General features: G+C 37.3%; 1 protein-coding gene and 1 pseudogene across 2 annotated transcripts; one reads left to right on the forward strand and one right to left on the reverse strand.

The window, feature by feature from the left end:
* Positions 1-18,424: 18,424 nt before the first annotated feature.
* Positions 18,425-43,675, reverse strand: UGT2B15 (UDP glucuronosyltransferase family 2 member B15; the record flags this gene model as incomplete). Its single annotated transcript, NM_001172142.1, is given in 6 exon segments — positions 18,425-18,728; positions 27,423-27,642; positions 28,580-28,667; positions 38,223-38,354; positions 41,070-41,218; positions 42,946-43,675. Coding segments are annotated over 6 exon segments (1,593 nt in total). The 3' UTR covers positions 18,425-18,448.
* A 3,236-nt stretch (positions 43,676-46,911) lies between these two features.
* Positions 46,912-48,464, forward strand: LOC101023150 (annotated as a pseudogene). Its single transcript, XR_647010.3, has one exon. The product of XR_647010.3 is annotated as a serine/arginine-rich splicing factor 3 pseudogene (transcript).
* The last annotated feature ends 23,625 nt before the right edge of the window (positions 48,465-72,089 follow it).

Raw genomic sequence — 72,089 nt, forward strand, 5'->3', positions numbered from 1 at the left:
AAAATCCATTCCATTGATCTACATGTCTAGCTGTAGACCTGTATCACACTCTCTTGATTATCGTATATTTATATTTGTCTTTAAAAGCAGGAAATCTAAATTTTCCAGCTTTGTTTTTTATTTTAAATTGTTTTAGTTTCTTTTTTAATTTTTTTTCTTCTTCCTTTTTTTCTTTAAGAGGTAGATGTCTTACTATGTTGCCCAGGCTAGATTCAAATTTCTGGACTCAAGCAATCCTCCCAACACAGCCTCTTGAGTAGCTGGAATTACAGGTGTGTTTCACCACACATAGCTTCTTTTGGCTATTAGTATGTCTCTTGAATATGTACATAAATTTTAGAATCAGCTTGTCTGTTTTTGCAAAGAAATGATCTGGGATTTTGATAGAGATTGCATTGATTTTGTTTATCAATTTGGGGAGCAGAGTATGGTCAGTATCACAATATTAGGTCTTTCAATAAATGAAAATGAGATGCCTTTCTATTTATTTAGATGTTCTTATTTCCACAGTGTTTTGTAGATTTTGTTACAGTGGCTAGCTAGTCAGACACAAACAGGGCAGAAGAGGGCTCCCACACCCTACCAGGAAAGTTAGGTAACCATCAGTTAATGGTCAGGCAGTTCTCACAGTGTCTCTCTAAAATAATAATTGATTGCAGCCAGCCAGGGAAAGGCAGCTTTCCTAGAGATAGAAAAAATCAAATCTGGTAATAAGCAGCTTCCTGATAAGATCTCAGGAGTTGGGCGAGTGGACTCACACATGCACATTAAGGGGCCAAATGGTGGAGTACGACATTCTGGGGGCACCAGAAAAGAGAAGAATGCCTCAGGAAAGCGTGCATATGACTCCAGTAAACATACTGTGCATGCTTATGTCCCAAGTGCTAGCAGGCCATCATGCATGCCAGCAAGTCATCCTAAGGAAAGAATCAAGGAAAAAGGAAGCAGGACCCTGGAAGTATGCCAACATATAAAACCCTAAATCAAAGGTCAAACACGGCACTTTACCTTCAAAATGGCCACTTGGATCTGTCCCAAGTGTACTTTCCTTTCTTTCCTGCTGTAACCTTTTTAATGAATCTTCACTTCTGTTCTGAAACTTGTGCTGGTCTCCTTTTCTGTCTTATGCCCCTCAGTCAAATTCATTCTTCTGAGGAGGCAATAATTCAGGTTACTGCAGAACCATAAAGATTTGCTGTCAGTAACTTGGGTAACCACCACTGGTAATAATTTCACAGTGAGAATTGTACAATTTTTTGTTAAACTTATTGCTAAGAATTATATTTTTTCACAGTATTATAAGGGTGATTGTTTTATCTTTATTTTAGTTTAAATTTCCGTTGCAATTGTGTAGAATTTTTTCTTTGTTTGTTTATTGACCTCGTATCTCCAAAACTCGTTTTACTGGTTTACTTGAAAATTTTTTAGTGGAGTTGTAAAAATTTTCTATTATAAGACCATGATATATGCCAATAGAGATAGTTTAACTTCTTTCTTTCTAATGTGGATTCCTTTTATTTCATTTTTTTTTCCTATTTGTTGGCTGAAAGTTCTACTGCAATATTGAGTGGAAGTGAGAAGAGTCAATTTAGTGTGATGTTAGCCTTGTATTTTTTTATAGATACTATTTATCAGCTTTAGGATGTTCTCCTTTACTTCTAGTTTAAGTGTTCTTGTGATGAAGAGTATTGAATTTCATTAAATATGTTTTTCTGCAGTTATTGAAGTGATTATACAGTTTTTTCCTTTGTTCTAATGATATGATATATTAGTTGACTTTTTTAGATATTGCCATAATTTTGCATTCCTGGAATAAAATTCATTTGTTTATGGCATTTAAGCTTTTTGTGTGTTCCTGAATTGTGTTTGCTAGTGTGAAAGGAAAGTAAAAATCTTGAGACATTAAACTCACTATGTCAAAATAAAAAGTTAATCTTGGGAAATGAAGCATGTAAAACTGGCTCCCATTTTGTTCCTAAATAAATAGCTGAAAAGATAGAAGGTCACATACCTCCCCAGAGGGCTTCCTTCCTAATTTACTCACAAGGAAATTCACAAGGTCCTAAAACAGAGTTCTCTTGAATTTTACCCTGACAGTATAAATTAACATTTTATATTCGCAGGTATATAAAAGACAGGACTTGAAGCCATTGTGTGGTTTTTAGCATAAGGGCTTAACTGAATGTTGGTTATGTTTTCTCCTCTTTTATTTTTTGGAGGATTAATTATTTTAAATAATTGACAGAAGTATAGAGCTTTGATATTTTCTACTCTACCATTTCCAGTTATTACTCCACTATGTTTTATTGAATAATATTTCATTGGAAGCCATCAGACATTGGGATTTTCTTTTATGGAAGACTTTATTACAGCTTCAATCTTGTTACTTGTTATTACTTTGTTCAGGTTTTTTATTTCTTCATGGGTCTATCTTGGTCGGTTGTATGTGTCTAGGAATTTGTTAATATCGTCTAGGTTTTACAATTTGTTGGTATATAGTTGTTCATAATATTCTGTAATAATTTGTGTTTCTGTAACCTCAGTTTTTATGTCTCCTCTTTCACTTCAGATTTTATTTACTGGGTCTGTTCTCACTTTTTCTTACTTAGTCTAGCTAACAGTTTGTTGGATTTTTTTACTTTTACAGAGTTTACCTTATTGTCTATGGCTGCTTTTGTACTACAACAGAAGAGTCGAGTAGGCACAAGAGTCCAAAGGGCTTGCAAATTCCAAAAATATTTACCATCTGAGGCTTTACAGAACCTATTCTGATCTCTGCTCTATACTAAGGAGGTTCGTTTTTTCCTTTAACCTTTCTATATATTCAATGCAATTTTAATAAAACAATATAGATTTTTAATGAGTGAGCCAGATATTTATGTTTAATTATGTTAATAATGAGTTAAAAAATTAATCTATTTGTATTTCCATTCTATTTAGAATAGGTGAATTTGTTTGTTATATGGAAGGGTGCTTCTGTTTTGCCTGTTTTGAGAAATCTTTAAACTGCTTTCCATAGTAGTTCAACTAATTTGCTTTCCACCAACAGTGTGTAAGCATTTCCTTTTCTCTGGATCCTCACCAGCATCTGGTATTTTTGTTTAACTTTTTTTTTTTTTAAAATACTTTAAGTTCTAGGGTACATGTGCATAATGTGCAGGCTTGTTACATATGTATACATGTGCCATGTATCATTTTTTAAACTTTTTAATAGTAGCAGTTATGACTAGATAGTCTCATTGTGGTTTTGATATGCATTTCTATGATGATTATTGATGTTGAGCATTTTTGTCATATGTTTGTCAGTTCCTTGTATGTTTTCTTTTGAGAAGTACCTGTTCACATCTTTTGTCCAGTTTTTAATGGGGTTACTTGATTTTTGCTTGTTGAATTATTCATGTTCCTTATAGATTCTAGATATTAGACCTTTAACAGATGGGTAGTTTGCTAATATTTTCTTCCATTCAATAAGTTGTTTTTTCACTCTCCATAGTTTGCTGTGCAGAAGCTCTTCAGTTTACATCTCACTTGGGAATTTTGAGTTTTGTTGCAATTGCTATCAAGGACTTAGTTATAAATTCTTTGCCAAGACTGATGTCCAGAATGATATTTCCTAGATTTTCTTCAATAATTCTTACAGCTTTAGGTCTTATATTGAAACATTTAATTCATTTTAGGTTAATTTTTGCATGGTGAAAGGTAGAGGTTCAGTTTCGTTCTTTTTCTTACGACTAGTAAGCTATCCCACCATCATTTATTGAATAGGGAGTCCTTTTCTCCACTGCTTATTTTTGTTGACTTAGTGAAAGATTAGATGACTATAGGTCTGTTGCTGTATTTCTGGACTCTGTATTCTGTTTCATTGATTCATGTGTCTGTTTTTGTAACACAACTATGCTGTTTTGATGTCTGCAGCCTTATAACTTAGTTAGAAGTTGGGTAATGTTATGCCTCTGGCTTTGTTCTCTTTGCTCAGGAATGCTTCAGCTATTTGGACTAATTTTTGATTTTATGTAAATTTTTGAATATTTTTTCTAATTCTGTGAATAATGACATTGTCATTTTAATAGAAATAGCATTTAATGTGGAGATGGCTTTGGTTAGGATGGTCATTTTAATGATATTCATTCTTCTAACCCTGAGCACAAAATGTTCTACCATTTGTTTGAGTCATCTATGATTTATTTCAGCAGTTCTTTGTAGTTCTTGTAGAAATCTTTTGTTTCTTTAGTTAGAGGTATTTTTAAGTATATTTTGTTTGTATGACTGGTGTAAATGTGATTGTGTTCTTGATTTGACTTTCAGCCTGAATTCTTATTGGTGTATAGAAATGGTATTAATTTTGTACATTGATTTTGTATCTTGAAACCTTACTGAAGTAATTTCTCAGTTCTAGCAGGCTTTAGGCTGTCTTTAGGATTTTCTAAGTATAGAATCATATCATCAACAAAGAGAGATACCTGGAATTCTTTTCCTATTTGGATGCCTTTTATAGCTTTCTCTTTTCTAAGTGCTTAATTAGTACATTATTGAAATAGAAAGTGCTGTTATTTTAATCATTCATATTTGAAACATAAAATTTAAAAATGTGTTAGCTTATGTTAAGTCCAAATTCACTGTGGAAATGTACTTACCAATTTTATAATAATAATAGTTATAGCAAATTGAATTTTGCTATATACAGTAGTAATATACAGTAACTCTTTCAGCTTCAACAACGCTATTAAGTAGGTAGTGCCATTGCCTCATCTCCATTTCACTGGAGGAGAATGTACAGCATAGACCTGATAAGTAACATGCTTAACCATATGTGATTCTGTAATGGTTTTGCAAAGATTATATATGTTATCCGGATTCAGAGCGCAAGCTCTTACTCACCATCCTATGCTAACTCCTCTTTCTGGGCTACAGGTAGTTACAAAATGTAACATAGATTCACATTTTTTTCATAGGTATACAATATTATTACAGGTGTATAATTCAAACATGTAAAAATATTTTTTCTGGTTGTCTATCACTGCGTAACCAACTGCTCTCAAATGAATGTGCTTAGAACAGCAATATTTTATCATCATCTGTTTTAATTCTAGGTTGTTGGCCAGGCTCAACTAGGTGTTTATGGCACAGCATTTCTCAATTGGTTACTGTCCTAAGGTGTCTTGGGCTAATTATCTGAAGGTTAATCACTCACATATTTGGTGATTAGTATTAAAAATCTCAAGCTACTGGAGTGATGGACCAATTGTGACTTCTTAGGCATACATATGTAGTTCTACATCAAATGGTATATTTTTCCTGGGGATTGGGGATATGGCGCAGGGCTCCAGAGTGAGTGGAGAAACAGAAAGGCAAAAAGAATGACAGAAATAAACACAGAGAAAAGGACAGAGAGACAGACAGAAAATGTATTAACAAATCTTTCTGAGATTTGGAAGTTAAGATCCTCACTTCCACTGTATTTTCTTTTTTGAGACAGCCACGAAGTTTGCTAAATTTCACAGGAAGGGTATATGACTTGATGAGAGGATTGCCAATACATTTATAATCACATCTCAAAATTACCACAAATATAACCTTAAAAATTAGAAGAAATCACTAAACTACTGTAAAATTAATAAAATGTTGATATAAGGCAGTCACATTTTAAAAATTGGTGCATTTAAATTTTAACCATGATTAAAAATTTTAATTAACATTCTAATATATTTATTCATAAATATTTAAATTATCAAGTAGGTGTCCCAAAACAGACTGTAAATTTATCAGATAGAGAGTACCAGATTCCTGGTCAATTTACGTTTTCTAAATGGCACTAATAGATTGGTAATATTATATTAAAAAAAGAGAACATGCTATCTTAAATCAATATGTTTATTTCACTAATTAATTTTTAAAACTATATAATTAATATATAAAAACAAATTTGTGAAAGGGTAGTGAATGAAATATATAGAATCAAAATTAAACATAGAGTCCTCTATGTTTATACAGATTTACAGATTCTTAATTTTATTTCAAAGAAGAATATTATGCTTTTTTTTTTCTGGAACTTGTTTTTCATTTAGCAATGTGACGTGGGGAGCATTCCATGATATTATCTGTAATATGCCTATTCTCTGTAACTGCTGCATACATTCTACCTTTTGTGGGAGATATGTGTGTTCATTGACTAATAGCCATATAAGTGATGGAGGGAACATCCCGTGCGTACATGCACTCAGGTGCAAGTATATCTGGATGGCAGATGACTAGATGTAGAATTGCAGAGTCAAAGTGTATGTTTAATTTTTTTTTGAAAGGGTTATTTCACATTATACTCTCTCAGAAACTCTTCTCAGATTCTTATGTTTGATCAATCTTCTGTGGGAAAATAATTCATTGACTTTTTATAGCTACATAGTAATCCATGGTGTATTCATACTGCACTTTCCTTATTCAGTCTATTATTGATGGACATTTAGGTTGATGCCACGTTTTTGCTATTGTGAATAGTGTTGCAGTGAACATATATGTGCATGTGTCTTTTTAATAGAATGATTATATTCCTTTGGGTATATAGCCGGTAATGGGATTGCTGGGTCAAATGGTATTTCTGTCATTAGATCTTGGAACAGACAAACAAATGACACATGTTCTCATTTACAAGAGGAAGCTAAATGATGAGAACACATGGATACACAGAAAGCTAAATGTTGAGAACACATGAACAACACACACTGGGGCCTATTGGAGGGTGGAAGGCAGGCAGGGGGAGAGGATCAGGAAAAATGAGTAGTGGATACTGGGATTAATACCTGGGTGATGACACATATTTACCTATGTAACAAACTTGTACATGTATCCCTGAGCTTAATAAAAGTTAAAAAAATTCATTGACTTACCATTATTGACTTAATAAATTATAGTGTCCAATTTTCTAGTACAAGTAACTTTTGCCATCTTTTTTATGTGATTGACCATGTTTTACTTCTGTGAATTGTCAATTCATATCCTTCATCTATTTTCATATTGGTCTGTTTGTCTTTTTGGTTGATGATATACAATAGTTCTCACTATACAAGGGATACCAGTCCTTTGTCTATGTGTTGCAGGATAGGCTTGATGTAAATTACTGTAGGTTTGTATGCATGATTTAACAATATTATTTACTATGACACTATATTCACTCAATTTTTCTTAAAAATGTTTCATTTATCTAGATATATTTTTTAAAAAATCTGCTGCAATCTCTTCCAATAATTTCCTTAGCATCAAAGTTTTAATTTATTTTTAAAATACATTCAGGCCATAGGTCATAGAGTGGTTGTTGTGAGACTTGGATGATGGTTTTCTTACCAATAAAGACACATAGGTTTTTGTTAACCCATATTACTTTGATCATAAAGTGTTTCCTTGATGTGTAGCTTTTAGGAGGGCCTTGACAATTTCTGAGATTTTATTATTTGTCACTTTTTTGGTAATTTTTGTGTTATTTTTATTATTACTGATTATGATTAGTTGCAGTGTGCTTACATTTTTAAAAATGATTATCTTATTTTTAGTCATGCTAAATGACTTATGTTTTCATATTAGTGTTATGGGATGAATAGAGCTACAGGCTTCTGAGGAAAGAGAGAAACACGAGATATCCTTATATAAAATAGGGTTATGTAGAATAATTATCATTTTTAACTGTCTTCTACAAACACATTCGGTTTCACAAACATCTGTAAGGTAACTCGATAATTCTGTGCCTTGGTTTGGAAGAAGGACACATGTACATTTGTGATAATCAAAATCGATAAGTTCCCTTAAAGTGCTGGTTCTATTTTATCACAGCCTACAATTCAGACATTTTATCCGCTATTGAAGTTTAAAACTAACCATGAAAGCAACCAGTTGACGCTTTATAAAAGTTCATGAGGACAAGAGAATTAGCTTGTGAACAAAGGTTTTCCCAAACAAATTTTGTAGTATTTGTCAGGTAGGAGTCATTCGATCTCTAATTTCTTATATATTATGCTTTTGATCCTTGAACAATGCGCAGGTTTGAACTGAACCTCCGGTTATATGCAGATTTTCTTCTGCCACCCTGAGATAACAAGGCCAACTTCTTTTTCTCTTCCTCCTTTGACTACTTAACGTGAATACGTGAAGAAGAAAACCTTTACAATGATCCACTTCCACTTAATAAATAGTAAACATATTTATCCTTCCTTGTGATTTTCTTAGTAACATTTTCTTTTGTCTAGCTTACTTTATTGTAAAAATATAGTATGCAATACACACAGCATGCACAATATGTGTTAATTTGCTGTTCATGTTATTGGTAAGGGTTCTGGTCAACAGTAAACTATCCATAGTTAAATTTTGTGGAGTCAAAAGTTATAAATGGATTTTTGGCTGTGTGATAGGAGAGATTTGCCCCTAGGTCTGCTGCTGTGCAAGGGTCAACTTTACTGCAAAATGATTTAAGTTGGAAGAAGCCAAATGCACTGCCATATTTTTTTAGAAAAGAGGTGATGTCACAGCCGGATGCACATTAAGGATTAGCAGCACTACTTATCTCCCAACCCACAGAGGAATACGGTGGTCCCAGATTTTCAGTTTTGTTCCCCAACTCCAAGTCTCTGAGTCCCATTATTTTGCTCTTCAGGCCCTGAATTTGGCATAAAGTGTAGTAGAGGCAGAGAGCGTTGTCTCCTGTGCATCACTGTAGTTTTGCGATGAAATTCTCAATGTGGTCAGCTGCTGCTGCTGCAGAAGTCGAGACTCTTTAAACACTGCCAAGAACATCTGGCTTACATAGCATATTTTGACTTGATATTTATTCAAACTGACCCTACTTTTTTTCTTTTTACAAGCTCTCTAAAACTGTTAAAAGTCTTCAATTTGTAAACTGTGTATTTACCATGATCTTTATACTGCTGATAAAGCAATGATTCATTTTCCCCGTGTCTTTCACCTCAATTCTTCTCTCTCCTGTGTGAATTGTATCCATTTTGATCAAAGTAATTTTACTGAATACCAAGAGTTATCACCTCTCAAGTGTAATTGGCAATGAGATTGTTTTTGCCAGTTATCAGTGAGTTATAAAATTCCAAAGTCCCATTTTGTGGGTTTGCTTTTTAATGCCACTTGCCCAAGTTGCAATAGTCTGTTTCTCTAAGAAAGCAAAGCCTGAGATAAGAATTAGGGCACAATAACTTAATTTGAGAAATGTTCTTAGGGTACAGGAGTAGGGGACAGGAAAGGGTGAAACAAGAAGGGAGAAAAGTCAGTACAAGAATGTGTTACCAAGCTAATCATCACTGTGAACTGTTGGGACTTAAGCGTATGCGGACCCAGTAGAAAGCTGTGTGGATGTAAAGCATGATCATTAACCATCACTTTCTATTGTTCACACTGCCAGGTTATGCCTATGTGAGTGAGTGCTAGCTGAGTTTCTTTGATGGTTCCATGAAGAGATGTTAAAAGAAGCCTGGTGCAGAAAATGAGAGACCTGTCCTATCAGAATACGACTGTACAAAGCTCCTGGACACAGCTAAAGCTAGAAAAAAATAATTAGCTGAAAAAATACGACATGCAGCCTAATTTGATCAAATGTATTAGAGCCTTCTTTTTCTCTTTTGTTTCATTTTCACAGTATATTACTTTTTATATGATTAAATACTGTACATTTTCTCAGGTTTCTGATAAAGCTATGCCTGTGATACAGGAGCTAGAAAGAAATTATTTAGGCAGACAGTGAGGGTGAGAGTCCTCAGTAAGGTTTCCTTTTAATAAAAAGCAGCCCCCCAAATAATTTTCTTGCTAACAAAAAGCAGCCTGAAAAATCAAGCTTCAAACATAGATAAACAAGCTTAAAGCTTGCATAGGTAAATGCTGGCAACTGTGCCAATAATTCCTCAAGGATATAGAACCAGAAATACCATTTGACCCAGCAATCCCATTACTGGGTGTATACCCAAAGGATTCTAAATCATTCTACTATAAAGACACATGCACACATATGTTTATTGCAGCACTATTCACAGTAACAAAGACTTGGAACCAACCCAAATGTCCATCAATGATAGACTGGATAAAGAAAATGTGGCACATATACACCATGGAATACTATGCAGTCATAAAAAAGATGAATTCATGTCCTTTGCAGGGACATGGATGAAGCTGGAAACCATCATTTTCAGCAAACTAACACAAGAACAGAAAATCAAACACCACTTGTTCTCATTCATAAGTGGAAGTTGAACAATGAGATCACATGGACACAGGGAGGGGAACATCACACACTGGTGCCTGTTAGGGGTGGGGATCTAGGGGAGGGATAGCATTACGAGAAATATCTAATGGAGGTGATGGGTTGATGGGTGAAGCAAACCACTGTGGCACATATATACCTATGTAACAAAACTGCACGTTCTACTCATGTACCCCAGAACTTAAAGTATAATTAAAAAAAAAAAAAAAAGAACAGGGATGGGATACCTTGAAGCCAGGTATATTCAACGTGGAGATTCCCTCTTTCCTTTTCTTTGTCAACTACACGTGCAGTAAAGAAGCAGGCAACATGGCACTGGCCAGGTAGAGAAAACATTTGAGTAATAGAAGATTAGGGGGCAACCAGCTTCTTCTTATGCTATGTAAATGGCACACCTGGTTCCACCAATCCTTTGGGCCCTATATAAATCAGACACTGCCTCCTCAAGTTAATCTATAAACCTCTGTGCATTTCACCATGGAAGTATAAGATCTATACGGATCTTCTGCAGTAAAGAGAGCTATTTTCTTTTCTCTTTCTTTCCCCTATTAAACCTCCATTCTTAAACTCACTGCTTGTGTATCCATGTTTTCAGTTTCCCTGGAGTGAGATGATGAGTCTTGTGTATTTACCCCAGACAATGATGCTGCTTCACCTGTTACTTTTATTTATTCTTATTTTTCAAATTTTTATTTATTTTTTATCTATTTTACTGTAAGTTCTGTGATACAGGTACAGAATGTGCAGGTTTGTTACATAGGTATACATGTGCCATTGTGGTTTGCTGCACCCATCAACCCATCATCTAGGTTTTAATCCCTGCATACATTAGGTGTTTGTCCTAATGCTCTCCCTCCCCTTGTCCCAGACCCCCTGACAGGCCCTGGTGTGTGATGTTCCCCTCTCTGTGTCTGTGTTTTTTTTTTTTTTTGAGACGGAGTCTTGCTCTGTCGCCCAGGCTGGAGTGCAGTGGCCAGATCTCAGCTCACTGAAAGCTCTGCCTCCCAGGTTTACGCCATTCTCCTGCCTCAGCCTCCTGAGTAGCTGGGACTACAGGCGCCCGCCACCTCGCCCGGCTAGTTTTTTGTACTTTTTTAGTAGAGACGGGTTTTCACCGTGTTAGCCAGGATTGTCTCGATCTCCTGACCTCGTGATCTGCCCATCTCGGCCTCCCAAAGTGCTGGGATTACAGGCTTGAGCCACTGCGCCTGGCCTGTGTCTGTGTTCTTATTGTTCAACTCCCTCTTATGAGTGAGAACATGCAGTATTTGGTTTTCTGTTCCTATGTTAGTTTGCTGAGAATGATGGTTTCTATCCATATCCCTGCAAAGGATATGAACTCATTCTTTTTTTTTATGGCTGCATGGTATTCCATGGTGTATATGTACACATTTTCTTTATTTGACCTATCATTGATAGGCATTTGGGTTGTTTCCAAGTTTTTGCTGTTGTAAATAGTACTGCAATAAGCATACGTGTGCATGTGTCTTTATAGTAGAATGATTTGTAATCCTTTGGGTATATACCCAGTAATGGGATTGCTGGGTCAAATGGTATTTCTGGTTCTAGATCCTTGAGGAATTGCCACAATGTCTTCCACAATGGTTGAATTAATTTGCACTGCCATCAACAGTGTAAAAGTGTTCCTGTTTCTCCACATCCTCTCCAACATCTGTTGTTTCTTGACTTTTTAATGATTGACATTCTAACTGGCATGAGAAGGTATCTCATTCTGGCTTTAATTTGTATTTCTCTAACGACCAGTGATGATGAACTTTTTTTCGTATGTTTGTTGGCCATGTAAATGTCTTCTTTTGAGAAATGTCTGTTTATGTCTTTTGCCTACTTTTTGATGGTGTTGTTTGTTTTTGTCTTGTAAATTTGTTTAAGTTCCTCATAGATTCTAGATACCAGACTTTTGCCAGAGGGATAGATTGCAAAAAATGTTCCCCCATTCTGTAGGCTGCCTCTTCCCTCTGATGATAGTTTATTTTGCTGTCCAGAAGCTCTTTAGTTTAATTAGATCTCATTTGTCAATTTTGACTTTTGCTGCAATTGCTTTTGGTCTTTTAGTCATGAAGTCTTTGCCCATGCCTATGTCTTGAATGGTATTGTCTAGGTTTTCTTCTAGGGTTCTTATGATTTTGGGTTTTACATTTAAGTCTTTAATCCATCTTGAGTTAATTTTTGTATAAGGTGTAAGAAAGGGGACCAGTTTCTTTTTTCTGCATATGGTTAGCAAGTTTCCCCAGTACCATTTATTAAATAGGGAATCCTTTCCCCATTGCTTGTTTTTGTCAGGTTTGTCAAAGATCAGATGGTTGTAGATGTGTGGTGTTATTTCTGAAGCCTCCGTTCTCTTACATTGGTCTATATATCTGTCTTGGTACCAGTACCATGCTGTTTTGGTTACTGTAGCTTTGTAATATAGTTTGAAGTCAGGTAGAGTGATGCCACTAGCTTTGTTTTTTTTGTGTGTGTTTTGTTTTGTTTTTTGCTTAGGGTCATCTTGGCTATACAAACTCTTTTTTGGTTCCATATAAAATGCAAAGTAGTTTTTTCTAGTTCTGAGAAGAAAGTCAATAGTAGCTTGATTTGAATAGTATTGAATCTATAAATTACTTTAAGCACTGTGGCCATTTTCATGATATTGATTCTTCCTATCTGTGAGTATGGAATGTTTTTTCATTTGTTTGTGTCCTGTCTTATTTCCTTGAGCAGTGGTTTGTAGTTCTCCTTGAAGAAATCCTTCATGTCTCTTTTTAGGCATATTCCTAGATATTTTATTCTCTTTGTAGTGCTTGTGAATGGGAGTTCACTCATGATTTGGCTCTCAGTTTGTCTATTATCAGTGTACAGGAATGCGTGTGATTTTTGCCCATTGATTTTGTATCCTGAGACTTTGCTGAACTTGCTTATCAGCTTAAGGAGTTTTTGGGCTGAGATGATGGAGTTTTCCAAATATAGAATCATGTCATCTGCAAACAGAGACAATTTGACATCCTCTCTTTCTATTTCAATACACTTTATTTCTTTCTCTTGCCTGATTGCCCTGGCCAGAACTTCCAATACTATGTTGCAAAGGAATAGTGAGAGAGGGTATCCTTGTCTTGTGCTGGTTTTCAAAGGGAATGCTTCCAGCTTTTTCCCATTCAGTATGATATGGGCTACAGATGTGTCATAAATTGCTCTTATTATTTTGATATACATTCCATCAATACCTAGTGTATTGACAGTTTTTAGTATGAAGACATGTTGAATTTTATTGAAGGCCTTTTCTGCATCTATTGAGATAATCACATGATATTTGTGATTGGTTCTGTTTATGTGATGGATTATGTTCATTGAGTTCTGTATATTGAACCAGCCTTGCATCCCAGGTATGAAGTTGACTTGATCATGGTGGATAAGCTTTTTGATGTGTTAGATGCACTTTGCCAGTATTTTGTTGAAGATTTTAACATCGATGTTCATCAGGGATATTGGCCTGAAATTTTCTTTTTTTGTTGTGTCTCTGCCAGACTTCGGTATCAGCATGATGCTAGCTTCATAAAATGAGTTAGGGAGAATTCCCTCTTTTTCTGTTGTTTGGAATAGTTTCAGAAGAAATGGTACCAGCTCCTGTTTTTACCTCTGGTAGAATTTGGCTGCAAATCTGTCTGGTCCTGGGCTTGTTTTGGTTGGTAGACTATTAATTACTGCCTCAATTTCAGAACTTGTCATTTTGTTCTATTCAGGGATTTGATTTCTTTTTGGTTTAGTCTTGTGAGGCTGTATGTATCCAGGAATTTATCCACTTCTAGATTTTCTAGTTTATTTGCATTGAGGTGTTTTTGTAGTATTTTCTGATGGTAGTTTGTATTTCTGTGAGATCAGAGGTGATATCCTATTTATCTTTTTTTATTGAGTCTATTTTATTATTCTCTCTTTTCCTTTTTATTAGCTTGGCTAGTGGTCTATTTTGTTAATCTTTTCAAAAAACCAGCTCCTGTATTCATTGACTTTTTTGGAAGGATGTTTTATGTCTCCATCTCTTTCAGTTCAGCTCTGATCTTAGTTATTTCTTGTCTTCTGCTAGCTTTTGAATTTGTTTGCTCTTGCTTCTTTAGTTCTTTTGATGGTGATGTTAGGGTGTCAATTTTAGATCTTTCCTGCTTTATCTTGTGGGCATTTAGTGCCATAAATTTCACTCTAAGCACTGATTTAGCTGTGTCCTAGAGATCTTGGTATGTTGTCTCTTTGTTCTCATTGGTTTCAACAAACTTTGTTATTTCTGCCTTAACTTTGTTATTTAACCCAGTAGTCATCCAGGAGCAGGTTATTCAGTTTCCATGTAGTTGAATGGTTTTCAGTGAATTTCTTAATCCTGAGTTCTAATTTGATTGCACTATGGTCTGAGAGACTGTTTGTTATGATTTCTGTTCTTTTGCATTTGTCGAGAAGTGTTTTACTTCCAATTATGTGGTTGATTTTAGAGTAAGCACTATGTGCTGCTGAGAAGAATGTATATTCTGTTGATTTGGGTTGGAGAGTTCCATAGATGTCTATTAGGTCAGCTCGGTCCAGAGATGAGTTCAAGTCCTGAATAGCCTTGTTAATTTTCTGTATCATTGATCTGTCTAATATTGACAGTAGAGAGTTAAAGTCTCCCACTCTTATTGTGTGGGATCTAAGTCTCTTTGTATGTCTCTAAGAACTTCTTTTATGAATCTGAGTGCTCCTGTATTGGGTGCATATATATTATGATAGTTAGCTCTTCTTGTTGCATTGGTCCCTTTACCATTATGTAGTGGCCTTCTTTGTCTCTTTTGATCTTTCTTGGTTTAAAGTTTGTTTTATCAGAGACTAGGATTGCAACCCCTGCTGCTTTTTGCTTTCCATTTGCTTGGTAAGTATTCCTCCATACCTTTATTTATTTTGAGCCTATGTATGTCTTTGCATATGACATGGGTCTCCTTAACACAGCACACTGATGGATCCTGACTCTTTATCCAATTTGCCAGTCTGTGTCTTTTAATTGTGGCATTTAACCCATTTACCTGTAAGGTTAATATTGTTATGTGTGAATTTGATCCTGTCATCATGATGCTAGTTGTTTATTTTTCTCATTAGTTGATGCAGTTTCTTCATAGTGTCATTGGTCTTTATATTTTGGTGTGCTTTTGCAGTGGCTGGTACTTGTTTTTCCTATCCATATTTAGTGCTTCCTTCAGGAGCTCTTGTAAGGTAGGCCTGGTGGTGACAAAATCCTCAGCATTTGCTTGTCTGTATGGATTTTATTTCTCCTTCACTTATGAAACTTAGTTTGGCTGGATATGAAATTCCATGTTAAAAATTCTTTTATTTAAGAATGTTGAATATTGGCCCCCACTCTCTTCTGGTTTGCAGGGTTTCTGCAGAGAGATCCACTCTTAGTCTGATGGGCTTCCCTTTGTGGATAACCTGACCGTTCTCTCTCTCTGGCTGCCTTACACATTTTTTCCTTTGTTTCAACCTTGGAGAATCTGTGATTATGTGTCTTGGGGTTCCTCTTCTTGAGGAGTATGTTAGTGTTGTTTTCTGTACTTCCTGGATTTGAATGTTGGCCTGTCTTGCTAGGTTGGGGATGTTCTCCTGGATAATATCTTGAAGAATGTTTTCCAACTTGGTTCCATTTTCCACATCACTTTCAGGTAAAACAATCACTCCTTATTTCATTAAGTTGACCTTCAATCTCTGACATCTTTTCTTCTGCTTAATCAGTCCAGCTATTGCTACTTCTGTATGCTTCACGAAGTTCTGGTGCTGGGTTTTTTAGCTTCATCAGGTCATTAATGTTCTTCTCTAAACTGGTTATTGTAGTTAGCAGTTCCTGTAACTTTTTATCAAGGTTCTTAGCTTCCTTGCATTGGGTTAGAACATGAGTTCCCCTCTAGTTCAGAGGAGTTTGCTAATATCCACCTTCTGAAGCCTACTTCTGTTAACAAACTCCTTCTCCATCCAGTTTTGTGCCCTTGCTGGAAAGGAGTTGCAATTATTTTGAGGAGAAGAGGCATTCTGGTTTTTGGAATTTTTTGCATTTTTATGCTAGTTTTTCCTCATCTTCCTAGATTTATCTACTTTTGATCTTTGAGGGTGATGACCGTTGGATGGGGTTTTGGGGGGGGGTCTTTTATGTTGATGTTATTACTTTCTGTTTGTTAGTTGTTCTCCTAACAGTCAGGCCCCTCTTCTGTAGGTCTCCTGCAGTTTGCTGGAGGTCCACTCCAGACCCTGTTTGCCAGGGTATCACCAGTAGAGAGGCTGTGGAACAGCAAAGATTGCTGCTTGCTCCTTCCTCTGGAAAACTTGTCCTGTGTGGGTGGGGGGAGGGCCTGATGCCAACTGGAGCTCTCCTGTATGAGGTGTCTGTCAACCCTTGCTGGAAGTTCTCTCCCAGTCAGGAGGCATGGGGTTCAGGGACCCACTTGAGGAGGCAGTCTGTCCCTTAGCAGAGCTCAAGCACTCTGCTGGGAGAATACTTCTTGTCAGGATCCACTGTTCTCTTCAAAGCTGGCAGACAGGAAGGCTTAAACGTGCTGAAGCTTTGCCCACAGCTGCTCCTTCCCCCAGGTGCTCTGTCCCAGGGAGATGGGAGTTTTATCTATAAGTCCCTGACTGGTGCTGCTGCCTTTCTTTCAGAGATGCCTTGCCCAGTGGGGAGGAATTTAGAGAGGTAGTCTGGCCACAGCTGCTTTGCTACGCTGTGGTGAATTCTGCCCAGTACGAATTTCCTGGTGTCCTTAGCACTGTGAGTGGAAAACCACTTACTCAAGCCTCAGTAATGACCCCTCCCCTCACCAAGCTTGACTGTCCCAGGTTGACTTCAGATTGCTGTGCTGGCAGCGAGAATTTCAAGCTAGTGGTTCCTAGTGTGTTGGACTCCATGGGAGTGGGACCTACTAAGAGACACCACTTGGATCCCTGGCTTCAGCCCCCTTTCCGGGGCAGTGAATGGTTCTGTCTCACTTGGGTTCCAGGCACCAGTGGGGTACAAAACAAACAAACAAAACAACAACAACAGCAAGAAAACCCCTGTAGCTAGCTTGGTGTCTGCCCAAACAGCTGCCCAGTTTGGTGCTTGCAACCCAGGGCCCTGGTAGTGTTGGCAGAACAGGGAATATCCTGCTCTGTGGATTACAAAAACCACGGGGAAAGCATAATATCTGGGCTGGATAATACAGTCCCTCATGGCTTCCCTTGGCTATGGGAGGAAGATCCCTGGCAATGCAGAAACACCCTGCCTTCTGCACTGGTCCCACTGAGAGCTGCAGACAGGAGCTGTTCCTATTCAACCATCTTGCCAGATCTCCATCTTCTGGAAGTTTTACTGTTTTCAGTCTTATGTTGCCATCTTTCATCCATTTTGAGTTGATTTTTGTGTATGATAAAAAATAAGGGTTCAATTTTTTTATTTTGCTTGTGGACATCTGGTTTTCTCAGCACTAGTTTTTGAAGAAAGTCATCTTTCTTCATTGAGTATATTTGAGACTCTTGTTGAAGATCAGTTAGCTGTATATATTCATGGATTTATTTCTAGGTTTTCTAGTTTGTTATGTAAATTTCTATCTATTAATGTGGCATAACATACATGTTAATTTTTGTATGTTAAACTATCTTTCATTCTAGGAATAAATTTGCCATGTCTTTTAGGAAAGAAGTGATGCTAAGTCTGAATACACAGTAAAAGCCAAGCAACACTACTGGTATTGCAATCTCAAAAGAAAGAGTGAGACTTTTTACATAATTTAATTCTTGAAGATTTCATTGGCAAAAGTAAAAACAAAAATTCTGCTCAAAATGAAGCCAAAATGTTCTGAGTATTTGCAAAACAATGTTGATACTATGAGTGGAGTTCTTAATGTTGTTGTGTTCAAATACAATGTTTGAAACATAATGAAGCTCAGTGACTTTTGCATGTAACTTTTGGATTAGAATAACAAATTTCAATATAAGCCCATAAGGTTTTATATTATTGTTATTTTTCATAGTTTAAAAATCATTGACAGAGAATAATTCCAACTAGCACATATTAAATCCCTGGAAAATAAATTTTCACTTAATGGGATAAGTTGTGAAAAGATGTTTTGTCACAGGAAAAAGGAAATCCTCCATTTAAAACCCTCCATGCCGGAATAAAGGAGGAGTCCCATCTTTCAGTCATTCCACTTCAGGCTTTTGATATAACTAATCCCATTTCTTCTTCTTTCCTGGTTTGGCAAGCTTTCGGAAGCAAAACAGGCAACATTTTGTGATGATAAATATCACAGTTGCCACGCAGGCCAGCAGGAATGCTATCACATCCAAAGAGTGGTACTGGATCCAGGTGAGGTTGTGAGCTGCGACCCGAAGGTGCTTGGCTCCTTTGTGGCGCATAACAAACTCAATCCAGAAGACTGCTCGATCCAGGGGCTTCATTGGTTGATCATGATGAATTCTTGATAATTTCATGGCATTCTCTTTATAGCTGAAGGATGAACATAAAGATATCAACATTAAAAGTAAATTTATTGCTTAAGCATATCAAGTCTGTGGACGGTCTTTGAGAAGTGTCATACAAATGATTCAAAGTAAGTGTCATTGAATTGACATAAAATTTGAATGTTTTAATATATGTCATTACAGAAAGTTTGGTTTTTAAATGGGAGTTTTATAATTGACAAATACCTTTACAAATGAAAAATGGAATTTTAGGTGGGAAAGTTAATGTCTTTCTAGAACAGAAAATATTGTGAGCCACTCTAAGTCCTATAAGTAAGAGAGTGCAAATGGAATCTGGGAATGATCATTTTGGTATTTTCATTTTTTTTTTTATTTTTTTGAGACAGGATTTTGCTCCATTACACAGGCTGAGTGCAGTCACATGATCATAGCTCAGTGCAGCCTTACCCTTTTGGTCTCAAGTAATCCTCCACCTCAGCCTTATGAGAAGCTGGGACTACAGCTGCGCACCACCATCCCTGGCTATTTTTTTATTTTTTACTTTTTTAGATATGAGGTCTTGCTGTAGTACCCCTACTGGTCTGGAACTCCTGTGGTCAAGTCATTCTCCTGCCTCTGCCTCCCAAAGTGTTGGCCCTACAGGCATGAACCACTGTGCTCAGCCCATTTTGATATATTTAAAGAGGAATTGTGTCACAACTGGTGAAATGTCTCCTAACTAGTTTCTCAGCTTCTACTCTAATCTTCTGTCTTCTACCATATTTTATTTCTACTAGCCACAGTATTTTCTAAATTAATATCAAATTATGACACTTGCCTGTTAAGATTTCCATCTAGTTTCTTGTTACATTAAGAATAAAATCCAAATCTGTCTTTGGTCTAGAGAACTTACAAAGGCACCTACTTGTCCTAACACTTACCCCTGTACACTGTCTTCTAGAGACAATGGCCTTCTGTTGTTCTTTAAACTCCTGAAGGTGTTCTCACGTTAGCCCCTTTACACCTTTTGTCCCATGTCTCTCTCATTGGGCATTCTTTCTTGCAACTACTTGAGGTTTGCTTCTATTTCTTTTTGAGGTTTCTCTTTAAATGATACCTCTTAGAGAGGCTTCCTGGCCACACTATAGGCATCCATAGGATTTCTCCAGTGTTTCATGCTTATTTTGCTATTTGATTTCTGGAACTTTAAAATATGCTATATATCATCTACAATAAAACTTTGAGTGGGAAATACATAGGATAAATGTATATACACTATGTGACTATCTCAAAATTTTAAGATTATCTTAAACATTATCCCAAAATGAAGACACCAATTTATCACAAACTGCATAGAAGAACTCTCTCCTCCTGGGCCATTTTAGTAACTACTTTTGTCCTCAAATTAAGTATCAACCTGAATTCTAATATCATAGATTGATATTGATTGTTTATATAATTGAATTAAATAATACATATTCATTTCTGTCTTTGTTTAGCAGTTGTTTAATTGCACTGGTGTAAAGTATTCAGTTGATTGACAAAGACCACAGATGATCTCTTCATTTTATGATTAATGGATATTTGTGTGGTTAACGTTTTTTGATCCTACTAATAATTATGGTATTAAGATATATGTATATTTTACTAGGTGTACATATTTATTCATTTTTGTTGGATGTATACTTGGGAGAATAGTTGATGAGAGAATGGCACATTTATAATTAGAATTTTTTGTTGACTGAATTTTAAAAAATATTTTTTATTTTAAAGAATTAGAGATTGTGTTTAGTTTTCAGTTTTTGGATTTATAATTTATTTCTAGTATGACTAGAACATATAATTTTTATGAATTGGAAACTAATACAATTATTTAGCATTTATTTATGTCTCAACATATGCTCAATTCAGGTAACCATCTATTTCTCATAATCTTTTTTTTTTTTTTTTTTTTTTTGAGATAGACTCTCTTTCTGTCACCCAGGCTTGAGTGCAATGGAGCAATCTTGGCTGACTGCAATTTATGTCTCCTGGGTTCAAGTGATTCTCATGCCTCAACCTCCCAAGTATCTGGGACTCTAGGTAATAAGTTTTGTATTATTAGTGGACACAGTATTTCACCCTGTTGGCCAGACTGGTCTCGAACTCCTGACCTCACATGATCCTCCCACCTTGGCCTCCCAAAGTGTTGGGATTACAGGTGTGAGCCACCACACCCGGTCTCCATATACTCTTTTAAAAATATGTATTTTCAGTACACACACACACAACCAGAGAGATATATGGATACATATATACACATATATGTGCAATATATATACAGACACACATATATAAAACATAGGTTACATTTAATTGTATACTTCAAATGTTTTATCTCCTTAAATAAAAGATTTCAAAGATCTTTATTTTGTCTTTTTTTTGGTCTGTTTAAATTTAATGTGAGTACTGGTAGGTTCACTTTTTTGTTTTTTTTTTGAGATGGAGTCTCGCTCTGTCACCAGGCTGGAGTGCAGTGGCACTATCTCAGCTCACTGCAACCTCTGTCTCCTGGGTTCAAGTGATTCTCCTGCCTCAGCCTCCCGAACATCTGGGACTACAGGTGCACATCACCATGTCCAGCTAATTTTTGTATTTTTAGTAGAGATGGAGTTTCACTATGTTGGCCAGGAGTATGGTCTCGATCTCTTGACCTCGTGATCTGCCCTCCTCGGCCTCCCAAAGTGCCGGGATTACAGGTGTGAGCCACCGTACCTGGTCAGTTTGCATTTTTTTAAAACAGTTTTATTTTACTTTAAGTTCCAGGATACATGTGCAGAATGTGTGGGATTGTTACATAGTTATATACATGCCGTGGTGGTTTGCAGCACCTATCAACCTGTCATCTAGATTTTAAGCCCCTCATGAACTAGCTATTTGTACTGATACTCTCACTCCCCTTCCATGCCCCAAATGGCCCCAGTGTGTGTTGTTCTCCTCTTTGAGTCCATGTATTTTCATTGTTCAACTCCCTGTTATGAGTGAGAACATGTGGTGTTTGGTTTTCTGTTCCGTGTTATTTGCTGAGGATAATGGCTTTGAGTTGCATCCATGTCCCTGCAACAGACATGATCTCATTCCTTTTTATGGCACATAGTATTCCATAGTGTACATGTATCACGTTTAATTTTTTGAAATGTTTTTATTATACTTTAAGTTCTAGGGTACATGTGCAAAGTGTGCAGGTTTGTTACATATGTATTCAACTTCCATGTTGGTGTGCTGCACCCATTAACTCGTCATTTACATTAGGTATATCTCTTAATGCTATCCCTATTCCCTCCCCCCACCACACAAAAGGCCCCAGTGTGTGATGTTCCCCTTCCTGTATCCAAGTGTTCTCATTGTTCAGTTCTCACCTATGAGTGAGAACATACAGTGTTTGGTTTTCTGTTCTTGTGATAGTTTGCTGAGAATGATGGTTTCCAGCTGCATCCATGTCCCTACAAAGGACATGAACTCATCCTTTTTTTATGGCTGCATAGGATTCCATGGTGTGTATGTGCCACATTTTCTTAATCCAGTCTGTCGTTGATGGACATTTGGGTTGGTTCCAAGTCTTTGCTATTGTGAATAGTGCCACAATAAACATATGTGTGCTTGTGCCTTTATAGCAGCATGATTTATAACCCTTTGGGTATATACCCAGTAATGAGATGGCTGGGTCAAATGGTATTTCAGTTCTAGATCCTTGAGGAATCGCCACCCTGTCTTTCACAATGGTTGAACTAGTTTACAGTCCCACCAACAGTGTAAAAGTGTTCCTATTTCTCCACATCCTCTCCAGTACCTGTTGTTTCCTGACTTTTTAATGATCGTCATTCTAACTGGTGTGAGATGGTATCTCATTGTGGTTTTGATTTGCATTTCTCCGATGGTGAGTGATGATGAGCATTTTTTTCATGTGTCTGTTGGCTGCATAAATGTCTTCTTTTGAGAAGTGTCTGTTCATATCCTTCAACCACTTTTTGATGGGGTTGTTTTTTTCTTGTAAATTTGTTTGAGGTCTTTGTAGTTTCTGGACATTAGTCCTTTGTCAGATGAGTAGATTGCAAAAATTTTCTCCCATTCTGTAGGTTGGCTGTTCACTCTGATGGTAGTTTCTTTTGCTGTGCAGAAGCTCTTTAGTTTAATTAGATCCCATTTGTCAATTTTGGCTTTTGTTGCCATTGCTTTTGTTGTTTTAGACATGAAGTCCTTGCCCATGCCTATGTCCTGAAAGGTTTTGCCTAGCTTTTCTTCTAGGGTTTTTATGACTTTAGGTCTAACATTTAAGTCTCTAATCCATCTTGAATTGATTTTCATATAAGGTGTAAGGAAAGGATCCAGTTTCAGCTTTCTACATATGGCTAGCCAGTTTTCCCAGCACCATTTATAAAATAGGGAATCCTTTCCCCATTGCTTGTTTTTGTCAGGTTTGTCAAACATCAGATGGTTGTGGATGTGTGGTATTATTTCTGAGGGCTCTGTTCTGTTCCATTGGTCTATATTTCTGTTTTGGTACCAGTACGATGCTGTTTTGGTTACTGTAGCCTTATAGTATAGTTTGAAGTCAGGTAGTGTGAGACCTCCAGCTTTGCTCCTTTGGCTTAGGATTGTCTTGGCAATGTGGGCTCTTTTTTGGTTCCATATGAGCTTTAAATAAATTTTTCCAGTTCTGTGAAGAAAGTCATTGGTAGCTTAATGGGGATGGCATTGAATCTATGAATTACCTTGAGCAGTATGGCCATTTTCACAATATTGATTCTTCCTATCCATGAGCATAGAATGTCCTTCCATTTGTTTGTGTCCTCCTTTATTTCATTGAGCAGTGGTTTATAGTTCTCTTTGAAGCAGTCAGTCACATCCATTCTGAGTTGGATTCCTAGGTATTTTATTTTGTTTTTGAAGAAATTGATGTATCACATTTTCTTTTTCTGGTTTAGCATTGATGAGCATTTGGGTTGGTTCTATATCTTTGATATTGTAAACAGTGCTGCAATAGACATACATGTGCATGTGTCTTTATAGTAGAATGATTTATATTCCTTTGGGTATATACCAAGTAATGGGATGGCTAGGTCAAATGGTGTTTCTGGTTGTAGATCTTTGAGGAATTACCACACTGTTTTCCATGATGGGTGAACTAACTTACATTTCCACCAACCATGTAAAAGCTTTCATATTTCTCCCCAGCTTCTCCAGCATCTATTGTTTTTTGACTTTTTAATAATTGCCATTCTGACTGGCTTGAGATTGTATCTCATAGTGGTTTTGATTTGTGTTTCTCTAATGATCAGTGATATTGAGCTTTTTTCATAAGTGTGTTGGCTGCATAAATGTCTTTTTTTGAGAAGTGTCTGTTTAGATCTTTTGTCCACTTTTTGATGGTGTCGTTTGTTTTTTTTTTCTTGTAAATTTGTTTGAGTTTCTTGTAGATTCTGGATATTAGACCTTTGTCAGAGGGAAAGATTGCAAAAATGTTCCCTCATTCAGTAGTTTGTCTGTTCCCTCTGATGATAGTTTATTTTGCTGTGCAGAAGCTCTTTAATTTGATCTCATTTGTCAATTTTGGCTTCTGTTCCAATTCTTTTTGGTGTTTTTATCATGAAATTTTTGCCCATGCCTATATCCTGAATGATATTGCCTAGGTTTTCTTCTAGGGTTTTTATGGTTTTGGGTTTTATATTTAAGTCTTTAATCCATCTTGAGTCAATTTTTGCATAATGTGTAAGGCAGAGGTCTAGTTTCTGTTTTCTGCATATGGCTAGCCGGTTTCCCCAGCACTATTTATTAAATAGGGAATCCTTTCCCCATTTCTTGTTTTGTCAAGTTTGTCAAAGATCAGATGGTTGTAGATGTGTGGCATTATTTCTGAGGACTCTGTTTTGTTCCATTGGCCAATATCTCTGTTTTTGTTCCAGTACTATGCTGGTTTGGTTACTGTAAGGTGTAAAGAAGGTATCCAGTTGCAGTTTTCTTCATATGGCTAGCCAGTTTTCCCAACACCATTTATTAAATAGGGAATCCTTTCCCTAATTACTTGTTTTTTCAGGTTTGTAAAAGATCAGATGGTTGTAGATGTGTAGTGCTATTTCTGAGGCCTCTGTTCTGTTCCATTGGTCTATATATCTGTTTGGTACGAGTACCATACTGTTTTGGTTATGTTCTTGTAGTACAGTTTGAAGTCAGGTAGCATGATGCCTCCAGCTTTGTTCTTTTTGCTTAGGATTGTTTTGGATATACTGGCTCTTTTTTGGATCCATATCAAATTTAAAGTAGTTTTTTTTTTTTTTCTTTTTCTAATTCTGTGAGAAATGTCAATGGTAATTTTATGGAAATAGCTTCGAATATATAAATTACCTTGGGCAGCATGGCCATTTTTACAATATTGATTCTTTTTATCCATGAGGATGGAATGTTTTTCCATTTGTTTGTGTCCTCTCTGAATTCTTTCAACAGTGATTTCTATTTTTCCTTGAAGAGGACCTTCACGTCCTTTGTTAGGCATATTCCCAGGTATTTTATTCTCTCTGTTGCAATTGTTAATGGGAATTTATTCATGATTTGGCTCTCTGCTTGTGTATTATTGGTGCACAGGAATTCCTGTGATTTTTGCATATTGATTTTTGTATCCTGAGGGTTTGCTGAAGTTGCTTATCAGCTTAAGGAATTTTGGAACTGAGATGAAAGGGTTTTCTAAATATAGAATTATGTCATCTGCAAACAGAGACAATTTAACTTCCTCTATTCCTATTTGAATACCCTTTATTTCTTTCTCTTGCCCGATTGCCCTAGTTCACATTTAAATCCACCATCTTATTCTATACACATATTTTATTTTCTAACTTTTTAAAAAAATTATACTTTAAGTTCTAGGGTACATATGCACAATGTGCAGGTTTGTTACATATGTATTCATGTGCCATGTTGATGTGCTGCACCTGTTAACTCATCATTTACATTAGGTATATCTCCTAATGCTATCCCTCGCCCCTCCCCCACCCCATGACAGGCCTCAGTGTATGATGTTCCCCTTCCTGTGTCCAAGTGTTCTTACTGTTCAATTCCCACCTATGAGTGAGAATATATGATGTTTGGTTTTCTGTCATTAACCTGTTTTATGTTTCTTTGCTTTTTAACTGTTTTTGAAGTATTTTAAATCATTTCTCGTCTTACTAATTTTTTGGTAAAGTGTTTTTAATGTATTTCCTTAGCTGGTACCACCTTACATAATAATAATATTTGTAGGACTAGTAGACTCTGAACTGATGGCAGCTGGTCTAGGCATAGCATTTTCCATATTATTTCCTTCGGATTATGGATTTTTAAGTATTACATATTTATTTCATCAATATTAAAACCTTTGTGTTTCAAAAGACATCTTCCAAAAAGTAAAAAAATCTATCTGTCCATAGTGGAAGAAAATATTTGAAAATCATATATTTGATAAGGGATTGTATCTATAAAATATAAATAATTCTTAGGAATCCATAATAAGCTAAATAGACAAATGATGAAATGTTCACAAGATTAAGACAGAAATTTATCTAAGGAATATGTGTGAATGGCCAGTAAGCACATGAAAAGATGGTTAACATCTTCAGCCATAAGGAAATGCAAGTGAAAACTATAATGAGAGACCACTTTATACACACTAGAATGGCTGTAATAGAAAGACAGGTGATAACAAGTGTGGGGAGAGTGTGAAGAAATTAGAGCCCTCATATCCAGCTGGTGGTAATGAAAAATGATGAAAATACTTTGAAAAACAGTTTAGCAGTTCTTCATGAACAACAATTTCCCATACGCCTCAGCAATTCCACTCCTAGTGTCTCCTCAAAAGAAGTAAAAATATATTTTTACACAGAAAATATGTATAACAATGTTCATAAGTGCCAAAATTGGAAAGACCTAAAATGTCTATGACCTGATAAATGGGTAATTTTGGTATAAACATATCAAAGAATATTATATAGAAATAAAAATGAATGAGTTCTGATGCATCCAACAACATAAATAAAACTAAAAATGATTATGCTAAGTGAAATAAATCATTTACAGAACACCATAAATTGTATGATTTCATTTATATAAAATATGTGAAGAGAATAACCTATTGAGAAACAAAGTAAGTTGGTAGTTTTCTAGGACTAGAGGTTTATTGGGAGCAACTTCATGCATTATGAGATCATGTATGAGTTCATAAAAATGTTTCTTTAGGGTTGTGGCTTTGTAACTATGTAAACACACTAAATGTATTTAGATTTTAAATTTTAGTGAATGTTATGCTATGCACATTATAATTCACTATCAAATTTTTTAAAAGAATGGTAATAATAAAAAGAAATTTTTGAGAAAGAATAGATTCATACTTTCAGAAATTTTAGGTATTGAATTGAAATATTTTATCATATTTCTCTAGTTACATTATTTCTTTTTATTGTGTATTCTGTCATTAAAAATACTTAAAATAATTGTCTACATATCTTTAATTATTTTTATTTTATAATTCATTGCAGTCATTGGTGACCCATTAAATCTATGGGGTTGAAATGTAACTTTGAAATAACTGTCTGGTGGAAAATAAGAGCAGATTTTACATTGGTTAAATCACTTCAATCCCTTCAAAATTAGTCTCTTAAAAAAAGGTTAAAACTCATATTCACTGTTGACAAAATAATTTATAAATACCACCTGGTCACAAAATTGTAATACTCACATAGGCTCATTAATGACTGACTTCAATGCATTGAGCAAATCTCTACTTGACATGGTCCTGATGTCCACACTGAGGGCTGCTCCCTTGACTTTCATGTGAACAATGTTATCATGTTGATCTGCAAACAAGGGAATGCCCACCATAGGGATCCCATGGTAGATTGCCTCATAGATGCCATTGGTTCCACCATGAGTTATAAAAGCTTTGGTTTTGGGATGACCTAAAAGTGGACGAATTTTAACAAAAATATTAATTGTAAGTCACAGGAATTCAATAAGAAATGCACAATATAAGGAACTTTAAGCAACAGTATTCCCTAGGTAACATTCTACCCACGAAACTGCATTGAAATTGTTTTCAAATTTCAGAGGAAGCAGCACCTACTTCTGCTGGAAAGGTAAGTGAATGCTACATGAAAAGGTCGTGGTATGTGTGTCTTCACAGTGGAAATACAAATTTAAAAGATTGCCAGGTGAACAAAATGAAAAAGCATATTCTTAACTAAAAAATTTAAATGTGCAAAAAAGAAAAGTATAAGATTGGGTATAAAAGAACATGGTCTCTTAAGTGTTATAAAAATGCAGTCACATTTGTGTATTTAAAAATATTTAAATACCTAAAATATTTAAAATATTTAATTTTTTTTTAAAGGCAGCAGGGTAGTAGGCAGTAGGCTGGAGGTAGTGCTGAGGAAGGACCAGTTACACATCATCATGAAATGTGTCATCACTTTATGATCAAGACTGGTGATTTATTCCCATAGAAAATAGAGGCACTGGTAATAGAAGAGTGTCTGTTATTTTTCAGTGCCTGTTGAAATAACCCTGCAGTAGGGGAAAGAACAGATGTAAAGCTGTAGAAATAGGAGACAGACAGAAAATCCAGGATGTTATTTAAAACCTGTGAGAGGTAATTACACCTGAATAAAGAGATTTTTTTTCTGACTGTAAAAAATGTGAGTGTATGTAATAAAATGCCAACTACTACAGTGTATTCTTTTTATACTAAGACTGGAAAATAAATATAAAGTAGTTAAATTTGATTTTTTTTTTTAGTTTTCTGATAATAAATGTTGAATATGTTTGTTTTATGTTGAACTATTATCACTCTAATTGACTGTTACTAATATATTCAGTATTTGTTCTCCAGAGTCTTACCAAGAAGGTCATTCTGGGGTAACCACTTGTACAGTCGAGTATTGGAGCCTAAAGTATTTGGCTTCTTGCCATCAAATTTCCATAGAACCTGTTAGGGTAAGGAGAATATCTTGTTAAATGAATAGAACTCTAAAAATATAGCATGTGTCAGAATTCTGAAGAGATTAATAATCAATTAACCCATATAAAAGATGAAAAAATAAGAACTGATGTCAAGTAATGAGAACTACTAAAATTTTGAGGTAAGTTGAATAACCACATTTAATGTCTTTACTTTTATAATCAAATTGGTATATAAAGAAATAATGGCATTTCCAACATAATAGCTAGACACATGAGATTGTGAAAGGAAAATAAAATACATCTTGGTGTTCCAAAATCTATGCTAAAGAATAAAGTTAAGCTGCTCAGGGCAAACCTACCTCCCATTCTATTCAAAGTCACCGCTCCATTCACTGAGATAAATGCATATCTAATTGCCTCATTGGAGAGGCTAATCAGAAACTCAGAGGAAGTCAGCCATTTGTCTCTTATCTACCTATGACCTGGAAACCCCTTCCTTGCTTCAAGTTGCTCTGCCTTTGCTTCTAGTTGTCCCCCATTTCTGGACCAAACAACTGTTCATCTTATATGTTGATTGATGTCTTATATATCCCTAAAATGCATAAAACCAAACTGTCACTGCACCACCTTGGACACATGTCATCAGGACTTCCTAAGGCTGTGTCATGGGTGCACATTTTCAACCTTGGCAAAATAAACTTTCTAAATTAACTGAGACCTGTCTCAGATATTCAGGGTTCACATTTTGGTAACCATGAATACATTGTGAGTGGAGGTTCCCTGACCTTTGACAAGTGTCCTATCAGTGCTTGGTACCAGCCTGAGCTAACCTTATGGCTCAAAAAAATAAGAAAATTGACTAAGGTCTGGGAGCAACCCCTCCAGAGAATCCCTGATACCCCAAAATTCAATCAAGATCTAAAATTTATTTTGCTGTAAAACTCCTTTTTTTTTTTTTTTTTTTTTTGGAGTTTTACTTGCTTCCTACAAGAAAGGAACGCTTTCCTGTTTCCATGACAATGGAAGGCAGGTAACTCTATGGAATTTGAGCTGGCTCCCAGGAGGGAGGATGAGTTTGAGGTTTCTTTCCTGCTTCTAGGATGGCAGACGGCAGGTTTAGCCTGAAACCCATCCTTAGGTAAATAGCTGAATTGGGGTTTGTCTGGTTTAATGTTTAACAACTAGCCAGTCTTAATTTCTCCTTAACATTACAGTGCTTAGTGATCACATTTTTGAGAGTATGTTTTTGTACATTCCAGTATTTCTCCCGTCAGATTTGATGAACTTTACCTGACCTGATCAAATCTGAGTGAGAATTCCAAATTGTGGGTAACAAAGCCTGTCTAATTTGGCTAAAATTCTATGCAGATGCAAAACACAAAACAAAACGAAACAAAACAAAACCTAAAAACCATGTGTTTGGTTTCTGTGTTTGCTTCCTGTCTTAAAAAAAAAATGTTCTTTTGTTTACTTTTCTTCCACCCTATACTTCCTTTTGCCTTTTGCCATTTGCAGTACCAAAAATCTAGAGAAGGCTTCTAATGACTTGAACTCTTTTAAAGAATTCAGAACAAAAGCACCACTCACCCCTGTGGGGGTGTTCTGTTTTCTTTGTGGAGTTTCAAGAGTTGTGGGCAGATTTTTGCTGAGGTCCAAAGCTCTGTTTTCCTATGTTGAATGACCTGATCTCTTTGGCTTTGAGATTACCACAGATTACCTGGTACTGTGAGAGGATTTTGCTTTGGTATGTGTAATGGCAGATGAGAGTTACAAAGTAGGGAGTGGTTGAGTACAGTTTACAGGAAGTGGTATTGACCGTTGTTATGTTATTTTTTCCTCCTAGGAAGTTGTTGTTTAGGAATCCTAATTCTAGCTAGGAGATGCATTGTAAAGGGTCTCCTCTATTGTTTTTATTCCCAAAATTAATCTCAATTTGGCTTGTCTGTGTGGATTTGCGTGAGAAACTGAACTGTGGTTTACATAGGCAATTGAGAGACTGAGTTTTCTCAGCTCCAAAGAGAAAGGGCATTTGCTCCTCCCAGTCATATGTCACCCCTAAGTGAATGAGGGCCTTGTGGGAGTGTCCGGGGGTTGACCCCCTATGACATGGAGGGACCCTGCAGAGAAATCCCCAACAAAAATTAACTTTTTAAAAAAAGGCTAGGCCAGGAAACACATACTAGGGTGGATCACCCCATATTTTGAGCCCTCTCAGAGATCATAGACCTCTGGAGAGAGAAAATGAGACATGTAAGAGGGTGGAAACAACTCAGTGGTGACACACTGTGGAGTACTGCCCACAAGAAGCACACATTGATTCACCACACGTAAACCCTAGGCCACAGCTCAGTTCCTCCTTTTAAGAAAAAAAGTGGGAAACAATCTAAGAATGAGGAGAAAGCAAGAAGAATGACCCCCTGATATCTCTTGGTAGGTTTTATGACACCTGTACTTGGCAGAGTTTATGTAAAATGAAGGTAATATGGTCTTTGTGCACATATACATTAAGAACCCTAAAGTTGTCCTGCAAACTATAGAGTTCCTAAATTCTCTCTTTTAAAAAAATTTTCTTTTCTTCTTGCTTTAAATTTGCTTTTATTTTTCTATTAAGATAAAAACCACTGTTTGGATTCAACAGGCTTTTGTCTGCAAGCTGGTGAATTTTTTTTTTATCTCATGGCTAAAGTTCTGAAGTAAAAGCCATAGAATCTTTTGTGTATGTGTGTGTATATGTGTTTGCATATATTTAAAAGGCCATTATACTTTCTATAATTTTATGTTTAATTGGCAAGTAAATCCATTTGATTTTCCTTCTAGCACACCAATTTTTTTCTCTCTGTACCTTATGATGTAAATTTTGTTTTTTGATTTTCACCTGAAGGGTTTCTTTTAATATGCAAATGTAAGACTATTTAGCTTACAACTGCCTATGGTGATCAAGTATTCATACAGATTACCTATTGAAACAGGTTATCAAGAATTTGAAAGTTTAATATGGCAAAAAGTAGTTTTTATATATCTATAAGATGTACTTCTGTTGGCATGCTTAATACATCTATGTATTTATGTGTTTTGTACACAATGTTTTACTACTGAAAATATATAAAAGAGCTCTAATTGGCTTAAGAAAATAAAAGTGCTGGCCGGGCGCGGTGGCTCAAGCCTGTAATCCCAGCACTTTGGGAGGCCGAAACGGGCAGATCACGAGGTCAGGAGATCGAGACCATCCTGGCTGACACGGTGAAACCCCGTCTCTACTAAAAAAATACAAAAAAACTAGCTGGGCGAGGTGGCGGGCGCCTGTAGTCCCAGCTACTCAGGAGGCTGAGGCAGGAGAATGGCATGAACCCGGGAGGCGGAGCTTGCAGTGAGCCAAGATCACGCCACTGCACTCCAGTCTGGGCGGCAGAGTGAGACTCTGACTAAAAAAAAAAAAAAAAAGAAAAAGAAAAGTGCTTGAATTAAATACTTTGCCAGAAAGAAAGACTAGTCAAATGCTTTTTCAAGTTTATGTTACTTAAATGCAATCTTTTATAAATAAGATAATTTTACGATTATATAATACCAGAAATATCTTAAGAACTGCCAGCATACATTTTTGTTTGCATTTATTAATCAAGCAATTTCATACTTATTCTTGCCACATACTTTAAGTTGTCAAAATTTGACATAGGGGTTACAAAACTGTAACCAATCTCAAAGCAGAATGGTCTTTGTCCAATTTTTAATAAATAAGACATTAATAATTGGTTTAATGAAAATAGCTACATATTGAATTAAGTTAGATTATCATAACTTCTAATCTTGCAGCCTTAAGCAATCTAGTCCACAGGCAGTAAGGTTTGTTTTGGGAAAAGACTGTTATCATTTTTTATTTCAAAGCTAAACTATAAACTAAGTTCCTCCCTAAGTTAGTTTGGCCCACATCCAGAAATGAACATGGATAGCTGGGAGGTCAAAAGCAAGATGGAGTTAGTTAGGTCAGATATTTTTCATTGTCTCAGTTATAATTTTGCAATGGCAATTCCATAAATTTAAATGATGAGTATCACAGGTTTCATAAATAATCTAGGTAAATGACTAAATAAAGTAATTAGGTAAATGTGATGGGATAAATACTTGTAGACAAACTCATAATTTAGAATCTAAAGTTATATTAAATTAAATAATAGATATTTCACTGTTTGGGTATTTTTCTTTTGTTTTTTTTTTTTTTTTTTTTGAGACGGAGTCTCGCACTGTTGCCCAGGCTGGAGTGCAGTGGCGCGATCTCGGCTCACTGCAAGCTCCGCCTCCCAGGTTCACGCCATTCTCCTGCCTCAACCTCCTGAGTAGCTGGGACTACAGGCGCCCACCACCACGCCCGGCTAATTTTTTGTATTTTTAGTAGAGACGGGGTTTCACTGTGGTCTCGATCTCCTGACCTTGTGATCCGCCCGCCTCGGCCTCCCAAAGTGCTGGGATTACAGGCGTGAGCCACCGCGCCTGGCCTGTTTGGGTATTTTTCAAAAAAAATTGGTAGGAAAACATTCTTTCTAAAAAATAGTGTGTATTTTTTAAAAAAGGTGAAGAAGTGTTGTCTAAATCAAAGCTTATTTAAAAGTTATATATAAAACAAGGTAAAAAAGGAAACAGGAAATAAGAGAGATGTAAAGAAAATTATAAAAGTAAAAAGCTTTTTTTTTCTTTGTAAAATGCTTGAAGAGAAATAATTTTATATGAGCAAGAATCTTGTATGGTAAATTTAGTTCTAGAATAAAATTATCAGTTGTGTAAGAAAGAAGGATGTTCAGGACAAACCAGAAAGTCCAAGCATATCATGAATGATCTGTGTAAGTCACAATAAGAAGATTTAAAAAACTTTTGTATGATCAAGTTGTCTATAATTAATGGTCTTTCTACAGATTGGGCTTGATGTAAATAAAAGCACTATGACTAAATAATTGGTTAGGATAATAAAATTTTCTTAAGGGATTGATTTACTCTTAAAATATTATAAGAGATTTTATTTTTTTTAAGCCAAAGTTTAACTTTTATTGCATCTCACTGTTTTTGGTTTTCTGTCCCCTTTTGAAGGGCGTGAAATAGTAACACTCTTCTTCAACTCATTTTCAACTGACATAAGGTTTTTTCCTCAAGTTCTGTTTTTTGTGGCATAATGCTAACAGTGTTTTCTAAAAGCTATTCAACTCCTCAAGGTCCAGGGACTATCATAGAAGAGGTGGGTGTGTGAGATTGCAAGAACTGATACTGAGTGATAAAATAAGCTCAGTTTATCTATAAATTAATCATAAACATCAAAGGCACACTAATGCATGACCAACATATGGGCCCCCATGTCAGATTAACAAGGTTTTCTTGAAGAATAAACTGACTTCTTAATAAAGATTATAAAGGTTATGAAAGGCTCAGGAAAGTTGTATCTTATGGTCAATATTATAATTTTATAGATTGTTCATAAAAGTTTGAAAAACAAACTTATTTGACTTCATGCTGTTTTATTAGGGCTTATTGTTTGGAAAATTGAGTCTCCTCTCTCAAAAGATGAAGATTTTTGTCTTTTTTTGAAATCCGTGAGTTACCACTTTAGTCAAATGAATGATTTCTTTTACCTGTGATATCAAGTGTTTTAAACCTTTGATATTTGACAAATTTTCCAAAATCAAATTATAAATTATGTTTTTTTCTGATCTAAGTAATCCTTTAAGTTATTAGTTTCCCTAAAGTCCAAAAATGACATAATTTGGCTTATATGGTCTAAAAATCATATAGGAAACATTGTCAAATATGAAATGGTGTTTGGTCTTTTTGAGCTATATTTATATAAATATGTTGCTGGTATGTCTTCCAAAATTATGGGAAACTTCTATAATTCTGATATGACTTAGTGTGTACATTATCAGTAATAATTATATTTGTTATGTTAAATTAATGTGTGCCACAGAGGTAACAAATTTCCTTGTCCATTATGTCTTTGACCGAGGCTGCCCTAAAATTTTGTCATCCACCGACAATTGTTGTCTCACTTTGGTCCTCTTTAGAAGGTCGTTTTATAATCAGCTATAAAATTCTAACAGGTGCTTTTGAATAAAAGTTTTTATAATTTTGGAGGTTGTGACATTAGAATAGAAGAAAAATTTTCAGGACTCATGGAGAACTAAAATATTCATGAATATCAAGCAGAACAGGAATTAACTTACATGGACTGAACTAATAGAAAACTAAAGTAATCTTTTTGACTTTGCTTAAAACATTGCTGATCCTTTGTTTCGTTTTTTTTTTTTTTTTTCACGCCATTCTCCTGCCTCAACCTCCCAAGTAGCTGGGACTACAGGCGCCGGCCACCTCGCCCGGCTAGTTTTTTGTATTTTTTAGTAGAGACAGGGTTTCACCGTGTTCGCCAGGATGGTCTCGATCTCCTGACCTCGTGATCTGCCCGTCTCGGCCTCCCAAAGTGCTTTCTTTGTTTTTAGAGTCAGCAAGGAATCTTTTTTTTGAGCTATTAACAGCTTTTAGCAATTTAATATACTCCTATGAACAAAATTTAGAACATATTTGCTTCCCTCTACCTGATTTCTTCAGAATTTGGAAACTATTTGTGAGTATTCTTACTTTTGTCAATACAGTTATTTGCGTAAGTGCAATAATTATCTATTTTCATCTATTTTCATTTATAACAAAACACAATTGGAGAAACTGGTTATTTTACCAAGGCTTTCACTGGAATGGTGTGCTTTCCTTTAGGGAATCAAACTTGACTTATGGAGCCAACAAAAGCCTCTTGGGAAAACTGGCCTCATACCTTCATCTATAAGGGTTCCTTACCTGTGGTAAGCAAAGAATGTAACTTTCTGACAGGCCCAGGAGCTTCAAGTTTATTTTGAAACCCCAAGAGTATAGGAATTCACCCAACCCATAGGTATTTGATGGTACAAATCTATGGCTTGCCTCAGCTTTAAAAAAGTCCTATCTGGGATTCTTTCTATAAGACAAAGTTCCATCAAAGCCACGTTAAAAGCCTATGTAAATAAAAAAATTATTCTTCCTCCTCTGTATACAAATAATCAGCCCAAGTATAATAAAGCAAATCAGTTCTACCATGGTTTGTCTTTAGTCTTTAGTCAAATTGGGAAACTGAAGAGAGAAAAATTATGTTTCAAAAATTACAGTACACCTGTTGTTAGATTCTAGTCTTGCCTAATGTTTTTTTCAATTTTTAATACAGAATTGTCTACAGTTTGGACTGAATTCTAATTTTTCATGGCTACAAGTCTTCAAGATAGTGTCTTCAGATTTTTTTCCTCCCCCTCTCACCATCTTTCCTAATTTGGAGTCACTGTAAACTAAGCCATGCTTTCATAAAGCCCTACAAATTAAGCTAGACAACTTAAACTTCAGAAGAAAATGACAGCAACCAATTTACATATATAATCCACTTTCATACCTGCCTACTGATTTATGGGCTTCAGAGTAATGTGGCCTATATTAATTTTATAGAATTTTTCTTCTGTTTGTTTTTGTTTTTCTCCCTTCCTTCCTTTATTTTGTCTTCATAGGACATGAGACTTCACAACCTACTAAAAATGAACTTTCCTAATAACTCAGGACCTGCTTGTCTAGGAATAAGTCATCCTTGCCATTAGACATCAGATGAAAATCTTACTTCAGAGACTTATTTTCTTCTAAAATGCTTTCTCTAAAAGATTTTTTTTTTAAAAAAGGGGAGAAATATAAAAAGAAAATAAGCCTTGGGGCCCCTGAGTCACTAAGCTAATCACTGCCTCCCATTCTATTCAAAGTCATCCCTCTGCTCACTGAGATAAATGCATATCTGATTGCCTCCTTTGGAAAGGCTAATCAGAAACTCAAAGGAATTCCTCCTCCCTGCTTTAAGTTGGCAAAATAAACTTTCTAAATTTACTGAGACCTGTCTCAGATATTTGGGGTTCACAAGATTATCAACGAAATATTCAAATATTTAAGAATTTTTAGACAGTCTTAATTCTAGTAAAAAAAGTAGCAAATTAGTAATAATCTATACCTTTATTTTACATACTTTATACTAGCTGTAATCTTCCAAATTTAATATAAATTTATTAATTTTGAGTGATATGAGAAGAATTTACTTATATCCACTTTTCTACTAATCATAAGTTATTTTATAAATTTGACGTCGTTGATTACAAAAGACTAAATCTTTAAACTGAGCCTATGGTGAGAAATAAATCAATGCTACATATGTAGTATGTGTAATTTCTTTTAATTTGCTAATTATCAAGTGCTACTTTCAAGAAAAATTTCAATTGGCAGCATTTTACACAAATTCAGACTATTATCAGTATTGCTACTTTTGTAAATGCTAACAGTGTAGGAAAAAGGAGCCCATTGATAATTCGTGATTAACAATACCGACGCTGAAAATGTATAAAATTGTATTCTGTTACATTTAGCTTAACGGATCATTCACACTTAGATTATGCCCTGCATAATATCGATGGCACTGATATATTATCAGCTATAGCCAGTCATTACCGTGACTAGTACCAAACTAAGGTACTGATTTCAGAATTCCCAAGCAGTCTTTATAAACTGGAGTAGAATTTACAAATGTTGACCTTGTATTTGATATGGGAGTGTTAAAATAACTGTGTTTTCAGCAAAAACTTCCATAGGTCATTCAGAGAGGGCTATGTGAGATAAGAAACTAAAGCGTAAATTGAAAATATACAAAGATTGCAGGTATATCCTATAGATTAGAAAATAAGTTCCTACCATGTTTATTTATATTTCCTGCTCCTTCCTCAATCTGGAGAAGGCACCAATCTGATTCTTAGAGCATAGTCTTTGTTAGGCCCATTTAATAATGCACACAGTCTCCCCTAAAAGCAGGATTCTATCTCCATTCTTTCCATTACATTTTTCTGCTTAAGACATTAGCAGCACCCAAGCCAGCAGATCAGACAAGTTTTTCTTTTTCTCTAAATCTACTTGGCTAGATGGGTACCTCCAGAGTAGTGGTTTGTCTGACTAGGACATTCTTTCACTGAGTGGCACCCTGAACAGAACACTAAATAGACATATTCCAATGCATGGGAAGTAAAAGCAGCCAGATTGCTTGGTAAACCGAAGATGTATGATGCATTTCAAACTTTTTTCAATACCTGCTTATTGTTATTGTGATCTAGAGTAGCTTATTAAAATGTAACTGCTTTTTGATAATATCTACAGTATATACAGTACCATCTAAAATCCTGTAAACCAGAGGGAGCAAATAACAGGGCAGAATTTAGTGATTTCTATGTACATGCTTACAATACCATGATAATACCAAACTTCACTAGCACCTCTTAAATGTATTTCCTTCTGATCACAATATTAATGCCAACATTATTATCAACCAAAAATCCCTCTCTTTATGATTTTAAGATCTTCCATATATGTTTTTGCTTTGAACAGACGTCTGAGATAATTAGAACTATCATAGCAGTTAAATTTTCAGGCAGAAGATTTCTGTAATAGACTCTTGAAGAGTTAACAGATTCATTTAGGAGCCACCCACAATTAAGGCACTTTATCTAACCTTTTGAGGGATCTGGGCAAGGGCTGATGCAATCATGTTGGCCCTTTCTTCTGACATGTTACTGATCATCGACCCCAGAGAAAATACCACAACACCATTTTCTCCAGAGCTCTGGACAAACTCTTCCATTTCCTGTGAAGAAAGAATTTGTTCTATCAGAAAAGAGCAACAGCACAGAAAACACTATTGACAGGATTGTTACAAACATCTAAGAGAGAAAGTCAGAAGCTATTGGAGTAATTTTTTTAAACTGACCCAATCATCCAGTTTCTTTGAAAGATGTCTAATATAACATATATGGAATCTTTTATGCAAATTTGTGTAAATATGTTTGCATATGCATGTATGTATGTGTGTGTAGGGAAGAATGAAACAAAGCTATGACACTGCAGTAGGAGGAGATAATGCTAGAAAATATTACACCCAGACTCTTTATTTATAATATTATAATTACTAACATAGGTTATTGGAAGGTGGCTTTACTTGGCTTTAATTTTTTTTTTTTTTTTTTGGTAGTTCTACTAAATCTCTTGTGTTTATTTGGTACAGTTTTATTTTATTTTATTTTTTCTGTTCAGTTCTTTTAGTTAGGAGTCATTGGAGCCATTACATGACTATGAGCAATGAGGAAAAGTTAGTTACAATAAGAATTATTTTATATCTACATTTCTTTAGCTTCTTTAGCTCTCTAACCCTTAATATTTCACTTAAAGTTAGAGTTTCCTAGACTTACCCTACTACCGCTCACTACCCCTGACCCCCCCCCAACAAAAAAACCTTAGAAGCTGAAGTATAAGAATCACTGACATTCAGCAGTCTGGTATTGTGGTTTGGAATTTCTGGGAAATAGTTCTGAGAATTCCATTTATAATGCAGTATTATATACTATATAGTTACATAATTGAGTGATTTTATTTCTCAGGTCATTGTTTAGGTATAACTCTGACATCTTTTGTCCTGATATTACACTGTGAAATTGATGTGCTGATTGGTAACTGAATGTGAGGGACCCTCATCATCACTTTGCTGTGTCTCACAGGGAGCAGTTGCATCACAGTGGGAGAGGTCACCAGGCCTTTCTCCAGTGGAGACCTACTCACCCTGTAGAGTAGCTCCCTCACACTATATGAAGCTCCTGGTGAATATGTGTTTGCTTAGAAATGATTGAGAATTATTCTGACTTATGCTTCCTGATGTGCTCCTGTTTTTAAACTTAAACCCATTCTAATTCCACATCACTCAGTGTATTCTCTCTCTCTCTCTCTCACACACACACACACACACACAAAAAAAAAGAGAGAGAGAGAAAGAGGAAAAGAAATGTAGACCCATACATTTCCTGGATATCATATCAAAATTGTATACCCATCTTTTTGTTGCTGTTGTCCCTTTTGTTCTAAATTCTTTTTTTCTCAGTAAAATAATGACCAACCCCTTCTATCATAACAAATACACTTTCTGGTCCTAATCATTGGGGTAAATTTTTTTATAAAACTGTTTACAAATAAAAAAAAGAAATTTTAAAGTATGTCAGTGCAGACCAAATACTGGTATTTTTGAAAAATGTAATTTAACTTTATGACATCTTTTTTTTTTTTTTTTTTTTTTTTGAGATGGAGTCTTGCTCTGTCATCCAAGCTGGAGTGCAATGATGCAATCTTGGCTCACTACAACCTCTGCCTTCTGGGTTCAAGTAATTCTCCTGCTTCATCTTCCTGAGTAGCTGGGATTAAAGACACCTACCACCACAACTGGCTAATTTTTCTGTCTTTAGTAGAGGCATGTTTCACCATCTTGGCCAGGCTGGTCTTGAACTCCTGACCTTGTGATCCAGCCACCTTGGCCTCCCAAAGTGCTGGGATTACAGGCGTAAGCCACTGCACCAAGCCTGACATCAGTTTTAATTGGAGAGTCAGTGTATGGCTATTAGAGATAATTCACTAGGCATCCAGGAACTCAGTGTAATTGCAGTTGCCTGTAGCCACATTTAATGTAACTTGAGTTCAATGTTTTGTCTCATTCACTGCAAAAGCCTTCTTCATCCACCCAGTATTGAAATAATAAAGTATCTGTTTATAGACAGATTAGCACTGATCTCATTCTGTGATGTCTTTAGGAAAGTAATGGTAAAAGAAGATCAATGTAAGTAGTCTTGTAAAAGTGTGAAAATTTAGAAAAAGAAAATAATTTTACCCATATCTCTGTCTAGAGATATCACCAACTTAAAATGAGTACCATTTCATTATAGTTTTAATTCTATTTATATAACTCAATGTACATACATGATGCTTATTTAGAAAATTTTAATCTCATTGCATATGCCTTTTCATCTTACAAAAAATTGTGATCTTGTTCTACTCATCATTTTGTTTCTTAGTTTCCAACTATACCTGTACTATGGTTGACAGTGTAAATAAACATTTTTTTGAAAGAAGGATTGTGATGGCATGGCATGCACATTGTGTAAGTTTTTAACCATTTCTTAATATAAGATATTTGAATTATTTCCAGAGATTTTTAAGTGAATATTTGCTACTAATATTCAATCTTACCATCATGATTTATTCTCTGTACAGTTTCATGTGAATATATTATAAAGGAAATGCCTATAAGCATTTTTAACCAACCCTTTTTTCAAAATCTCCCTAGTAATCCTCTTCAGTCTTTAATGATAATAACATTCACATACTTGTGATAGTGTAGAGATATATAATTTTCTAATGGCCAGTCCTTTTTTTTTTGGCCTCCCATATTCCCCCTCACTCTGAGTTAAACACTCTGAATGAAAAATATCCTGCCATTCCTTCTGAAAATGTCAAGCAAACAAATCAAACAGGAATACATTACCTTAGGCAGGGGTTTGGCTGGTTTACAGTGAAGTCCTCCAACAAAATCAACATTTGGTAAGAATGGGCGAGGAAATTCAAAATCCCAATAGGTTCGAATGAGCCACATTTCAGCTTTCCTCATTGTCTCAAATAATGTAGTGGGTCTTCCTAATGGAAAAAACAAAACAAAACAAAAGGTAGCTAACACAAGAATTGTTATTTGAATATGCAGGTATTTTCCTGAAAGGACTTGGAATGACACACCAAAAGATATATAAAATGTCTGTGCATTGATAAAATATATATCCATACATTTATATATAGTCATAATTTAATTTTTATGTATTACATATGTTGCTCGTATGTATATATAAGGAAGGCAAAGTATTCAGAGATCTGTAAGAAGATCTCTGAATCTTCTTACATCTTTAATGTAACATCAATATATTTTACATCTTTAATGTAACATCAGTATATTCACAATCATAAATAATTATTAAAATAAGTCATTAATATGGTTTGGCTGTCCCCACACAAATATCCTCTCATCTTGAATTATAATCCCCAAATTCCCATGTGTCCAGGGAGGGACCAAATGGCAGCTGATGGGATAATGGGGTGAATTCCTCCATGTTGTTTTCATGATATTGAATGAGTTCTCATGATATCTGATAGTTTTATAAGTGTCTGGCATTTCCCCTGCTTGCACCTCTCTCTCTTGCCGCTAAGTGAGAAGATCCAAGCTTGCTTCCCCTTAGCCTTTTGCCATGATTCTCACTTTCCTGAGGCATCCCAGCCATGTGGAACCATGAATCTATTAAACTTCTTTTCTTTATAAATTACCCAGTCTCAGGTATTTCTTTATAGCACTGTGAGAATGGACTAATGTAGCCACTATGAACTTAAATACACATTTGTCTTCTCTCTGAAGCTGCAATAGTAACAAATATACATTTAGATAACTCTTTCAGTTCCACAATTAATTCATCTTACCCATGAAAACAGCTTTCCAGGAAGTACTCTAGTCTCTACAATTTATTAAGCTAGTTCCTTGATCCTTGGTTCACCAAGTAAACCATGAGATTTTTTAGAGTAACACTGAAATCTTCATACTACTACATCTTGGTTTATCTTAAGATCTTACTATAAATAGATTTTAAAAATAAATATATTTACAAATGAGAACTAAAAATTTTTCAGAATTTATCGACACAGAGATATGTGCTCTTCCTTAACTTGGCCTATATTTTGTTTGATGGAGAGATGCAGTTTAATAAAATACAGATTGAAACTTAGATGTTCGCTTTCAACAAGATTTCAGTTTTTGAAAGAAGTAATTGTCAAGCTGTTAGTGAAGGAATGTATAAACATTAGAAATCTCAAGTTTTAGGCTTCTGTTTCTGGAGTAGAGTCACTATATTTCTCAACTGTGAAGGAATTCTTGTTATGTGAAAAAATTTTAATTTCTAAATGAGAAAACTGAGGTACTCAAAGAGAAACAAATTCCTCAATCCTACATTGCTAATTTTTCTAGAAATATGTGTAAATACTAAATTTATATGTCTGCCTTTGTGAAGATTTTTTTGAGGTATCTATTGACTTTTTTTAAAGATGAAAAAATGTATAGCAAAATGATATGTGATGAAATCATAAGCGCTTTACATTGAAGGTTTATGATTCTTTGGGCGTCCTGTAGTAGTGATGGTCCCAGGGTTCTAATTGATTCTATAAGGTCAACATTCTATAATATTTTTGAGATTGATAGATCATCTTACATTTGCAATTTGTAATTTCCCTTAAAAACACTATCTTCTGATATAGTATTTGTATAAGCTCACCTTCAAAGGCACAGAAAAGTTAGGACTTAATAAGCACTAATTGGACACATGACTTACCTAGAACTTCACTGTAAAACTGGTCCCACTTCTTTATATCATGTATTTGAAACCAAAAGTCAAAATAAAGCTTCTGTATCATATTTTTTATCCTTTCTGTGAAAGTCATTTGATCACTTAATTCTGACATAACAACAGGTACATAGGAAGGAGGGAACAGAAATCCTCCACCATTCTTCTCAAATGTGTAGCCAACAGTGAAGCGGAGGCTGTACACAAAGGGTATGTTAAATAGCTCAGCCAGTAGCTCCCCACAGGGATTAAGGGCATCTGCCAGAATGACATCAAACTTTGTCTCTTTTAGTTTTGTCATAAGTTTCTTGTTCAAAACTGCATCTTTACAGAGCTTTTCACTATAGTAATAATATTCCCAACACAATTCTTGTAGTTTTGAAAAATATGACAAAAATGTACTGTTTGAAATACTGTATGTCCAAATATCGAGCAGTTTCATAAGAGAATCTTCCATATCATTTTTAGTTAAAGATGTAGGATAAACTTCAAATTTAATAGCAGATGATTTACTGTCATTGACAAAAGTAGAAGCCGAGGATGTCAACACAGTCACCTCATGACCTCTCCGAACAAGCTCTTCCAGGATTGTCTTCATATTTATCCAATGGCTGTATTCTGTGGGCCACACCAGCACCTTTCCACAACTCCCAGAGCTAAAATAATAACTGAGTTGTAACAGCAGAAAGACTGACGTCCATTTCAGAGACATCCTGGTCTCATGCAATCCTTCTTTTCCAGTTGCTGTTTCTTTCTGTCATTTCTCATACTTAAATCTGAGGATAAATCAATCAAGTTAAAATATAACTGCTAAAGTTAAAAATAAACACATAATATTAACAGTCTGAATAGGTGCATGCCAAGGAGACAAACAAAAGATAGATGACCTCATATTTATTTTAGTGTGTTAGGTGTTCTTTTGTGTTTATAACTACTCTAGTCAAACAATAACTTTTATGACCCAGCATATGTAATATGTAAGTAATCTCTCTTATGTAATTATTTTATAATGCTGTTAAGAACAGTGGCAAATGAGAGGCTCCTGCGACTTCAATGCCCTGCACACAGAGAGATGAAGTAATCATACAACACAAACAGCATTTTTAATATCATGGTACAAGGAATGTCTTCTAAAACTTTGTTGATATATAATTCATATACCATATGATTCACCAATTAGTGTGTACAGTTCAGTGTTTCCTAGTATATTCACAGAACTTTACATCCACTGCAACAATCAGTATTACCTCCAGAAAATTATATACAATAGCCTTTAACCCCCCACTCTGAAATTTTGCATCCATCCTACCCTAGGCAACCACTAATCTAATTTCTATCTCTATAGATTAGCATTTTCTCTACCTTTCAAAAAATAAATGAGGATTTTTCCAGCGATCATGGCAGATGGGGTGAAATTTCAGCTCTAGACAGAGCAGCATGTAGAGGCTTGCACTGTGAATTTTAGCTGCAGATCAACTGCAAGAACAGACCAGCAATTCTGAGAGGACCCACAGACCCTCTGCAGTAAGTGTACTGCTCTTGCAGGCCCTGGGAGACATACCAAATACTGTGAGTGCCCCAACAATGGAAGTGGCAAAAGGATAGCCCCCTCTCCCGAATACGCATCCCCACTGGAGAAGCTGAAGGTCTGTTTGTGGGAGAAGTTCCTGACTTTACCTGGAGCTGAGTCAAGTTAGAGAACCAAGCCAAGCAAAATACAGGGGTAGAGGAAGTAGCAGAAAGCCACTAGGAGCTCTCTGGATACCCAAGTGGCTCATTCCTGCCTGGCACCACAGGAATCCATCATGAGGGTGACCAGCGGAGCAGGGGGTTCAAAGATTCTCCTCAGGGCCTGAAAGCCTGAAGGGATGAGTAACTCCTCCCTTCTCAGGTCCAGTCCCAAGACACAAAACCACTTGCATCAGCAGCATGTGTCAGCAAGATAGAAGCAGGAAGAGAGCCAGCCAGAAGACACTTACCCTGGCTGGAAGACATGTACCCCTGAAGATCAAGAAAGAGGCTGTCCAGGTACTACACAGTAGTCACGTCAGAGTGGGACACTTACTGTTTACAGAGGACTGTAAAACCCCTGTCCCATACTCACTTGGGACTGATGCCATTTTAGGCCTGAGCCCACCTGCACCCAGGCACTCATTAAAGCTGCATATTGCTCCACACAGCCTCATGTTGTCTGTTGGTGCACTCCGGGGGTTCAAACCGATTCAAGAACCTTACATCTGGTGGGAAAACCCAGGAGGGGCTCATGTCTGTGTTGCTCGCAGACCTACCCATTCTCCCCAGAGAGCAGGCCACAGCAACCAGACAAAGGAAGCTCCTCAGCTTCCAGTTGCCTCTCTGTGCATGCACATTGGTCACTGATCTTGCCTACTGGTAAGTTTCCCTGGGAGCCCAGTTAACAGGGGAAAATCTGCATGGCCTCTCTTGGTTTCTCTGGTCCAAAATTCCAGCATTGATCCAACAAGGTTCCAGCATGTGCCAGGCACTCACTGATCATCTGGTCTTAGGGGGATGCCACTAAGCCATTTGACCCCTTTCTGGGAACCAAAAAGGCAGCGGTGATGATAGCTCCTTTTATCGTCTCCTTCCAGCTGTCCAGGATGGTCTCCTTTTCCCCTGTTCTCCTGAGCCTACTCTTTGATATGGAAAACTCCTGGTCCTCCATTCCAAAAAACAGCCTTCCAGGTTGCCTCATAAAAAATCTGCAAACCTTAGACCTCAGGCAAGACATCCGCCCTAAGTGCCTTATCTTTTTTATACAATAAAGCCTGGTCAGACTGTGAATTAGATTAGATAACGAGTCCAAATGGCCCACAAATAGATCATTCTACTTTACAATTTTAACTGACTTAAGCAGTTATTGCCAGCCACTGGAAAAATGGGGAGAAATTCCTTGTGTCCAGGACTTTTTGCACTCAGATCACAAACTGACCTCTGCAATTCTTGCTTACCTGTTCAAATCCTTCTCCATTCTCATCTCCCTCATCACCTTTCTCCTCCTGACCCTACCTCTTTTCCTCATTGGATCCAGCTGACTGCTGTCCACCCCTCCCAGCCCCTACCCCTCCATCTCAACCATCTTCATTAACTCCCCAAGCTTCCTCATTGTCTTCTCAGCCATCATCTTTCCAGCTGACATCACCTCCAAAATTAGCCACTTCTTTTCCTACACCGTCCTTTCCTCAGGACAACTCTAGCATTGCTTGTACTCATTCTCCTTCCTCACTGCCCTCTCCTGAAGCCTGTAAACCCATCAAGTCACCTTACATCCCTATCTGTCCTCCACTGCCTATCAACTCAACCCCCCTTTCCCCTTCAAACCCTCAGCAAGAACCCCTTCTGGCTTCTTCCTTTTCTCCTGCCCACACCAGCATAGGCACCATCTTTGGCCCATGCACCACCCCTACTTCAGTGCTGGTGCTAGAATGCTCCCTTCAGGAAGTAGCAGGAACTGAAGGTATTGTTAGAATTCATGTTCCCTTCTTCCTCACTGATCTCTCTCAAATTAACAAAAGACTCAGTTCATTTTCAGAAGACCCTACCTCTTATATTAGGGAGTATCAGTACCTTATACAGTCTTATAAACTAACCTGGCACGACCTCTACTTATCCTCTCTTCCACCCTCACCCCAGAAGACCGGGTCCATATTTGCACCCTAGCTCAGGTGCATGCTAATACAATTCATCACCAAGCTCCTGCCCAGCCTACTGGGCACAGAGGCAGTCCCGAACCAGGAATCCCACCAGGATTGTCAAGATAGGGCCTCTGGACACTGCCATCAAGACCACATGATTGTGTGTCTCCTTGCAGGACTCAAAAGGGGTTCCCATAAAGTGGTAGACTATGAAAAACTTTCAGAAATCACTGAAGGTGCTGACAAAAACCCAACCTTTTTACTCTCCTGTTTAACTAAAGCCATGAGAAAATATACCAACCCATTTCGTGGACGCCGGGTGAGCGAGAGCATTGGTGGGTGTTGGGCCAGAGGAAAGCAGGAAGACCCATCGGAGCGTGTGGATTTGAGCCGCCGCATTTCTTAACCCTAGATCTCGAAATGCATCGTGATTCCTGTCCATTGGACTGTAAGGTTTATGTAGGCAATCTTGGAAACAATGGCAACAAGACCGAATTGGAACGGGCTTTTGGCTACTATGGACCACTCCGAAGTGTGTGGGTTGCTAGAAACCCACCCGGCTTTGCTTTTGTTGAATTTGAAGATCCCCCAGATGCAGCTGATGCGGTCCGAGAGCTAGATGGAAGAACACTATGTGGCTGCCGTGTAAGAGTGGAACTGTCGAATGGTGAAAAAAGAAGTAGAAATCGTGGCCCACCTCCGTCTTGGGGTCGTCGCCCTCGAGATGATTATCGTAGGAGGAGTCCTCCACCTCGTGGCAGATCTCCAAGAAGGAGAAGCTTCTCTCGCAGCCGAAGCAGGTCCCTTTCTAGAGATAGGAGAAGAGAGAGATCGCTGTCTCGGGAGAGAAATCACAAGCCGTCCCGATCCTTCTCTAGGTCTCGTAGCCGATCTAGGTCAAATGAAAGGAAATAGAAGACAGTTTGCAAGAGAAGTGGTGTACAGGAAATTACTTCATTTGACGGGAGTATGTACAGGAAATTCAAGTTTTGTTTGAGACTTCATAAGCTTGGTGCATTTTTAAGATGTTTTAGCTGTTCAAAATCTGTTTGTCTCTTGAAACAGTGACACAAAGGTGCGATTCTCTATGGTTTGAAAGGGATCATATGAGGCATGTAATACCAAGAATTGTTACTTTACAATGTTCCCTTAAGCAAAATTGAATTTGCTTTGAACTTTAGTTATGCATAGACTGATAATAAACCTCTAAACCTGCCCAGCAGAAGTCTGATTTTTTTTTTTTTTTAAATACAGAAACAACTGGCAAAAAAACTAAGATTTACTTTTTTTCCATAGCTGGGATATAGGATGCAGCTATAGTTGAATAAGCAGTCTTTAAAAACTGCTGAGAAACACAAGCCATCAGGTAAAAAGAAACGCTGAACTATTAAATCAGAGGTTTTTGAAAAATCCAACTTTCATCCTGGGCAGAGGTTGCCTAGTTGGTATAGAATCTGTTATTCAAGAAAGTTTACCTTTGCTTTAGGTCATAAGTTCCTTATTTGATTGCTGTATATGGATACATGGCTGTTCGTGACATTCTTTATGTGCAAATTTGAGATTTCAAAAAATGTCCTGCCAGTTTAAGGGTATAGAGCCAAACTTTGAGTTACTGTGCGAGATTTTTTTTTCATGCTGTCATTTGTAATATGTTTTATGAGAATCCTTGGGATTAAAGTTTTGGTTACAAATTGTTGTTTAACTTGAAAGCCTGTTTTTCCTTGTAAACTCAAATCTGTGAGCTTGGTACCAAGTCCAGGTATAACATTCCTATTGGAAGCCATACTTATATTTTCTTGTAAAGTGCTTTTGAATTAATAAAATATTAGCATAATGGTGTAATAGTCAGTTGAACCCACTGTTAACCATTGTTCTTATCCCATGGGAAGCAGTTGGTTACACGATTCTTATTTTATAAGAAACACAGCTGAGAGGCACTATGGATTAGTCTTCTGAAGTGAAGGGAATATAGATGTCACCTAAGTGATAGTTAACACTTTTTTTTTTTTTTAAGGAGTAGAAGCCAGTTCAGGGTCCATGTTATTTAGTGACCAATATTTTAAAGTATAGCAGCAACCTGGTACTTAAACACAAAGTAAATTGCCCATTAACAATCGTTTTTATCTTTAGCATGAAAACTTTCCACAGGTCTAAAAATTGCTTCCATTTTTTAATTTGAGGTGTTGCATGGGAATTCTAAGCTGATCCATCATGATGTAAAGTTCACAATATGGTTCAAATGTAACAGTGCAGAATTGAATATGGAGGCATGCATAACCTTCCTCTTAGAAAATGGGAGGAGTTGTAATTTCAAATTTTTGTGCAATTAGATTAAATCATAATACAACAGTAAAAAAAAAAAAAAAAAGAAAAAAAAGAAAAAAAAGAAAATATACCAACCTAGACCCAGCCAGCCCAGAAGGAACCACTATTTTAAACCTTCGCTTCCTCAACCAATCTACCCCTGACATTTGGCGCAAGTTTCAGAAGCTTGACTACGGCTCTCAAACCCCACAATGAAACCTTCTTAATTTAGCCTTCAAAGTTTTTAATAGTTGTGATGAGGAAAGTAAAAGAAAAGAAAAAAAGGACAGTTTCAAATGCTTGCCTCCACCATCAGGGGCCCTGTAGGCTGCAGCTCCACATAGAGGCCTCCTAGCAATCCACCTCCACCTAGTGCCTATTTCAAGTGCGGCAATGAAGGCCACCGGTCCAGGCAATGCCCAAACCCAGGTAAGCCCACCAGGCCGTGCCCCCTCTGCGGAGGACTCCACTGGAAGTCAGACTGTGAGGGTCTCCAGCAAGAACCACCCCCTTGCCTGCCCCAGCCGGCCAAAACCTCCTTCTCGGATCTCATCTTCCTTGCTGCTGAAGATGGACAGTGACCTGGAACAGACGCCCCAGCAACTACCATTGCTTCATCTGAGCCAAGGGTAACCCTAATGGTGGCAGGTAAGCCAGCATGTTTTTTGAAAATTAATATTAGGGCAATTTATTCTCCTTTACCTAAATTTTCAGGACCCAGCCAGTCCTCCCAAGTCTCTGTTGTGGGAATCAATGGACAAGTCTCCAAACTCCAAGCCCCTCCTCCACGTTTCTGCTCCTTGCACAGCTTTTCCTTCAGTCACTCTTTCTTAGTCTTGCCCTCATGCCCAACTATGCTCCTAGGCAGAGACATCTTTTCAAAACTCCACACTGCTCTCCACTTCCACATTCCCCATAGTACCCAACACATCAACCCAGACCCCTCCAAGTCTTCTAACTTTTTTCTACTCCTCCAACTTCCCACCCCAAAACATTCAACTTTTCTTTTATCCCCCATCTGTAGTTAACCCCACTTTTTGAGATAATTCTACACCCTCAGTCACAGAACACCACACTCGCATCCACATCACCCTTAAGAAGCCCACTCAGTTCCTATCACAGAAGCAGTATCCCATCCCCCAAGCAGCTCTCACAGGCCTAAAGCATATCATTTCTCTCCTCCTCACCAATCACCTATTCAGTCCAACAAACTCTCCTTTTAACACACCAGTTCTACCCGTTAAAAAGCCAGATGGAACTTATCACTTAGTCCAGGACCTCAGTCTCATTAACTAAGCTCTACTCCCAGTAAGCCCAGTAGTTCCTAACCCATATACTTTACTTTCCACAATTCCCTCCAATACCACTCATTTTTCTGTTCTAAACCTAAAGAATGCCTTTTCGCAATTCCTTTACACCCTGATTCCCAGAACTTCTTTGCCTTTACGTGGGAAAGCCCCGACAACCACCTTTCATGTCAGCGCACCTGGTGTGTACTATCTCAAGGTATTAGAGACAGCCCCCACCTTTTTGGACAAGCCCTTGCTAGTGACTTTGGTACTTTATCCCTAAAATCGTCCTCTCTCCTTTAATATGTTAATAATCTGCTCCTGTGTAGCCCCTCTCAAAGAAACTGCAACACCCATACATACTATCTCTCTTTTAATCTTCTTGGCAGAATGGAGGTATCAGGTCTCCCCTAAGAAAGCACAAATATGCACCCCCACCCGTCACCTATCTAGGCCTAGCTCTTACCCCCTGAACCCAAGGTTTCACAATAGACCACATATCCCTCCTCCAGTCCCTCCCACCTCCGCAAACTAAGCAAGAAATTATCTCTTTTCCAGGATTAGTGGAATATTTTAGTCTCTGGGTTTCCTCCTTTGATCTACTTGCCAAACCGTTATACCAAGCTGCTAAAAGCCCTCTCCATGAGCCTTTAAAACTTGCACAGCCTATTATCCAACCTTTCCATCTACTCTAAAAGGCTCTTATCTCAGCCCCCATCCTCACTCTCCCAGACCTCACTAAACCTTTCTCCCTCTATACTGATGAATGGCGTGGAGTTGCACTAGGTGTTCTAACCTAGTCTTAGGGACCCATCCCCCAAGATTGTTGCCTACCTCCCTAAACAGCTTGAAGCCACAGTTATCGGATGGCCTGCCTGCCTCTGAGCATTGGTGGCAGCTGCTGTCCTCTCTGTTAAAAGTCTAAAACTATCTCTTCATGCCAACCTAACAGTTTATTCAACCCATAACATCAAAGACATGTTAGCTCACTGCAGTGTACTAAGTCTTTTCTCTGCCCCACAGCTCCTCCAACTGTATGCTCTATTCATAGAAACTCCCCACATCACCATGCTAACCAGCTCCCATCTAAACCCGGCCATGCTCTTACCTGAAGCTACAACTGCCCAAGACTCTTATTCACACTCTTCTGTGTGAAAACTGTTCAAACCTTTCTTATACCTTTTCCAAACCTAACAGACCAATCCCTTCCAGATGCCTCCTTCACTTAGTTTGTAGATGGCAGCTCCTTCCTACATCAAGGACACCAACATGCTGGCTATGCTATAGTGTCACCGCCCCTCTCAACATTATTGAAGCCAATCCGCTCCTCCTAGGCACCACCTCCCAAAAAGCTGAACTCATTGCCCTCACTTGAGCTCTCACTCTAACATCTGGAAAACAGATCAATATATTCAAATTCTCGTTATACGTTCCATGTAGTGCACTCACAATCATCCATCTGGAAAGAACGAGGTTTCCTAACTGTAAACAATACTCCTGTCATAAGTGGCTCTCTCATCAGCAAGCTCCTTCAAGCTGCCAGGCTCCCCCAGAAAGTTGCCATCATTCCTTGCAGGGGCCACCAAACCCCAGACAATCCTAAATTGGATGGAAATGTCCTAGCAGATCAGGTAGACAAACAAGTAGCCCTACAACCTTGCAAAGGCCGGTTGCTATCCCTGTCCTTGTTCTCTCCTCTTTACTCCTCAGAAGAAAAAGAAGACTTCTGAGCCCAAAACCTTCAAAAGCAAGGACCTTGTTATGTCAAGGAAGGGTGCTTCGTTCTTCCTCACTCTCAAAGCCTTCCTCATCTCCAAAGCCTCCACAATACTTTCCATGTTGGTTACCAACCTCTCTTGCAACTTCTCCACCCTATTCTCACTTGTTCTCACCATTCCAGCCATGTTCAAGAAATTATCCAGTCCTGCTCTATCTACCCCTCAGTGTAACCCCAGGACTCCCTGCAGCCTCCGCCTTTTCCTACCCACCAAGCCCAGGGCCAGATACCTGGGGAAGATTGGCAAGTAGACTTCACTCATATGCTACATGATAAATGGCTCCGCTATCTTCTAGTCCTTGTCCGTACTTTCTCCGGTTAGGTAGAAGCATTCCCAACAACTTCAGAAGGTGCAAATATCATCACATAAACTCATCATGTATACAATTTCCCATTTCAGACTCCCAACATCCATCCAATCCGATAGCGGTCCTGCCTTCATCAGTCAAATTTCCCAAGGCATTTTTACATCCTTAAGAATAAAGTAAGTTCTCCACACACCCTACAGGCCTCAATCTTCAGGCAAGGTTGAAAAAATTAACTCTGTCCTTAAAGCCCAACTCACCAAGCTGGCTCTAGAAACCTGCCAGTCCTGGACAAAAAAAAATCTCCCTTTTGCCCTCATGAGACTTTGCACAACAGCAAAAGCACCCTCTTTTTATAGTCTCCTTGAAATCATGTATGATCAAACATTCGTCTTGGGGCCTCCACCTTTATCAGACTCTGAGCCACTCAGGAGTTACCTCCCCTCCTTAATCCAGTCATGGTCTTTCATTTATGAAGCACCAAATGAGGTCATGCCTCTCCCTGTTGACATCTCCTTGTCCTCTCAACCTAACTGTCTTGCAGGCACAGACGTGTAACCAGACAATCCAGACGGTGCTCCTGCTACAATGACATGCTGGATACCAACCAGTTTCTCAAGAATACCCCCAAAATTAAGGTTTTCTTTTTCCAAGGTGCCCATGCCAACCCCTATGTCATGCCTGAAGTAGTTATTGAGAAAGTTACCCCTTTTTCCTTTATTCTATAACCAAATAGACAGGAATGAAAGATTCTCCTTGAGGCCTGAAAGCTTGAAGGGATGAGTAACTCCTCCTCTCAGGTGCAGTCCCAAGACGCAAGGCCACTTGTGTCAGCAGCATGCATCAGCAAGGTAGCAGAAGCAGGAAGAGAGCCAACTGGAAGACACCTACCCTGGCTGGAAGACACGTACCCCTGAAGATCAAGAAAGAGGTCGTCTGGGTACTAGATAGCAGTCACACCAGACTGGGACACTTACTGTTTACAGAGGGCTATAAAACCCCTGTCCCATCCTCACTTGGGGCTGATGCCATTTTAGGCCTTAGTCCGCCTGCACCCAGGTACTTATTAAAACAGCATGTTGTTCCACACTGTCTCGTGTTTTCTGTTGGTGAGCTCTCGGAGTTTGAACTGTTACAAGAACATTACAGGGGTAAAAGTCCACAGTGAAAGGGATTTCTCTGCTGAACTTTGTAACAATTTGAACAGGTGAGAAGCCTCCTGGCCAGAACTTGGGGGAGGGCATGAATCCAGCTTGCAGACTTCACAGGCAGGGGAAGAACTAAAGCCCTTTTCTTTGCAGCTGGGATGTAGAAAACCTCAGGCAAATATTCAAGGCCAATTTGCCTTCCTCCTGGAAACAGACTCGGTATTGTTGCAGGGGCCACGGTGGAAGTGACAGTGGCCTTTCAGTGTGCATGAGAGCTGGGTGAGGCCTGTGACTGCTGGCTTTCCCCCACTTCCCTGACAACCTCATAACTCAGCAGAGGCAGCCATAATCCACCTAGGTACACAACTCCAGTGACCTGAGAATCTCACCCCCATCCCCCACAGCAGCCAAAGCAAGGCCTGCTCAAGGAGGGCCTGAGCTCAAACACGCCTAGACCCGCGCCCACCTGAAAGTCCTTCCCTAACCTCCCCACCCCCTCATAGCAGAAGACAGAGGACCTATAATCTTGGGAGTTCTAGGGCCCCGCTCACCACCAGTCTCTCTCCACACTACTACAGCTGATGCTTTCTGGAAAGCACCACCTCCTGGCAGGAGGCCAACCAGCACAAAATAGAGCATTAAGCCACCAAAGCTAAGGACCCCCACAGAGTCCTTTATACCCTCCACCTGAACAGACACTGATATCCGCAGCTGAGAGATCCATAGATATTTCATATCATAGGACTCTGCAGACAACCCCCAGTACCAGCCTGGAGCTGGGTAGACTCCCTGGGTGGCTAGACCCAGAAGAGAGACAACAATCACTGTAGTTTGGCTCACAGGAAGTCACATCCACAAAAAAAGGGGAGAGTACTACAACAAGGGAACACCCCGTGGGACAAAAAGAGTCCAAACAGCAGTCTTCAGCCCCAGACCTTCCCTCAGACAGAGCCTATACAAATGAGAAGGAACCAGAACACCAACTCTGGGAATATGACAAAAGAAAGCTTGTTAACACCCCCCCGAAAATCATGCTAGTTCACCAGTAATTTATGTAAATCAAGAAGTCCCTGATTTACCTGAAAGAGAATTCAGGGGGTTAGTTATTAATCTAATCAGGGAGGGACCAGAGAAAGGCAAAGCCCAATGTAAGGAAATCCAAAACATAATACAATAAGTGAAGAGAGAAATAGTCAGTGAAATAACTGAAAGACAAAGAAATAAAAAATTCAGGAAACTTTGAACACACTTTTAGAAATGCAAAATGCTCAGGAAAATCTCAGCAATAGAATTGAACAAAGAGAAGAAAGAAATTCAGAACTGAAAGACAAGGTCTTCAAATTAACTTGATCCAATACAGAAAAAAAAACCAAAAAAAAAGAAAAAGAAAATATGAACAAAGACTCCAAGAAGTCTGGGACTACATTAAATGAACAATTCTAAGAAGAATCGGTATTCCCTAGGAAGAAGACAATTCAAAAGCCTTGGAAATATATTTGGGGGACTAATTGAGGAAAACTTCCCCAGTCTTCCTAGAGACCCACACAAGAAGCACAAAGAACACCTGGGAAATTCATCGCAAAAAGATCTACACCTAGGCACATTGTCATCAGGTTATTCAAAGTTAAGGTGAAGGAAACACCGGACGTGGTGGCTCACGCCTGTAATCCCAGTACTTTGGGAGGCCGAGACAGGCGGATCACGAGGTCAGGAGATTGAGGCCACCCTGGCTAACATGGTGAAACCCCGTCTCTACTAAAAATACAAAAATTAGCCCGGCGCGGTGGCGGGCGCTTGTAGTCCCGCTACTCGGGAGGCTGAGGCAGGAAAATGGCGTGAACCTGGGAGGCGGAGCTTGCAGTGAGTGGAGATTGCACCACTGCACTCCAGCCTGGGCAACAGAGCGAGACTCCCTCTCAAAAAAAAAAAAAAAAAAAAAAAAAAGATGAAGGAAAGAAGCCAGGCACGGTGGCTCATGCATGTAATCTCAACACTTTGGGAGGCTGAGGTGGGCAGACCACCTGAGGTCGGGAGTTCGAGACCAGCCTGACTAACATGGTGAAACTCCGTCTCTACTAAAAATACAAAAATTAGCCAGGCATGGTGGCATGCACCTGTAAGCCCAGCTACTCAGGAGGCTGAGGTGGGAGAATCGCTTGAACCCAAGAAGTAGAGGTTGTGGTGAGCCGAGATCATGCTGTTGCACTGTAACCTGGGCAAAAAGAGTGAAACTCCATCTCAAAAAAAAAAAGAAAAAGAAGGAAAGAATCTTAAGAGCTGTGAGAGAGAAGCAGCAGGTAACCTATAAAGGAAAACCTATTTGATTAACAGCTGATTTCTCAGCAGAAACCCTATAAACTAGAAAGGATTAGGGCCCTATCTTCAGCCTCTTCAAACAAAACAATTATCAGCCAAGAATTTTGTATCCAGTGAAACCAAGCATCATATATGAAGGAAAGATAGCCATTTTCAGAAAAACAAATGCTGAGAGAATTCGCATTACCAAGCCACCACTACAAGAACTGTTAAAGGAAATCTAAATCTTGAAATAAATTCTGGAAACACATCAAAACAACATATCTTTAAAGCATAAATCACACAAGGCCCAAAAGATCATTCAAGGCTGCTATGAACATCTTTATGCACATAAATTAGAAAACGTAGAAGAGATGGATAAATTCCCGGAAAAATACAACCTTCCTAACATAAATCAGGAAGAATTAGATACCCTGAACATACCAATAAGAATCAGCAAGATTGAAATGCTAATTTAAAAATTTCCAACAAAACAAGTCCAGGACCACACAGATTCACAGCAGAATTCTACCAGACATTCAAAGAAGAATTGGCACCAATCCTTTTGACACTATTCCGCAAGACAGAGAAAAGAAGAACCCTCCCTAATTCGTTCTATGAAACCAGCATCTCTCTAATACCAAATCTAAAAAAGGAAACAACCAAAAAAGAAAACTACAGACCTATACCCTTAATGAACATAAATGCTAAAATTCTTAACAAGATACTAGCTAACTGAATCCAACAATGTATCAAAAAGATAATCCACCATGACAACGTTAGTTTTTTACCAGGGATGCAGGGATGTTTTAATACACACAAGTCAATAAATGTGGTACATCACATAAACAGAATTAAAAACAAAAATCACATGATCATCTCAATAGATGCAGAAAAAGCATTTGACAAAATCTAGCATTGCTTTATGATTAAAATTCTCAGCAAAATCAGCATACAAGGGAATACTTTAATAAAAGCTATCTATGGCAAACCCTCAGCCAATGTAATACTGAATGGGGAAAAGTTGAAAGCATTCCCTCTGAGACTGGGAACAAGACAAGGATGCCCACTCTCACCACTCCTCTTCAACATAGTACTAGAAGTCCTAGCCAGAGCAATCAGAAAAGAAAAAGAAATAAAATCAGTAAAGAATCCAAATCAGTAAAGAAGAAGTCAAACTGTCCCTGTTTGCTAACAATATGATTGTTTACCTTGAAAATCCTAAGGACTCCTCCAGAAAGCACATAGAACTGATAAAAGAATACTGCAAAGTTTCCAGTGCAAGACTAATGTACACGAATCAGTAGCTCTTGTATACACCAAAAGCGACTAAGCAGAGTATCAAATCAAGAACTCAACCCATTTTACAATAGCTGCAAACAAATAAAGTAAAATAAAATACTTAGGAATATACCTAACAAAGGAATCAAAACACCTCTACAAGGAAAACTACAAATCACTGCTGAAAGAAATCATAGATGACACAAACAGATGGGAAAACACCCCATGCTCATGGATGGATAGAATAAATATTGTGAAAATGACCATACTGCCAAAAGCAATCTACAAATTCAATACAATCCCCATGAAAATACCACGATCATTCTTCACAGAATTAGAACAAACAATTTAAAATTCATATGGAACCAAAAAAGAGCCCACATAGCCAAAGCAAGACTAAGTAAAAAGAACAAATCTGGAGCCATCACGCTACCTGATTTCAAACTATACTCTAGGGCCATAGTCACCAAAACAGAGTGGCACTCATATAAAAATAGGCACATAGATGAATGGAACAGAATGGATAACCCAGAAATAAACCCAAATACTTACAGCCAACTGATCTTTGATGAAGTAAACAGAAACATATAGTGGGAAAAGACACCCTTTTCAACAAATGGTGCTGGGATAGTTGGCTAGTCACATGTAGGAGAATGAAACTGAATCCTTATCTCTCACTTTATACAAAAATCAACTCAAAATGGATTAAAGACTGAAACCTAAGAACTGAAACTGGAACTCTAGAAGGTAACATTGGAAAAACCCTTCTAGGCGTTGGCTTAGGCAAGGATTTCATGACCAAAAACCCAAAAGCAAATGCAATAAAACCAAAGATAAATAGGTAGGACCTAATTAAACTAACTTTTGCACAGCAAAAGGAGCAGTCAGCGGAGTAAATGGACAACCCACAGAGTGGGAGAAAATCTTCTTAATCTATACCTATGGCAAAGTACTAATGTCCAGAATCTACAACGAACTCAAACAAATCAGTAAGAAAAAAAAAAATTCCCCCAAAAAGTGGGATAAGGACATGAATAGACAATTCTCAAAATAAGTATACAAATGACCAGTAAACTTATGAAAAAAGTGCTTGACATTATTAATGATCAGGGACATGCAAATCAAAACCACAATGCAATACCACCTTACTCCTTCAAGAATGGCCATAATAATAAAAAAAAAATCAAAATACAGTAGATGTTGGCATGGATGCAGTGATCGGGGAACACTTCTACACTGGTGAGAATGTAAACTAGTACAGTCACTGTGGAAAACAGTGTCATGATTCCTTAAAGAACTAAAAGTTGAACTACCATTTGATCTGTCAATCCCACTGCTGGGTATTTACCCAGAGGAAAAGAAGTCATTATTCAAAAAAGATACTTGCACATGCATGTTTACAGCAGCACAATTCACAACTGCAAAATTATAGAACTAACCCAAATGTCCATCAGTCAACAAATGGATAAACAAACTGTGTTATATCCATATGATGGAATATTACTCAGTGATAAAATTTAATGAATTAGTAATGTTTGCAATGACCTGGATGAAATTGGAGACTATTATACTAAGTGAAGTAACTCAGGAATGGAAAACCAAACATCGTATGTTCTCACTGATAATGTGGGAGCTAAGCTAAGAGGACACAAAGGCATAAGAATGTTACAATGGACTTTGGAGACTTGGGCAGAAGAGTGGGAGGGGGAAAGGGATAAAAGACAACATATGTGGTACAGTGTATACTGCTTGGGTGATTGGTGCACCAGGATTTCACAAACCACCACTACAGAACTTATGTAACCAAATACCACCTGTACCCCAATAACCTATGCAAAATAATACATTTTAAAAAATGAAATCGTACAATATATGGTCTTTTGTGAGTGGCTTGTTGTGTTTAGCATAATGTATTAAAGGTTCACCCATGGAATAGTGTATATAAGGACTTCATTTCTTTCTATTGTCAAATAGTACTCCAAAGTGTGTATGTACTCATTTTATCTGTTCATTTATCAGTTGATAGACATTTATTTTTTCCATTTTTGATGATTATGAATAATGCTGATTTACATTCATGTACAAGCTTTCTGTGAACATGTTTTTATTTCTCTTGAGTGTATATCTAGAAGTGGAATTGTTGGATTATATGGTAAATGTATGTGTAACCTTTTGAGGAATTGCTAACTGGTTTTCACAATGGCTGAACTATTTTCCATTCTCACCACCAATGCATGATGGTTTTAATGTCTCCATAACCTTGTCAATACTTGTTATCGTATGTTTTTTGATTACAGCCAGTGTGAGTGAAGTGAAATCTCATTATGATTTATATTTCCTTCATATCTAACACTTTTGAGCATTTTTATGTGCTAATTAGTCATTATATATCTTCTTAGAAAAATTTCTATTTTGATGCTTTGCCCATTTTGACTAAATTATTTGTCTACTTTTTATGGACTTACATATTTTATATATTTTTCATATAAGTTCCTTATCATATATATGATATCTAAGAATATTATCTCATTTTTGGGTAGTCTTTTTACTTTCTTAATAATGTCCATTGAAACACAAAAATATTAATTTTGATGAAATCCTATGAATCAGCTTGAATTGGGTCACTTTTATTTTTAGTGTCATATCTACCAAACTATCCCCAAATGCAAAATCATGGACATAAGCCCCTATGTTTCATTATTAGAGTTTTACAGTTCTAATGCTTACATTCAGCTTTAATTTATTTTGAGTTAATTTTTGTAAGTGGTTTGAGGTAGGGGGCCCAACTCTATTATTTCATATGTGGATAATCACTTTTCCCAATTACGTTTGTTGAATAATCTATTCTTTGACCCATTAAATTGGGCACTTTGGTCAAAAACCATAAATGCATGAGTATATTCCTAGATTCTAAAATCTATTACACTGATTTATATGCCTATCTTAAGTCTGTATCACACTCTCTTGATTATTCTATATTGATATTTGTCTTTAAAAGCAGAAAGTGAAAGTCTTCCAACTTTGTTTTTTATTTTAAATTGTTTCAGCTATTTCTTTTCTTTTCTTCTCCATTTTTTTTTTAAGGCAGAGGTCTCACTACATTTCCCAGGCTGAACTAGAAGTCCTGGGCTCAAGGAATCCACCAATTTCAGCTACCTTAGTAGCTGGGGTTACAAGTACATGACACTGCATCTAAATTGTTTCAGTTACTAATGTCTCCTATGTACCTACATACATTTTAGAATTGGCTAGTCAATTTATGCAAGAAGTTATCGGGTATTTTAATATGAATTGAATTGAATATGCATAACAATTCGGGGAGTAGAGTATGGGCATTGTCACAATATTAAGTGTTTCAATACATGAGTATGAGATGCCTTTTCATTTATTTAGATATCATTTAATTTATTTCCACAGTGTTTTGTAGATTTCACAGGGCAAGTTTTACTCTCCTTTTTGTTAAATTTATTCATGGCCGGGTGCGGTGACTCATGCCTGTAATCCCAGCACTTTGGGAGGCCAAGGTAAGCAGATCACAAGGTCACAGGTTGTTCAAGATCAACCTGACCTACATGGTGAAACCCTGTCTCTACTAAAAATACAAAAATTAGCCAGGTGTAGTGGCGCATGCCTGTAACCCAAGCTACTCAGGAGCCTGAGGCAGAAGAATCTCTTGAACATGGGAGGCGGAGGTTGCAGTGAGCCGAGATTGTGCCACTGCATTCCAGCCTGGGCTACAGAGTGAGACTCCATCTCAAAAAAAAGAAAAAAAATTTATTCATGAATTATATTTTCATGCTATTTTAATTGTGATTGTTTTAATCATGATTTTAGCCTAAATTTTTATTGTAATTATGGAGAAATAATTTTTTGTTTATTGATCCTATATCCTAAAACCTTGCATTACTGGTTTATTGCTATAATGTTTTTCTAGTGGATTTGTAAATATTTACTATTATAACATTATGACAAAAGCCAATAAAGATAGCTTAACTTCTTTATTTCTAGTATTGGAGTCTTTTATTATTTCATTTTTTAAAAAACTATTTGTCTTGTCTAGAACCTCTAATGCAATGTTGAATGGAAGTGAGAAGAGCCAATTTACTCTTTCTCCCTTAAGCGCGGTGTCCGTGTGTTTTTTATTTATAGATACTATTTGTCAGCTTAAGGATGTTTCTGAAAGGTATTGCCTTCATCACATGATATTTTCTGCCTTTATTGAAATGATTATGCAGTTATTGTCCTTATTTTAATAATATTATATATTCATCAATTTTTGATGATGTTAAAGTTACTTTGCACTTCTGGAATAAAATTCCCTTCTGTATGTCCAAAGTTTTTTTGTATATTTCAGGATTCTGTTTGCTAGTGTGAAAGAAAAATAAAGAATCAAGATCCTAAAGTCACTATGCCAAAGGGAAAGAAGTTTAGCTTGGGTACTGAGTCACACAAAACTGTCAGAAGCTTTCTAACCAGAGTGATTCCTTCTGGAATAAAAGTCAGACAAGGTGAAATCTGCCAGGTTGCATTCCCAGGGGACTGAGCATCTTGGTCACAGGATACTCACGGTTTAGGGAATGAGCTAATGATGATAATTAACTAAATAAAGACCCAGAACTTATGAAAATGTCCCAATAGTTTGAAAACAAAAATTTCTTAATTTAAGAATTAGTTTTGTCAGCATGGTACTGGTACCAAAACAGAGATATAGACCAATGGAACAGAACAGAGTCCTCAGAAATAATACCACACATCTACAGCCATCTGATCTTTGACAAACCTTGGAGAGAAAATAAGAAATGGGGAAAGGATTCTCATTTAATAAATGATGCTGATAATTACATAGCCATAAGTAGAAAAGCTGAAACTGATCCTTCCATCTCTTATACGAAAATTAATTCGTATGATTAGAGACTTAAATGTTGGACCTAATACAATCCCAGAAGAAACCCAGGTAGTACCATTCAGACATAGGCATGCTGGGCAAAGACTTCATGTCTAAAACACCAAAACAACGCAGCAAAGCCAAAATTGACAATGGGATCTCATTAAACTAAAAGAGCTTCTGCATAAAAGAAACTACCTACCAATGAGTGAACAGGCAACCTACAGAATGGGAGAAAATTTTTGGTGCAATCTACTCATCTGACACAAAGGGCTAATTTCCAGAACCTACAAAGAACTCCGCCAAACAAATTCTACAAGAAAAAACAACCCCATCAAAAAGTGGGCAAGGATATGAACAGACATTTCTCAAAAGAAGACATTCATACAGCCACCAGACACATGAAAAATGCTCATCGCCACTGGCCATCAGAGAAATGCAAACAAAACTACAATGAGATACCATCTCACCAGGGCAAGTTAGAATGGCGACTACAAAAAGTTGTAAAACAACAGGTACTGAGAGGATGTGGGAGAAATAGGAACACTTTTACACTGTTATGGATTGTAAACTAGTTCAACCATTAGTGGAAAACAGTATGGCTTAATCCTCAAAGATCTAGAACTAGATGTACCATATGACCTGGAAGCCATCCCATTACTGGGTATATACCCAAAGGATTATCAATCATGCTGCTATAAAGACACATGCACACATATGTTTATTGCGGGCACTATTCACATGAGCAAAGACTTGAATCAACCCAAATGTCCACTTAAGTGACAGACTGATTAAGAAAATGCCATACCCATGAATAGCCTAAGTCACAAAGACAGTCAGTCTCGGCGACACATGCCGAAGTTCATCGGCCTAGCAAACTATCACAAGAACAGAAAACTAAAAACCCGATGTTCTCACACTCATAGGTGGGAACTGAACAATGAGATCACTTGACCTCGGAAGGGGAACATCACACACCGGCCTATCATGGGAGGGGAGGGGAGGGGGAGGGATTGCACTGGGAGTTATACCTGATGTACATGACGAAGTTGATGGGTGCAGCACAGCAACATGGCACAAGCATACATATGTAACAAACCTGCACGTTATGCACATGTACCCTAGAACTTAAAGTATAAAAAAAAAAAAAAAAAGAATTAGTTTTGCTTTAAAGATTATAGCACACTTGTAAAATCTTGCTGAAATCAATAGTACATAGGAAAAAAACAATATTAATAGCCAGTCACAAGTTGATCACAAACCTTTGTAATAAAGTACACTATTCTTAACAACCTATATAAGCAAGCACTAAGTTTAAGATAGGGGTTTCTCCTCTTGCTTTCTGAAGATGCCCTATTCTGTAACAGAGTAGTCTCTAACAAACCACACTGTCCTCTGTAACTCACTCCTTTGCATTCTTCCCACATGAGGATCCCACAAACCCACCTCAGAATATCTGGGACAAGACCTGCCTAATATTTTCCTCTGGTGACTCTGCTGGGACCTAAATGAGGTGAAATTCCAACCCAAAGGAAATAGACGATGCAACATCAACTGGCTGATTCGGGTAAGAGGTGGAATATATCTTTACACTTGTAATGGATAGAGATACTGTTCAAAATTGGGTTAGAGGCCCAATTTAGGACAGTTAGAGGCCCTTCTGACAGACAAGAGGTTTAGAGACCTTTCTGAAAGCTAAGGGGGTTAGAAACCCTTCACAACAAGAAATGGGTTCAATGCTACGAAATGTTAACCACTACTCCCTTTCAATTAACCCTCCCTGTGCTCTCTGTCATTCACTAAAGGCTGCCTGCTGCCTGACAATTTTCTGACTGCTGACTATACTTTACTGTTTCTTTGCAGAGACCTTGCTTGATGTTCCTGAAATTTTTAACTTTCACTTTCCTCATTTGTCTTTGGATTACTGGCCCTTTACTCGTGTACTTTGGCATGGTGTTAAAAGACATTAGAGAGGAATGGCTCTGCAAGATTTACTTTCCCTACATCTAGCCCATCTGAATGAATGAATTATTGCCTCGTCTCTCAAAAGATACTGAAATGGTATTCTATGTCATCCAATGAGAATGATTTAGCCCAGTAGCAATTATGCCGATCTCCCATGGGTGAACAGCTCCCAGATAGAGAACTGGAGATTTCTTTTTGGCAATACTTTTTCATCCCCTCACGAATCAACTCACCTTTATTTCTTGATTGTGAACAGCATGATCATGTAAGTTTTAACCCTACTTGCCATTACTATCTTGAACCTGGACGTTCTTCTCTGGATCCATATCATTTCTCTTACTTAGTGTGCCATTTCTTTAGTCAGACTCTCTACTGTAGTTTCTCTAGTTCAAGTGGCTCAACTCATTTATATTATTTGACTAACAAGAATCTCAGAATTAAATCAACTACTGCATCATTTTCCCTTGCTCATTTAGCTCTGAAATCTCCTTTATCCTTTTTAGTGAAACTTGCCCTGTGGCAGCACTACCTTGTTCACAAGGATCTCTACCTTCACCTGCTCTGCTCTGGTGTAATACAGCCTTGATTCCGAAGAGTTGTCCACTAGAATGTCTATTAGAGCATTGGAATAAATTTAAATTAGGTGATCTTAAGAAAAATAAATTGATATTTTTATGTGATACGTTTGGCCTCATTATGATTTGGAATATCAAGATAAATGGCCACCTAATGGAACTACAGCCTTTAATATTATGCTTCAACTTGATTTGTTTTGCAAGTGGGAGAGAAAATGAGGTGAAATACCATATGTTCAAACATTTTTATTGCTTAGTCAGGATGAAACTTTGTAACAAGCGTGTGCATGTTTAATGAAAGGAAGGAAAGAAAAGGAATTAGATGTACTAGATGACCCTTTAATGCAAGTCCCCTGAGTCCAGTGGGCACCTTTGGGTGGAACAGCACCTCCCTGTGTCAGCTCTAATGCTTCAGGTGCATCTGCCTCTGTCTCTTCTAGCTCTTCTAGTAGTCCTGTTTAGACACTTTCATTCCCTTCTCCTTGCCTGTCTAGTCTAATTTTATACCTACCTCACTCTGAGAGGCCCATTCCTATTCTGTACCTGTAACTCCCTGAGGAGGCCAGCCTTGCTAGTCCTACCCACAGTGCAACCTTTTATCAGTCTCCAAAGGAAAATCTCTGTTGGCTTAGAGAAGTGGCAAATGAGGAAGAGGGCACTATAAAGTCCCTTTCCCCATGTTTTGTTTGGCCTTATGTAAAGATTAGTTCTCTGAAGACCCAGGAAAATTTATAGATAAATTTGAGAAGCTAATGCTGACTTATAATTCGACCTGGTAGGATTTTCATATTTTGTTATCCACCTGTTGTACAGTGGAAGAAAAACAATGAACTTTGGGATTAGCTAGAATATATTCAGACAAGATGCTAACCTGCAATTCTAATGATATCTATAGGACAAGGGGTATTTCAGTGCCTGATTAAGATCTAAGATGGAACTATCAAAGAAATAGGAGGACTTGCAGAGGAGAGATCATATGATTACTTGTTTATTAGAAGAGATGAGAGATATGTGGAAAAGCCTGTTAATTATTATAAGGTGAAAGAAATTACTCAAGGTAAAGATGAGAATCCAGCTTTATTTCAGGGACATTTGGTTGAGGCAATTAGAAAATATACTAAAATTGATCCCATTTCAATGGAAGGACAAACCTTACTGGGGCTGTATTTTATAACCCAGTCTATCACTGATGTCTGTCAGAAACTACAAAAAGCAGCCTGGGTCTGCAGATACAGTCTGAATGCAGAAAAGTCTGAATCAACTTTTCGATATGGCATTTATGGTTCTTAATAATGGATACATGACAGAGGAAGTGAAAAACTTAAGAGAGCGTCCTAAAAGGCATAGATTTTAGCTGCAGCCTTAAGCTTACCACCCACATGGGATCATCCTTACATTTCTTAGCCATGGCAAGAGAGCATCCTAAAAGGCATAGATTTTAGCTGCAGCCTTAAGCTTACCACCCACATGGGATCATCCTTACATTTCTTAGCCATGGCAAAGGAAGCTAGAAGGCGCAAAGCCACAAGCTGGGGTTCTAAGCCACTGCACCTTGGGTATAAATTAATGTGCTCAAGTCATAAAATTGGCCATTGAAAGAGGGAATGCCCAGCACTCCAAAGTGAGCCTTTGGCCCCTGAACCAATGATGACTAAGTTCAAGAGTGACAGGGCTTGAGAGCTTCTATCACAACTCCCATTGGACAATTAATCCTATCTCCAGAGGAGCCTCGGGTAATCATTGATGTGACAGGTAACAATATTAATTTCCTTTTGGGCATGGGTGCTGCTTACTCTGTTTTGACTCATCTTGATGGGCCATTATCATCCCAAGGCTCCGTGGTCATGGGGATAAACAGAAAGCTCATAGGTTCTATTTTACCTATCCTCCAAGCTGCCCTTCAAGGAATCTCATTTTTTTGTGCACCTTTCTTATAATGCCTGAATTTCCTACTCCATTGTCAGGAAGAGATTTATGAACTCGGCTGCAAACTATTGCTTTCTTCAGAGATCACAAGGCAGATGATTGATTGCTTTTACTTGTCTCCATGGTAAGGGAAGAAAAATTAATAGAGGACTCAGCAAGCTTTCCAATTCAAATAACTTCCCTAGTAGATCTATAGTATGGGACACTCAAGTTCCAGGCAGGATATTAAACACCCCTTCAGTTTGTATTCAGCTCTAACTTTGTGTCCCATACTCCTGGAAGAGACAATACCCCCTGAGACCAGAGGCACAAAAAGGAATCCTGCTATTAATGACTAAGTTACTGCAATTCAGTATGCTGTGACCCTGTAAGTCTCCTTGTAATACTCCAATCTTGCCACTTAAAAAGCCAAATGGAGACGACAGATTTGTTCAAGAAGACCTCCAGACTGTTAATGAGGCTATTGTTCTCATACATCCTATAGTACCCTATCCGAACATGCTGTTAGCCCAGGGTCCTGGAAATGCTAATTGGTTTACAGTCTTAGATCTCTTTTCTGTATTCCAATGAACCCCAATTTGTCTTTGCTTTTGAATGAATTGACCCTGGTAGTCATTTAATTTCTCAATGAACAGGGACAGTTTTTTTCAGGGGTTTAGAGATAGCCCTCACTTATTTGGAAATGCAGTGGCGAAAGAATGAAAAATGTTACAGTTAGATAAAGGCACTATTATTCAATATGTAGAAGATTTGCATATTGCTAGCTCAACCAAAAAGGACTCAAACAATAACATCATTAAATTGTTAAATTTTCGTGGGAGTAATAGGTATAGAGTCTCATTTTATAAGACCCAGATTTCAACTGAAAAAGTTAAGTATTAGAGTGTCTTAACTCCTGGCACCCAGACAATAGCCCCAGAATAAAAAGAAGCTATTTTGGGTGTTCCAGAACCCCAAACTAGAAAACAACTACAGATTTTCCTAGGTATGTCAGGATCTTCCATTTATAGATGTCTAGGTTTTGGCATTTGGCCAAGCCTTTATATGAAGCCCCATAGGAAGCATACTCAGATCCTTTTAAATGGAATATCAATTGTAAAACTGCTTTTAATACACTCCAGGAAAAATTGGGTATAGCTCCAGCCCCAGGGATCTCCAGTCTTGATAAACCATTCTTCCTTTATGTGACTGAAAAAACAGGAACAGCTCTGGGTGTTCTTGCTCAGAAACTAGGACATATCCCTTAACTGGTGAAATATTTTCTAAGAAATTAGATCATGTGGCTTCAGGATAGTCTGAATGTCTCAGAGAGTTGCAGTGAATGCTCTTCTAGTAGGTGAGCTAATAAATTAACTTTGGAGCCACATCTAGAGGTTTTGAATTCACATCAAGTACAAGTACAAGGGGTCCCAGAGGTTAAATGAAATTAATGGAAGACATGGGGTGCTTATTATAGCATCAGGCTTTATGAGTATGTCCTCCTGATATAACTCTTAAAATATGTCAGACTTTAAACCTGACTACCTGTCCGCCTGAATCCATAGGCCCCTTAGATCATTCTTATATACACATTTTAGAGATTATCTTTTGAGACACTAGATAATCCTGAAGTAGAATGGTTAACAGATAGGAGCAGATTTATGTATCAGGGAAGCTGGAAAGCTGGATATGCTGTTGTTCTTCAGCATGAAGTAATTGAAGTCCAGGCCCAGTCAGCTTCTACCTCAACTCAAAAAGCAGAATTAGTGGCTCTTACTAGAGCCCTGCAATTGGGAAAATGCTTAAGAATTAATATTTACACTGATTCTAAGTGTCATTTCTGTTGATTAATATTCATGCTGCTGTTTGGAAGGAATGGGGACTCCTAATTGCTAAGAGTTTCTGTATAAAATACCACTTGGAAATTTTAAGCTTACTATATGCGATCCTGCTACCTAACGAAGTTGCTGTAATTTACTGAGGGTTCATCAAAAAGGAGACTCTAATATAATAAAAAGGAATTATTTTGTAGATGTTACAGCCGAGGCAGTTGCGTTAAGGGAGCCAATTAACCTTGTGGACATGTTGGTAACCACTGTCCCAGAAATGATAAAACTAGACTACCCTAAAGAACATAAATGAGCTAAAACTCATGGGTTAACATTAAATCTTTCCACATGACTAATTGATGAGAATGAGAAGCTATATATACCAAAGGCTGATCAATGAAAAATAGACATTTGCATTACTCTACTCATTTGGGAAAACAGTCTTATTTCAATTAATTTCTCTTCTTTTTATAAAAAAAAAACCTCCTTAAAACAGTAAAACAAATGACTCTGGCCTATGATTCATGTGCCTAACGTAATCCAAATAATCAACCTTTATCTCCTCCTTTAGTAAAGCCTGTTCAGCATAGACGGACATACCCAAGTGAAGACTGACAAATAGATTATACTCAAATTCCTCCATGTAAAGGATTCAAATATTTATTAGTATTTGTTGATACCTTTACTGGTTGGATTGAAGCTTTTCCTACTTGGCCTGAAAAGGCAATTGAAGTTTCTAAATTTTTATTGAAGAAACTATCCCTAGGTTTGGGCTCCCTAAAGCTTACTGAGTGATAATGGCTCATATTTTAGAAAAATAATAATCCAAAATATATCATCAGCTCTAGGAATTCAATATTACCTTCATTAAACCCCAATCTTCAGGAAAAGTAGAGAGGGTCAATCAGTCTTTAAAGAAGATTCTTGCCAGATTATGACAGGAAATATCAGAAACCTGGAAGTTTCTGTTGCCTGTGGCTTTGTTATGAGTTTGGGCTTTCCCTAAGGGAAACCTGCAGCTCAGCCCTTTTGAAATAATGTATGGAAGGTCTCTTTTAACTGCAGATTTCTTAGTAGACATAGATACTTTCAAATTACAGAACTATTTTAATAACTTAAGTCAAGTGCAAAAACTCTTCTTCAATATGAAAATTAGAAACTTCCTTTCCCCACTAAGGGAGACAATCCTGTTACAATCCAGCCAGAAAATTGGATTCTATTAAAAACCTGAAAGAAAATGTCTCCAATAGATAATTTTTCCCACAAATGGAAAGGACCTTACCAAGTACTCATTATTACCCCAAATGCAGCCAAACTTCAAGAAATAAGCAGCTGGGTTTATTTATCTCATATTAAACCTGTGTCTTATGATGTTCCACAGGCTGCCAGAACACAAGAGACTGATGCCTTTTATTCCTGTGAATCAACCAGTGATCTGTAGGTCCTCTTCAGAAGAAATAAAGATGAATAGCATAAAGATTTGGATTAACATCTCAATTCTGGGCATGTATTGGAATCCGCCAATAGACAGTCTTTTTGCCAAATGGGCACAAACTTTTGCCTCCTTAAATAATAAAATTAATTGTTGGCTATGTGGGGAACTGCCACTCTCCCCCATTTTAGGGCAGTCCTGCCACATCTTGCCAGCCAATGTGAGTTTACAGTGACATTATTATTATAATTGGGAACGTTATTATGGTTTGGGTAAACCACCATATGTTTTCTTTTCTACTATAAAAACACAAGGTCAAGCCCTCTCACTTCCAAAAGTAAAACAAAGGAGCATCTTTTCTCTTTGATTAAAAAACAGTTAAATTCCACCCCAATTTTAAGTTATGCTGTACATAATGGACTTGGGGTGGTCCAGGTACAGGTGTCACACATAGTGTCCCTGTGCTTTGAAAGAGGCAATAACAATGATAGCCAGATTGAAAGAGGTAATATGAGATGATTACCACAAGAACAATGTAATCAGACTCTTCATATAGCTAGCCAAACATGACAAAATGTGTCTACTAAGCAACAAGTGCTTATGTTTCCTCATGGTTGGTTATGGGCATTAGGGTCACATGGCTGGCCATACATGCCTTTTAATTGTACTGGAAGATGTACATGGGGTCATCCTTATCTCTCAGGTTGTACCTTCACTAAACTAGAATCTCTCCCAACTAACTGGGAACCTGTGAGAGCTCACCATAAACAGCAAAATTTGGCCTCTTGGTGTTTTTTACTCATTGGCTATATTTTCCCCACACTCAGATACAATTGATATTGAGCTCCAAGTTGAAGCACTGGCTCACCACACAGCTGCAGCTATCAGTAATACACACCATGCCCTTACCCTATAAAGTGAAGAAACATCTTAACTCAGACAAATAACCTTACAATATCGTTTGGCTCTGGACATTTCAACAGCAGCTTAAGGGGAAACTTGTGCTACAACTAAAACAGAATGTTGTACATATTAAAATACAATCCAGATTATTCACATAATATTACCCAAGGCATGAAGATCTTAGACACCCACATCTCTGCCATATACACTCATATCTAGGCAATTGTATGTATCATTTACATATATAATTATATATAATCATAATTATTTAGTGATATATATAATTATTTAGATATATGTATTTAAAATTGTTACATCCTCTTGAATTAACCCTTTTATTATTATACAGCAAATTTCTTTGTCTCTCCTTATAGTTTTTGTCTTGAAATCTGTTGTCTGATCTAAGTGTAGCAACTCCTGCTCTTTATTGGTTTCTATTCACATGGAATACGTTTTTTCCTTTCTGTATTTTCAGTCGATGTGTGGCTTTAGAGGTGAAGTATAAAGTAAGATTTGGAAGCAATCTAGGCTTCCATCAACAGAAAAATAAAAAAAGAAAATGCAGCATGTATACATAATTGAGTACTCTTCAGCCATAAAAATGAGATCCAGTCATTTGTAACAACATGGGTGGACCTGGAAATCATTATGTTAAGTGGAATAAGCCAGGCACAGAAAGATAAATATCACACGTTCTCACTTTTTGTGGAATCTGAAAATTCAAGCAATTGAACTAATGGACATAGCGAGTAGAAGAATGGTTACCAGAGACTGAGAAGGGTATTGAGGGGTTGTAGGGGAGGTGGGGATGATTAGTGGGTGCATAAATAAAAAAGAATGAATAAGACCTACTATTTGATAGCATAATAGGGTGACAACAGTCAATAATAACTTAATTGTATACCTTAAAGTAACTTAAATAATGTAATGTAATTAGATTTTTTTATTATGCAAAGGATAAACACTTGATGGAATGACTACCCCATTCTCCATAGTGCGCTTATTTCACATTGCATGCTTGTGTCAAAGTATCTCATGTACTCCATAAATATATATACCTGTTACATATCCACCAAAATTTTTAAAAATTAAAAAATCTTAAAAAATGAATATGAGATATATAAAGATAAAAAAGTAAATTATAAAAAAAACCTGAAAGCACCAGTAGAGAAGCTATTCCTCACATACAGGGATTCACAATAAAATTATCAGAAGGAGGTGTTGAATGAGGTTGTGGTAGAATCACCATCCCTTCACCTTTTAATTCCTTGATGGTGGCACTAAATTCTGTGATCCCTCTAGAAAAATGGTATTGCTTCTGGTTTACTGTTTTCCTAGGTAGAAACAGTTTTACTTTGGCCTTTCCCACTAAAATAGCCTTACTCTGCCAGAGAGAGAACCAATGGACAATTCTGCAACTGTTGAATATAATTATTTCAATTACGCATTTTCAAAGTAGGGAAATGCCATAGAATGAGTTGGTAAGCCCACTAGGCCCAATGCAAGATAAATCTGAGATACAATTCCATTAATCACCTGACTTCCATTAATACCTATGCTGATGGGTGAGCCACAGTAATATTCTG

Source organism: Papio anubis, chromosome 3 (assembly GCF_008728515.1).
Source record: "Papio anubis isolate 15944 chromosome 3, Panubis1.0, whole genome shotgun sequence".
Taxonomy (NCBI): Eukaryota; Metazoa; Chordata; class Mammalia; order Primates; family Cercopithecidae; genus Papio; species Papio anubis.